At 36.3% G+C, this 65959-nt stretch overlaps 5 protein-coding genes and 1 long non-coding RNA gene across 21 annotated transcripts in view; 3 read left to right on the top strand and 3 right to left on the bottom strand.

Annotated features, from left to right (window-relative positions):
* Positions 1 to 5217: 5217 nt before the first annotated feature.
* LOC110890989 lies at positions 5218 to 17274 on the top strand. 16 transcript variants are annotated; one of them, XR_002564930.2, is made up of 15 exons: positions 5226 to 5386; positions 5490 to 5547; positions 5738 to 5905; positions 6524 to 6608; positions 6739 to 6834; positions 6929 to 7166; positions 7767 to 7871; positions 7949 to 8034; positions 8164 to 8248; positions 8354 to 8547; positions 9204 to 9337; positions 10057 to 10512; positions 11063 to 11137; positions 11544 to 11626; positions 17025 to 17274. XR_002564930.2 is itself a non-coding variant. In XM_035980039.1 (4 exons), the coding sequence occupies exons 1-4, from the start codon at positions 10479 to 10481 to the stop codon at positions 17163 to 17165; spliced, it is 333 nt and encodes a 110-aa protein (XP_035835932.1). In that variant the 5' UTR covers positions 9344 to 10478; the 3' UTR covers positions 17166 to 17274. The 16 variants fall into 16 exon arrangements, 1 of the variants encoding a protein (XP_035835932.1); XR_002564928.2 differs by having other exon boundaries at positions 9200 to 9337; XR_002564931.2 differs by having other exon boundaries at positions 5227 to 5386; positions 6739 to 6823; positions 9200 to 9337.
* Positions 12508 to 14740, bottom strand: LOC110890990. Its single transcript, XR_002564935.2, has 4 exons — positions 14400 to 14740; positions 13582 to 13642; positions 13278 to 13401; positions 12508 to 12939 (listed from the first exon to the last, which is right to left on the bottom strand). It is a non-coding gene; the product is annotated as an uncharacterized LOC110890990 (long non-coding RNA).
* A 231-nt stretch (positions 17275 to 17505) lies between the features above and the next one.
* LOC110890986 (high-affinity nitrate transporter 2.1) lies at positions 17506 to 20133 on the top strand. Its single transcript, XM_022138645.2, has 3 exons — positions 17506 to 18766; positions 18855 to 18970; positions 19344 to 20133. The coding sequence occupies exons 1-3, from the start codon at positions 17957 to 17959 to the stop codon at positions 20008 to 20010; spliced, it is 1593 nt and encodes a 530-aa protein (XP_021994337.1). The 5' UTR covers positions 17506 to 17956; the 3' UTR covers positions 20011 to 20133.
* Positions 20134 to 25249: 5116 nt separating this feature from the next.
* LOC110890985 (protein FAR1-RELATED SEQUENCE 5-like) lies at positions 25250 to 28561 on the top strand. Its single transcript, XM_022138643.2, has 5 exons — positions 25250 to 25382; positions 25671 to 26466; positions 26562 to 26820; positions 27097 to 27654; positions 27813 to 28561. The coding sequence occupies exons 1-5, from the start codon at positions 25361 to 25363 to the stop codon at positions 28440 to 28442; spliced, it is 2265 nt and encodes a 754-aa protein (XP_021994335.1). The 5' UTR covers positions 25250 to 25360; the 3' UTR covers positions 28443 to 28561.
* A 4428-nt stretch (positions 28562 to 32989) lies between these two features.
* On the bottom strand, positions 32990 to 34547 carry LOC118484123. Its single transcript, XM_035980038.1, has 3 exons — positions 34230 to 34547; positions 34076 to 34138; positions 32990 to 33502 (listed from the first exon to the last, which is right to left on the bottom strand). Exons 1-3 carry the CDS (start codon positions 34318 to 34320, stop codon positions 33138 to 33140), a joined length of 519 nt encoding a protein of 172 aa, XP_035835931.1. The 5' UTR covers positions 34321 to 34547; the 3' UTR covers positions 32990 to 33137.
* Positions 34548 to 65282: 30735 nt separating this feature from the next.
* LOC110888724 overlaps positions 65283 to 65959 on the bottom strand; it is a 1235-nt gene continuing 558 nt past the window's right edge. The window contains exon 2 of the mRNA XM_022136235.1: positions 65283 to 65959. This exon is cut by the window's right edge and continues 147 nt beyond it. Coding sequence (XP_021991927.1) covers positions 65283 to 65959 — 677 coding nt within the window.

Raw genomic sequence — 65959 nt, 5'->3', positions numbered from 1 at the left:
TATAGAACGATTTGCTTAATTTTGTAAAATATATTTATTTAATAGTTGAGATCAACAATGGAAAAGTTGCAAATTGTGTTATATAAATTCTAGAAATAAGGACACGCATAGGGGTATAATAGTAATTGGTCATGTTTTTAAAAAAGAATCTGCCACTCTATCTTATCAATCAATCGAGACATTCAAGCTCTCTCTCGAATCTCTTCCATGGAACTTGATAATCAAATAAATGTTGAAAACACCCTGTATGACAACATATTTATATTCATCGTTTTACTGAATATGATGCGGTAAAACACCAAATACTACTATTTAACATAAAAACCAATGTTAATGAACAAACTGAATAACACCATAAGTAAATCTAATTTGTTAAATAAAAAAACCATACACTAAGTAATTAAGGACACCATAAATCTTTCATGATGGCCTTATATATAATTAAACACCATTAAACATAGGTTGAATACAAAACACCAAAACAAACTCAAACAATTTTTGGGTGTTTATGAGTAAAACACCATACTTAGAACATCTTCTAGAAACGCAAGTTGTAAAACACAACTGAATTGAACTGAGACTTTATTAAAATACTGTATGTTGTAAAATACCATATTAAGAACATCTTCTAGAAATGCAGGTTGTAATACAACATACTAAGGGCATCTTCTGGAAGCAAGTTGTAAAACACCAAGAAATGAACTAAGCCTTAATTAAAACACCGCATGTTGTAAAGCACCATACTAAAAACATTTCTGGAACGTAGGTTGTAAAACACCATGAATTGAACTAAGGCTTTATTAAACTTGTAGTTTGTAAAACACCATACGAAGAACATCTTCTTCTGGAAACATAGGTGGTAAAACATCATAAATCGATGGGATTAATGAATTATGAGATTAATAATGATCCGATTTTTTGAGTAAACAATACTGATCGATCTTCAATTAGGTTTATGGTGGCGATATAGTTACCTTAGAAAGTCGAAACCCTGAAAGTCCTTTGCTAATCATAACTGCATGATATCTTCCTAGTTTAAATCTATTGCGCAATGACAGTTATACCCTCAAAGACTAATTTTAGTGAATGACACATGTCACCCTCTTATTTCTTCCTACACTTCTTAGGTAAATGGGCCTTTATAGATGAACCTTTATGTAGGGTAATTATAATAATAAATCCTTGGATAGTTAAGAAAACCATTAAAACTCCATTTGTGGCCAAGTATCATGCCATATGGTAATTGTTACCGACTACCAGAAGGGTAGTTTCGTAACTTAACAGGGAGAAACATCTTTGATTGTTACACTTTTTGTGTCAGACTGTTACACTTTTGTGTCAGATGAGAAGAAGTGTTATGTTATTGCAATTTTTGTGTCCGTTGTTGTGCGAATAGATTAGATTACATTTTATGTTGATTATGTAATAGTTAGTGAAATGGTCAAACGGATGTGTTTAGACCCGTTCGTTTGAAGTAGTCAAATGAAAGGGTTTTTCGTTTGACTTTGTGCATTTGCAACTGACCATCCACTGTAGGTTGGAATTTCCAAGTGAAGATAAATTTCCAAGTGAAGGTGTAGACCTACAAATACCTATCCTTAGGTCATTTACAAATTCAAGGTTTTAGATTTGGGGGAGAGACCACCACTTGGCCTCTCCCGGTTTCCAAGATGTATGCTGTTTTGGTTATTGTTAGGATGGCTTATTATGTGTCGGTTTGTAACGTTATGTTGTTCGAATCAATACAAGAAAGTTGTTAATCTATCTATAATCTTCCATCTATGAACAAATCTCACATTAATCTTGGTTTTCGGTCCTAAACATGAACTTTCAATTTGTATTAGAGCCATGGTACTAGATTTAGTGAATCTAACAATTTCCTAAGTTACATGAGCTCTTGCCTAGTGAATTTTGTGGGTTTTTGTTCAAGATGTAAAAATAGTGTGAAAACCCTAGATCTAGAAAATCAAAGCATAAAACTTGGATCTAGGATGAAATGAGGGTTAGGTTTCCAGTTTCACACCAAATATAAAAAGTTTTCATCGTTTACTATCGTTGTTTTGAAGATGTTCTTAACAGATTTGAAGATTAAAAGTATAATATGTTCTTCAGATCTGAGTAGATATTAAAATGAAATTGGTAAAGCTCATGAAGGTGAATACTCCCGAAAGTAAAGCTCATATACAACTTCAAGCGAAAGTAACATATCTAAATTAAAAAAACAAAATTCTATTAAGCGCAACATCAGAACGAACTAAGGTTATCATGAACGAAAGTGAGAACATCAGGCGAAAGTGATTCCTTTATTCACGAAAGTCATGATCCACGAATGCCTTGCCTGTGAAGGTTGTGAATACTGTTCAATAAGCGAAGGTAAATATGTTCTTTGTGAAACGAAAGTGATGGATTGATGTACATCGTAGATAGAGAGAGTGAGATGATGTTGTCGGCTGTTCACATAATGTCTTATCACATCATGTTTGCGGCTGGTTTGGATAACATCGCGGGTTTTGACAACTAGGGTCAGGGTAAAGAGAATGTTTCCATGAGGCTTAGTGAATAATGGGCTATTAAATGATGGATTTGATAGTTGGAATGTTGTTTGGGCCTTTGGTCGTATAATGATATGTCAAAAGGAAATGTTGATTGTTGTTGGCTGAAGTTTGTTAGTGCAGTAGTGTCTATCGCCTCCGTCAATCTGTCCGTAGCAGAAACAGAATAAAACATAGCCTTCTATTGTAATATTCAGGGAAAAGGCAAGGTGGCATTTATGTAATTAATGAGAACTCTCATTAAAGCCTTGGCCTATAAATAGAGGAGTTAGGGCTTAGATTTAGGACTTTTGCCATTTGCTACTTTGGAGAGCTAGGAGCTTGAGAGAGAAAGTAGAGACAGAAAGGCAAAAAGTGATTCACGTTTCTTGTACGACTTTCATATCTTCTAATCGAATCACAGATTACTGTACGGTTCTCGTGTTCGGTCCACGCACGTGTACGGATTCCGTACGTCACACGTGTCGATACGCAATCGTTCGGGAGTCAAAATCCGATCCTACAAAGTTGATGTGTACAGCTAGGGTTTAAGGCTGTGTGGGCCAAGGAGCAATAATGGGCCAATGAATGGATCAAGAGAATGTTTGCTATGATATGATCATTGGAATTTCACTTAGGGCCCACCTATTTGTATTAGATTATTTTGTGATTCGAGTATGGCGGTTTTTGGATTACATTAATTGGGCTCTCATCGATGGTTTTAGTGGGCCGATAAATATGATTGTTTATTGGGGTCGGGATATATAATACATTTTTTAGGCCACGAACAACATTGGGCCATCGTGCTTTTAAAAGAATTAAAGTGGGTTGGGTCCAATAAAATTTTCAAGCAGTACAAGACTGGGCTAGCAATTTTATTTTGCCCACCCTGATTATTTCATTTTAGGCCAAAAATTTCAAGTGATTTGCAAAGTGGGGGGCGGGTGTTCGCAAAGTTTATTAAGGTCGAGCTTCAACGTCAAATTCTTACGAGTTCAGAAGCACGCCGAATTACTTTAGGATGATGAAAACACCTGATTTTTAAGAACGCGGGGTAGTCACAATTACTGGTGTAAACGCCAAAATTGGTGACTTGACTATTATGTGCCAAAATGTGAGATTTATTTCCGCAAAGAGAAAAAATGATTTGTTAAAGGTGTTCAGAGATGTTCAAAAGTGTTTTGTTAACGGTATTTGGAAATGTTTGAAAGTGTTTGTTAGTTAAAGTTATTGGTGGATATAAATTGTAAGACTGATATATTTGATTAAAAAGTGCGATCAAGTGACTTGAACATGGTTATTATGTATTTTAATACCTAAAATATTCTAAATGTTATTATTTAACAACATTGGATTACTACATTAATTAATGGGGGAAAGTACCCATGACATTATAGCTTAGTGTCATTTTGGAGTGGGATAACGTTTAGAGATTATTAGGTTTTGGTTTCGATTCGCACAAATGGGTTTTTTTTTTCCAGATTTATTGGATTTTCTCATGAATTGGTGTATAGGCATTATCGCCTAGTGGAGATGAATATGATCGGATGGTTTTGCTGGTAGCACGATGTTACTTGGTAGTCCGACATTGATCCAAATTTAACGTTAAAAAAATTAATTGGGGGAAAGTGTATATGATACTATTAAGCATCTAACCTTACATGTGAATCAAACTATGTAGATTTGATTAAATCTAACTAAAAACGAATTAAATTATTTAGTTACCTATTTTCTCTCCATTAATTTTGCATCCATGATTAAGTCCTCTACTATGAATAATCTACCAGACCTCATTCCCCGATCATTATTCACAATTCAAAATTGATGAATCAAATAGATAAATTGGTTAGCCCATACATAAAACCACGTAAACAAAAGCGGTTTCATCATTTTACAAATCAATCTAAAAGAAAAAAAGTGTAAAATGTCATTTTCGTCCAGAGATTTGATCAGTTTTGCAACTTTCGTTCCTAAAGTGTCATCTTCATCCAAAAAAATTGAAATCTTGCCATTTCATCCATGAGGCCAAAATTGCAAGGGACGGAAATCATAATAAATTGCTAAACTCAGGATGAAAATGCCAATAAACCCCAAACCTAAAGGATTTAAATGCACAACAAAGTCATTTTGGAGGTAACAAACAAAAATGTCTAAACTTTAGGGACGATTTTAGCATTTTACTCAAGTAAAAAAGGATCATTAAGTGTGATTTCTCTTACTCAATATTTTAGTTGTATATTGTTTTATGTTTTTTTTTTTGTTCATATGAAATATTACTTACATAGACCTGCAGAATGAAATAGAAAACGAAAATTATTCATTGCAACTGAAATGCGTGATCAATTATCTTAGGTTATCCAAGGTGGAGGATGACTCTTTGGTCAATTAATTGCGAAAGTGATAGATGATGTACATATGGAAAAGAGAGAACAAAACAAAATTATATCAAGTTTTAGTTGATTTAAATGAAAACGATGTGGTTTTGGTTGGTTTCACATGTAAGCTAAAATGCTTAACAACACCGTATTCACTTTCCTTAATTAACTATATATGTTGTTCTAATAATATTTCATATTTTAGTTATCCACACTGATCTATCTATTATACTAAAATAATACACTTAATGCCACATGTCCTTTTCTTAAACCATTTTTAATTGATGTGGCATCTCTCTTTGAGGAGATAATTGGTACATGGGCGGCAAATTCATTTCCCCTCTTTCACGTGCTTCTCCAGAACCTTTCCTTTTAACAATTCTCCGTAGGAACCCTAATGGACGCCACCATCATCTCTCTCACCCCTCTTCTGAGAAACCCTAATGGACGAATCCATCATCTCTTTCACTATTTCCCCAGGTTTTTATTTATTCATTCTTATTTCAATCTCACTCTCTATTGATTCTTCTCACCCGTTCAAGCATTGCATTTCTCATACTATCATTTTAAACATGTAATTCAGGAATAGAAGAGGGCGGTAGTGCTGTCGCTTAAGCATTGCATCTCTCAAACGATTTGTGGTAGTGCCGTTGATTAAGTGCTATCTTATTTCAAAGTTTAACAGGATACCGTCAACTAAATGCCATATTCTTTCAATGATTAATTGAATTTTTTATGTTCGAACATGATTTGAAGCTGTGCCAAATGGGGCTTCAAATGCGTTTTAGGGTTTTATGGTTATGAACTAAGTGTGTGATCGTGTGGGTGTAGGTTGCAGGGGAAACAGGAACAAAGGCTCTGATAAAGTTGCGGTTCATAACAATAGCTGGTAAAGATGTGGTGTGTATAAGATCATTTCGGTTGACTTAGAAGGCTTATAAGATAGAGTACAAGACAATTGAGAGTGTGTTGAAGACTATAAATCCTCACACTAGAGAGGTTCGTTAATGATCCATTAACACTCTGCTTTCTTCAATAAATTTACTTATTCATAACATTGATTTCGGTATTATACACATTTTATGACTTTTTAATGTATGTATTTAGGTTATTTGGTGGTCTTTTGGTATTTTAAAGTAGTAAAGATTATGTATGAACTATTGGTACATTCGATTTTGTTCCTGTATGTATCTGGATATGCGGAACTAATGATTGATATGTATATAGATTTGTGGGAGTTTTTAAAGTACCTGTGAGTTTATGGGCGATCTATGAAGAAACACATGTAAATATGTGTTTCTTTCTTTTTTTTTGTTATGACAGTGAGCCAAAGACCCCTTATCCATCGCACATCTTATGTGTATTGTGATTTTTACCTTCTTGCGAAAATCGCTGCTCATGTTTTATCATACTAGACCAGCAAGAAAGCTTTGTTTTTGAGGTGTTACACTCTCTGTTTTGTTAGTTTTTTATCCGTTTGTTTCGAGAAATTGTGACTTTAATAGAGAAAGTTGTTCTGTTTTGATTAGGTCGAAGAAAACTAGGTTAGTTTTCCCCCTTTTATTGATATTTTTTTGTAAGAAATATGGCACAATAGAGGAAGCCTCATGTGTGCAGGTTTGATCGACACCAAAGTTTTATCCAACTGATGAATTAAAGAAACCGTTCTTATGATGAACTCATGATACAAATACCTTTAAAGGTAATCTCTTTACAATGATTTTTGTTTTGCGTGAACATATACTTGATACAAATACTTCTTATTATAATTAAGGCACTATATATGCACATCATGATTTGGTAGTTTCTTCTATGATCTTTTTTTGGAGCAGAAATTCGATGCGGTAGCTGGTGATGTAGCCATCTGGTCAAGCCGGCTGGACTATCTGGATTTCACTCAACCGTACACCGAGTTAGGTTTGGAGATGGTTGTACCTGTTAAATCTAAATTATCAAACCAGCCATGGTTGTTCATGAAGCCTTTTACTGTTACTCATTACTTATGATTATACTCATTTACAGGTGACAAGTTACATAGCAATTTGTCAAGAATGGTGGTGGTTGTGTGGCTCTTTGTGGCACTAATCATCACACAGAGCTACACGACTAGCTTCACGATCATGCTCACGGCTCAAAGGGTGGAACCCACAATAACCAACATTGAGGTGCTCAGGAACACGAATGCAACAGTAGGGTACTGATGAGTTTTTATAAAAGCAAGTATTTTTTTTAACCAGGCTCGAACGCGTGGTTTAAATAGGTCAGTTCTAACCTGGTACATTTTTATTAGCGGTCACTAACACTTTTGATTTATTCCATCATTTTTTTGTCTGTGTGCCGCATAACTCTAAAGTTTTTATTACATGGGTCGAACATGTAAGCTTTATAGAATAGGTCTATCGATTCGCTTTATTAAATGGATCAAGTGGGCCAGTTTTATTAAACGGGTTGAACGATCAGTTATTCTTAAACGTCGAATGAGTCAGTTCTATTAAACGGGTCAAAAGGGAAAGTTTTCCTACACGGGAACTGGATCAGTTTCAATAACCTGAGATTCTTTGATTTTTTTTTCTGATAGGTAAAATATGTAAAAAATTAGATAAAATATTGCTTAAAAAATGGGTCGAATGATTTTTCGGCTTTAAAAAATGGGTCGAATTCTTTTTCGCTTAATAAGAAACGGGTCGAATGCTTTATCGCTAAAAAAGAAGCGGGTCGAATGCTTTATCGCTCAAAAAGAAGCGGGTCGAATACCTTTTCACTTAAAAAGAAGCGAGTCGAAATATATCATAAATAGGTTGTATTTATATAAACTATTATTGTTAATTTTTAAAGAAACGACCGTCATTCTTTGTTTTAGCTCGAAAGGGTGTGGAACTCGCTAAATTGGAATGAAAAACTAAGCCTCGTTACCTCGGTTCTTCGTGGCATAACATCTGCTGACCGGTCAAAGATAAGCTTTAAGGTGTCGTACCTAATCTTTTAAGCGGTTTTCTAATTCTTTTACAATGATTATGATGATGCTGTTGTTCCTTTGAATAGGTTGGACCATTTGAACATATACCATTCAATGGTCCTTATGATTCAATGGTCCTTATGATGAACTCATGATACAAATACCTTTAAAGGTAATTTGTTTACACTGATTTTTGTTTTGCGTGAACATATACTTGATACAAATACTTCTTATTATAATTAAGGCACTATATATGCACATCATTATTTGGTAGTTTTTTCTATGATCTTTTTTTTAGCAGAAATTCGATGCAGTAGCTGGTGATGTAGCCATCAGGTCAAGCCAGCTGGACTATCTGGATTTCACTCAACCGTACACCGAGTCAGGTTTGGAGATGGTTATACCTGTTAAATCCAAATTATCAAACCAGCCATGGTTGTTCATGAAGCGTTTTACTGTTACTCATTACTTACGATTATACTCATTTACAGGTGACAAGTTACATAGCAATTTGTCAAGAATGGTGGTGGTTGTGTGGCTCTTTGTGGCACTAATCATCACACAGAGCTACACGGCTAGCTTCACGAGCATGCTCACGGCTCAAAGGTTGGAACCCACAATAACCAACATTGAGGTGCTCAGGAACACGAATGCAACAGTAGGGTACTGATGAGTTTTTATAAAAGTAAGTATTTTTTAACAAGGCTCGAACGCGTGGTTTAAATAGGTCAGTTCTAAGCTGGTACATTTTTATCAGTGGTCGTTAACACTTTTGATTTATTCCATCATTTTTGTGTCTGTGTGCCGCATAACTCTAAAGTTTTTATTACATGGGTCGAACAGGTAAGCTTTATAGAATAGGTTGATCGATTCGCTTTATTAAATGGATCAAGTGGGCCAGTTTTATTAAACGGGTTGAACGATCAGTTATTCTTAAACGTCAAATGAGTCAGTTCTATTAAACGGGTCAAAAGGGAAAGTTTTCCTACACAGGCCAACTGGATCAGTTTCAATAACCTGAGATTCTTTGGGTTTTTTTTCTGATAGGTAAAATATGTAAAAAATAGATAATATATTGCTTAAAAAATGGGTAGAATGATTTTTCGGCTTTAAAAAATGGATTGAATTCTTTTTCGCTTAATAAGAAACGGGTCGAATGCTTTATCGCTAAAAAGAAGCGGGTCGAATGCTTCATCGCTCAAAAAGAAGCGGGTCGAATGCCTTTTCACTTAAAAAGAAGCGGGTCGAAATATATCATAAATAGGTTGTATATATTTATATAAACTATTATTATTAATTTTAATTTTTAAAGAAACGACCGTCATTCTTTGTTTTAGCTAGAAAGGGCGTGGAACTCGCTAAATTGGAATGTAACTACACTCATTCGTATTTAGGCGATGACTCTTATCTAAGCTAAGTTGACAGAAGAGAAACATTTTGCCATTCAACAATGTAAAAAGCGCCATCAATAACTGGTAGATATTTCTTAACTAATTGGTGTGTTTATAATGTAGGAACTTCATTTTGCAAGTCTGTGTCTAATTGGAACTATTTTTGTGTTATGTGCTTCGGGTTTGAATTGGTCTAGCTGGGAAATCCCTCCCAATTCCCCACCCCCCCCTCTTTTTTGAAATGGGTAGAAGGGAATAAATATAGGATACAATTTTCGGATATTCTTTGGGGAAGATGGTAAAACTTTAATCAATAAAACAACAACTTTTGCAGCACAAGTTATTGCTTTTTTTTTTTATATATAGATTCTTACTTTTATTTTGTTCATTGTGGTAGCCAAACCACCTAAATGCAAATAATTATGTGTTCTACATATAAGTTTAGGTTAGTGTGGTTGTGTTCTTTTATATCTTTGGTTTTATTGTGGTTCCCGCCGAGTGCAAAGCTTTTATTTTTTGGCATAAATAAGTAGGGCAATCAATGGGTTTTGGTCGATAGATGGAAGCGGTTTGGTTTTTTGGGTTGGTTGTCTCTATTAGATCCCGGTGGTTATTTTTATTTCAGCGCTGGTTTATGGCATGCTCTTTATATGCTGAAAGGCCCAGACAAAAGCCCCACTTAGACCCTTGGTTTTTATTGTTTATCATTCGCTGGTCTTTTTTTTTTTTGTTGTCTGCCTCACCGTTTAAAGTCCCAACACATGTGGATTGATGTTTGTAATTGGCGCCGGTTTTTGTATCAGCTTGGCCAGTTGGGGTTATTTGGAGACCAAGAGGTTGGGGAGTTATCTGTTTGGGCCCATGATGGTTTTATTATTTGTGCCTTAGTTATTGAAGCCGTGAAGATGTCCACTGTGGAGATTCAAGTTAAATTTGGTTGAAGGCCCATGTGTACTTGGGTTGCTTCATGTTATTGTTATATTTGATGATTTCGCTATTTTAGTGTATTGGTTGTATTAGCGTGTGAGCAGAGAAGGATACTATTCCTACTATAATTTTCATTGTAGTAGGTATTGTATGGTTTCATTTTAATAGGGTCCCTAAAGCATGTTTTGTGTGTGCCAGTGTTAGGTAGCTTAGGGATATGGCCCTTTAAACATGTAACATTCCTTTTAATTATAAAAGTTTGTTGGATGGGTCCCATCCCAAAAACACGTAGCTGCTCATGATCTCCATTGATGAAACTACCAATAAACTTTGTAAGTTGTAACGATTACATGTTAAAAGCAATTCATTATTTATTTTTGCATCTAGATATGGCATGGTAAAACTTTGGTAGGGGCTAATAATTGATATTCACTTATTACCAAATTATTATTTGGTTGCATTCATTGAGATACAAATCTTACATTGATGCATGTCATGCTTTAAAACATCAACAACGTCTACAAAATGTGTTCTTCACTAAATCTTTAGGGAAATCAATAAGTGTATAACTTTTTGTTCATAACCCGTGATTAAGTTTATGAAAACTTAACTCTTCTATAGCCAAGACATTTAATATGTCAATATGGCATACTTTTTTGTATGATTTTAATTATGTATTAATCATAAGTAGTTTTTAATTCAGTTTTATAATTTCAATTAAGTATGCTTTAAACATTGCAATACGAATAGGGGAGGCTGAACGGATTAAACGTTGCAAAGGTCGAGTTTTTGCATTGCAATATGAATAAGGGAGGTTGAATCTGTAAACCTAAATGTCAATGTTGATGTATTTGTTAAGCTTTTTATATGTTCATATTTTAGGGTTTTCTAAGTCAACGATATTGGGAGCGATGACTACATGTAGAGAACTTATGCTGATGACAAGATGGGTTATGGGTATGTTTCTTAAACAATCTTATTCCTGTTCATGCTTCTGATGGCTAATTATACTTTATTTTGTATGTATTAGTTGATTATATTTTAAGGTGGATAAATAACAATTCATCAGGGTTTTAGTGGTCATTTTAATTGCGTAGATACGTTTGCATCTTCTTACTACCGTAATGAAATGTTGTGATTTAGGAATGATATTACTTGAAATTCTGAGGTGGATAAATAACAATTCATCAGGGTTTTAGTAGTCATTTTAGTTGCGTAGGTACGTTTGCATCTTCTTACTTCCGTAATGAAATGTTGTAATTTAGGTATGATATTGCTTGAAATGATATTGTATATTTTTATTTATTCATTTTAGTTTTTGTTTGAAATGGTTTAGCCTTAAAGAGTTGAATTGTGTGTACAGGGCCTCCATCTTATGTGAGAAGCAGGTTTTTCCTATTCATGGACCACATACCTTTGTTCAACAAAATTAACTACTTTTACAAGGTAATATTTACCCTTCGGTTCTCTCTATTGTTGTATTGGAATTTAGATCATCTAATTACTTTGGGTTTCGCTTTCATGATATCAGGTTAATTGCATTTCCGATAGTTGAACACAATCATCACCTGATACACGAACACACTACACACACTACTAGAAAATTACTGTTATTCCCACGTCAATTTCCGTGGGAAATTCGTGGGTAACTGCGTTTACCCACGGCTTTCCCACAAAAATGGGCTGTGGGAATTTTGCTCGTGGGTAATTTTTTTTCTGACGCATTTCCTACAAATTCTCCTACGCATTTCCCACACAAATGTTTCGTTAGAATTCTCCTACACATTTCTAACGGAATTAATTTTCTCAACTTTCCCACACATTCATACGGAATATTTATTTTTTTTAAATTTGTGTATAAATCAATTATAATTATTTTTATTATATAATTTTTATATATTTTATTTTTCTTACACAGTTCCTACGAAATTATTTTTTTCTTCCTACACAAATCCAATGGAATATATTCTTTTCCCCTACGTATTTCCTACGAAATAATTTTTTCTTCCTACACAAATCCAACGGAATGTATTCTTTTTCCCTACGCATTTCCTACGAAATTAGTTTTTTTTCCTACATAATTCCAACGGAATGTATTCTTTTTCCTACGCAATTCCTACGAAATCTATTTTTTTATTCTTTTTTCCTATGCATTTCATACTAAATCAACTTTTCTTCCTACACAATTCCAACAGAATGTGACAAACCTATTTAATTTTTTTCCTACACATTTCCTACGAATACATTTAAAAAAATATAAAAAAATAGAAAATACCTATTTTTTTCAGCTGAAAAAGCATAATGGTAAATATGATTTAGAACATAAATTCAACAAAAACAAATAGCATAAATTCGGAGCATGTTAAATTACAAAATCACCATTGTTAAACATAAAGATCCGGAACAAACAACATAAATTTTGAACCAGCTTAAATCACCAAACCACCATTGTTACACGTGAATATATGCATGACGCCTCTTCTCTGGCATTATCTGAACCAGATGCGATGTCTGCCTGAAAACCTGATTCCCCTGTGGCGAAAGTATGCAACTGAACCAAAAAGCGGTCAATTTCCGGGCCTCTAGAGACCCTCATCCAGTCAATTCCCCTGTCACAATGGTCCTTGTAACCGCCAATTAGGGCTGATGGCGGCGTAGGAGGGAACTGCACTAAGCTTCACAACTGTTTCCTCTCCATGGGCAAATTACTTTGTGTCCTTCATCAAGCTGATTGCCGAATTCTTCTCCTACATTACCACCTGTTAACAACATACGAAGATACAGATATGAAATCATTCTTGTATTCATTATCTGAAATAAAGACACATAATTTAATAAACTAGTGTTTTGACCCGCCATGCGTTGCGACGGGTCGAAACTTAAAGAGTTAAAGTAACTCGAATTTGTAAATGATATTTTACAAAGTTTTTATAAAGCTAAGGGGTGCAAGTGACAACGCTGAATGTTGAGGGTAGAAAATTAAAAAAAAAACAGAAAAAAGACAAAAGAAAGAAAAGAAAAAAAAGCTTGACAAGACCTTCACTACAGTGCCAAACATTTTCTCAAATGTTATATATATAATTGTAGCAAATTTGACCTTTTGTAGGAGTCGTTGAATCCGGTGCGACATACTTGAGGGTGGCACAGCAAGACTCGCATTCGATTTTATCGACATCCACGTTTACCCGACCTCTTCTTGCACAGGCAAGCAAACTAGCAGCCTGCATGAGAGATAAAAGATACAAAAGGTTACATTAATGCACGTTGAAAGCTTTGGCATGTTAATACCGCATTAAAAAAATAGATAAATAACGAACAAACGTAACGTAACGAGTAATATCCCACTAAAAAAGTAGAGTCTAGAGAGAGTGAGATAGGGCAAACTTAACATCAAACCTCACCTTCTTCAACTTATGTCGTCTCTTTTCAATCTCAGGAGCCAGGTCCTCTCTGAATCTGAATCTGCAAGTTAAAACATGATATGTCACTAATCGACAAATAATTTCAGTTTTGACCTAAGTATCTATAAAAATTAAAAATTATCTATTGATATCATGGGTGCTGGGTAGATATGTTTAAATCACCAAAAACAATAAACCTATGGGTTCACGGATCTTTGAACAGTGGTAAATCCTGATTTTTTTTTTCTTATGGGTTCATTTTTTCCTGGTGGTCATGTTTCTCGCAACCAAAAATCAGAATTTTCAGATCGGTCGGGTCGGGAGCATAACAAAATACAATCCCATAATGAAAATATAGAATCATTAGAAATCATAGAAGAAAATTGCAATGTCATTGTATATATAAAAAATTACAAATATCTAAAGTTTCTCCCTACCAGTTTTCACCTTTTGACCCGAATAAGTTGCTATTCAAGTTTTAACACAACTAAATCACAAATTCAAGTATGAGATTAAAGTATTCAAGACAACTGCATAAGTCTAAAGCATTCAAGCATCAAATATGAAATATGAGATTAACAAGACAAAAAAAAAAAAAAAAACAAAGTTATCTCAATGTCCCAATATCCATAATTATAATTCAAGTTTTAACAGGTACCAACTATTTCTCAAATTAGGAAAAAAATAACAGTTAACAATTTAGGGCAAAATTAGAACAAAAGTATAATAAGAAGAGTTTATGACAAAAGCAAAATCATAACAAGGTGCAATCCTTAGATAACAATTTCCAAATTAAGAACATAGCATAAATAACTTACATATAATGGAGAGCTGTTGTATTTCAATCGAGAGGGAACCACTGAAGCCTGCCGGTCGCCGGAGGCTATTGTGTTTCAGCCGAGAGGGGTAAAGTAGCGTTTGATTTTTTTGGCCTTTTGGGTGACGATTGACGGATGAAGACTTCGAACCATCACAAAAGACCTCAACAGAAAAACCCTAACTCCATTATCTTCCCCCGTATCGAACCTCTATTATAAAACACCAAGAACGCCCTCTCGTTTTAGCCTATTTAGATCCACTATGAAAGGAGATTTTGAGAGAGAAAATGAGTGGGTATTGAGTAGATAAAAGGTATGGAATTTGGATTAGTGAGATTTGGGGGGCGGGAAACACTCGAGGGTTTCTTTTTGATGAAAATTTCAAACTAGCCTAATTAGTTGTGAGAAAATATAAGTTGTTTGTTAATTCTTACTTTATGAATAAATATTAATACTTAGCTATAAATGTTATGAATAAATATTAACTAGATTTTTTACGTCACACGTTGCGGCGAAATCGAGTAAATAATAATGTAAAACAAACATGATTTGAAAATAAAGAATGTTGTTTAGCATGGCCGGCCTTGGGGTGGGCGGGGAGGACCACCGGTCAGGGCCTGATATTTCGAGAGACATGTTTTTTTATGAAAAAACCCTATATGTATATGTAAAATATTTTTTTAATCGGGTACATCCATAAACACCAACATAGGCCCCCTTACAAAACTCTTCTTATGGTTTAGATTATTTAATTAACCCCTTTGGCATTAGGTTTAGACCTTTAGTGAGCTAAATACCCAATTTCGTTAAGGCCTAATGGCACATTTTTTCGAGCTCGAACAGGGTTCACGAATTCTCAGGGCTGACCCTGATGTGTGGGAAGCCTATTCATCATCACTTAACAATATATATAATACGTAACTATTAGACTATAGTATATTTTTTTCTAAACAACAACGCAACGCAATCTCAAAACACGGTTACTTATATATATATTATATTATATTATTATCTATATATCTATCACGCTAAACGCAACACAACCCGACACTTAATATCTCACTAAAATACTTAGAGTACTCGCACTAACTAACGCTGGAAATGGTTTAGGAAGTCTAGAAACCCGCCTAAATCTAAATGCAAGTTTTGTTGCGTTATGTTTTGTTGTTTGAGAAACTACTGAATTCCGTTATGACTTTTGTGGAATATTTGTTTGATAGTATGGGATATTGAATCTTTTAAATATTATCAATAAATTAGTCATTATGGATTCTCTCGAGCAACCTATTCGCATCATGCCACATCCCGATGATTCCGCCATCGGTTGGGGTGTGACAGACGGATTACATCACGTTGTATTGAGTGCTATTATATCGTCACGAAGAATTACAAGTCATATATGCCCTAATAGACAGTGTTGGGCCTTGAGATATCTTAATGGCCCGTTAAGGCCTTTATTATGTAACATTCGATGTTGAAGGGTTATTTCACGTTGTATTGAGTGATATTATAACATAATGAACAATTACAAGTCATATGTGCCCTAATAGACCGTGTTAAGTCTTGATATATCTTAATGGCTCGTTAAGGCATTTATTATGTGACATTTGATGTTGAAGGATTACATCACCTTGTATTGGGTGCTATTATATTGTAACGAATTATTACAAGTCATATATGCCCCAATAGACCGTGTTAGGCCTTGATATATCTTAATGGCCCATTAAGGCCTTTATTATGTAACATTTGATGTTAAAGGGTTATATCACGTTGTATTGAGTGTTATTATGTCGTAACAACCAATCATAAATGTATTTCGTAGGAATTGCGTCAGTATTTTCCTACACATTTCCTACGGATATTAATTAAAAATAATTACGTAGGAAATCTGTCGGTATTTTCCTACATATTTCCTACGGATATTAATAAAAAACCATTCCGTAGGAAATATGTCGCAATTTCTGGCTCATTTCCTACGGATTTTAATAAATTAGTTTTAAAATAACATATAAAATGTATTACAAATATTTTTTATCCATTCCGTAAGTAATTTGTCGGAATTTCCGACACTCTTCCTACGGATAGTAATAAATAAAATAAAAAATAACATATATTTTATAAATAATAAAACTTTATATTTTAATATCATTAATTTTATTTATTGTGAATTTTTTTTTGATAAAATGGAATCCTACGCATTTCCTACTAATCGTTAAAATGAAAACGAAATCCGTCTGAATTCTGTGGGAAATTTCTGACACTTTTCTTACGCATACCAATTCCTACACATTTCCGACAAATGGTTAAAATGAAAACGAATTCCGTAGAAAATATGTGGGAAATTTCTGACACTTTTCCTACGCATAACAATTTGTGGCTTTTTTGTGGCTTTTTCTGTCACAAAACTAAGATTCTTTCTTGTTCGTAGGATTTTCGTGGGAAAAGTGTCGGAATTTTCGTTTGTGGGAAATGCGTAGGAAATTTTGGTAGGAATAATAGTAGTTTTCTAGTAGTGACACTCTAAGTTTATAGTTGTTGGTTTTTTTTTTCTTTTGCAAAATTGAGATGAATTGAAAATCAAAGGTATTGAGATCCATTTAATATGCTACATTTCATATTTTTCAGCGTTTTTATGTTCGAAGCCAAGCCGACTTAACAAGGGTGAAAACACGAGATGGGATCAAACTACTAATACTTGACAACGACGGAAAACCTACAGATAAAACAACTAATATGGTTTATAAAGAGATTTTCAACGAATTGTGATCGTTGCATATTCATGTATTTCAATTTATCATCGTAATCTAATATATTCGGTTGTCTTTTACCGTGTATAAAATCATAATATTTAATGTCAGCGGTATTAATGAAGAAATTTTCTTTTACCAACCCGCGAAGCTCGCGGGTTCTTAAACTAGTTCAAAATATTAGAAAACAAGAAGGCCAAGTCGTAATACATCTACTGAAAATTGAGATAATGGCAACACCTTCGAAAAAAAATTACTATTAGTTTGTGAGGTTACACAAGAGTTCACAGCTTCGTTCGAGTGTATATGGAGTTGACCAACTCAAACTATCTGGATTTAGCCGAGCAATACCATAATTGTTTTTTGAATAGCGATGCAATTATATATTTAATGTTGAGAAAAAAATTAACAGCTTCATTAGCTGGACCTGAACTTATAAGCTATCATGTAGTTTCCTATAAGATATCTTATATATGGTTTGACCAACATGTTGTTAATTTGTGGTGGGTGTCTTTTGGAAGATCCGATAAGCCAAAATGCTGACATCTTCATTATATATGCGGCGAAGGGATTCCTTAAAAAAGTATATCCCCAACCTTTCGGAAATATCCATTAGCCACAAAAATTTATCCCTTTTCCTTTGTCAACCATTTAACCATATATACAAATCTAAGCACTTCTCGTACATTATATCTACCTGCGTTATAAGATTCTAAACATTACCTATATAAACACATCCTAGTGACCTCTAAAACATATCACCAACACAACCAAAACATTTAGTTTCACGTCCCACAGAAATTAAAGACAATGCCTGAGATTGAAGGTTCTCCTGGAACTTCAATGCATGGAGTTACCGGTCGAGAACCGGTATTAGTCTTCTCGGTCGGCTCTCCGATGGTACACACCGATCGCACCGCAAAATTCGACCTACCAGTGGACTCTGAACACAAAGCAACTGTTTTCAAACTATTCTCATTTGCAAACCCTCACATGAGAACTTTCCACCTCTCATGGATATCATTCTTCACCACCTTCATCTCCACCTTTGCGGCCGCTCCGCTGGTCCCCATCATCCGCGACAACCTCGATCTTACGAAAGCCGACATAGGGAACGCTGGTGTGGCATCTGTATCTGGTAGTATTTTCTCGAGGCTGGCCATGGGCGCGGTCTGTGACTTGTTGGGGCCTCGCTACGGCTGCGCCTTCCTCATTATGTTGTCCGCACCCACGGTCTTTTGCATGTCATTTGTTAACGACGCTAGCGGCTACATAGCCGTTAGGTTCATGATCGGGTTCTCTTTAGCTACGTTTGTGTCATGTCAGTACTGGATGAGTACTATGTTCAACAGCAAGATTATCGGGCTTGTGAATGGAACCGCGGCTGGGTGGGGCAACATGGGAGGCGGTGCAACACAGCTTCTTATGCCGGTGTTGTTCGAGATCATCAAGAAGGCGGGTGCGACTCCGTTCACGGCGTGGAGGATTGCATTTTTCATACCGGGGTGGTTTAATGTGATTATGGGTATATTGGTGTTGACTCTTGGTCAAGATTTACCTGATGGTAACCTTGGTGCCCTTCAGAAGAAAGGTGATGTGGCCAAAGATAAATTCGGCAAGGTACACTAGCTAGAATATTGTTCATACCTAATTAGCTAGGGTTTTCAGTTCATCAGTTTATTATGTCTAATAATTTTAAATTTGTCAGGTTTTATGGTATGCTGTGACAAACTATAGGACATGGATCTTTGTTCTTCTCTATGGTTACTCCATGGGTGTCGAGTTAACAATCGATAATGTGATTGCTGAATACTTCTACGACAGGTATACTTTGTTTTATAATTTTGATACAAGCTTTCTTGGCTTTTCATTACAAGCTTAATTACTACATGCAATTGTCTAGTTTGTACTAATTATCAGACTTATTAATATATAGAAGTTGCTTTTTGCATGATATATAAAATTAGGACTTCCATTAAAAAATAATGAATTATGTTGATTAGTATGTATGAACCTTTAATATATTTTTTATATGAGTGGGACACAACAAATACATATGATGCCAGCTGAAGTGACATCTATGAATAAAATCCAAATATTAAATTAAAATTAAAATTAAAATCACTACAAATAAGAACTACTTGATCTAAAATTAAAAAAAAAAATAACCCGTGTTTTGTGTTGTTTGTAATTACAGATTTGACCTAAAACTTCACCTTGCCGGAATCATTGCGGCCTGCTTCGGAATGGCAAACCTTCTAGCTCGTCCCTTTGGAGGGTTCACATCGGATTACATGGCGAAGCGATTCGGAATGCGTGGTCGCCTTTGGAACCTATGGCTCCTTCAAACTGCGGGGGGTGTCTGCTGCGTGTGCCTCGGTCTAGTCGGCTCGTTGCCATTAGCCATCACATTTATGATGCTCTTTTCCATCGGAGCACAGGCCGCATGTGGAGCAACATTCGGCATCATTCCTTTCATTTCTCGCCGATCACTTGGTATCATATCCGGAATGACTGGGGCGGGTGGCAACTTCGGGTCAGGGCTAACCCAATTGATATTCTTTGCCAATGCATCTTTCTCAACGGAACACGGGTTGACGTACATGGGTATCATGATTATATGTTGTACAATTCCTGTGGGCTTTGTCCACTTCCCTCAATGGGGGAGCATGTTTTTTCCTCCTAGTCAAGACATAGTAAAAGGTAGTGAAGAGCATTACTATGTTTCCGAGTGGACCGAGGAGGAGAAGCAGAAAGGGATGCACCAAGCAAGTCTTAAGTTCGCAGAAAACAGCCGGTCAGAGCGTGGAGGGAAGGTGGCGTCGGCTCCAACGCCACCGGAGAACACTCCCAACCGAGTTTGATTTCCAACAATTTTTAGATCTTCATCATTTAAGGATATGTAATTACTTATATGTTTGAACAAAAAAATATGTCTATGTATAATTTTACCTAAATATCAATGATATAAGTTTTTCTCATTTTAATCTAAGTCGTCCATAAGTTTTGAAATAAGTTACTAATTTATGAATTAAAAGAGTACGCATTAGCAACACCGAATGCAAGCTAGCCACTCAAACAATCCAGAATCCAGGCAATGCATACAAAATAATAGTTAAAGCAGTCCATTTGAGATTGCTCTTACTAAATATATTAGCCAAACCTAAGTGATGACTGGGTTGGGGCAAGCACTTCTTCCCCTCTGCATAAAGAACACATGGACCAACTAGAAATAGGGAAATATTGTATAAATGACCAAATTTTAAAAGAGTGTGCCTATTGGCACACTAAAGTGCCTATTGGCACACCAAACCCTAGCAAAAGTTAGGGTTTATCTACGCTGCGTATTGGTCAATACGCAGCCTATAAGGTTAACCCTAGACGCTGCGTATTGACCAATACGCAGCGTAGATAAACCATAGATCTCAGTGCCTGATTACCAATCATTGCACAGAAAACAAGGTCCCTATACGCTGCGTATTGACCAATACGCAGCGTATACAAAACTGATGCACATTTGGGGTCATTTTGGTAGGTTTGAAGTGTCAAATTTTTGCCAGGTTTCTATACGCTGCGTATTGACCAATACGCAGCGTATATAAACTTGGTAAAATTTGACACTTCATACCTGGAAACATTTTGTGTCAATTTCAGAAACATAAGGGACCATTATTGTAAATCCTGGAAACATCAGGGACCATTTATCTAAATTATCAAACATTAGGGACCATTTTTGTAATTTCATGAAACTTCAGGGACCATTTTTATAAAAAATGAAACACCAGGGACCAAAGTGTAAATATATATAAAATCAGTATAAAAAGGGGGTCTTCTTTAAAGAACCGGCCCTTAGCATGAATCGAACTCGTGACCTATCATTTAGAACCGTAACGCCTTAACCAGTTTATCCTCCGTTCCGGAGCTGTTAGAACATGGAACTTAATTCTTATATGCAGTGACTCCTAATACGCTGCGTATTGACCTATACGAATCGTATACTGACACTTTGTATACGCTGCGTATTGGTCAATACGCAGCGTATAAAGCCTTCTGAACTTTAAATTCACACAGAACCTGTTATGTTCCAGAGACACTTGTTAGAACATGGAACTTAATTCTTATATTTTTTTTTATTATTTAGTCGACGTCGTCCGTAAGGCGCGTACGGGCCTAACGAGCGTCGAAACTAAGCCCGTCGTTAAACGGACTTAGTTTCGACGCTCGTTAGGCCCGTACGCGCCTTACGGACGACGTCGACTAAATAATATTTTTTTTATTATTTAGTCGACGTCGTCCGTAAGGCGCGTACGGGCCTAACGAGCGTCGAAACTAAGCCCGTCGTTGCCCGTTAGGCCCGTACGCGCCTTACGGATGATAAATTTACAAAAATGGTCCCTGAGGTTTGATGTGTTTACAAAATTGGTCCCTGAGGTTTGATGAATTTACAAAAATGGTCCCTGGTGTTTCCAGGATTTACAAAAATGGTCCCTGGTCAATTTCTGAAACACAAGGTATCCACCATCACCCCCGTATCCACCATCACCACCGTATCCACTGTAACTTCCGTATCCACCTTCATCCCCGTATACCCCATAACCCGGATACGATTGCTGCGTCGGGTAATATGGTTCATCAACAGGTGCATTCTCAGCACCGTATCCACTTTGTTGCACGTACGGAGATTCATACCCGTATCCGTAATCTGGACACACTTGATGCGCCGGGTAATTTGGTTCATCAACAGGTGGAGTGGGAGTCTTGTTCAAGTCTGGCAACTGTGTTTCTTGAACAACAGGGACTCTAGACACAACCTCCTCCTCCTCATTGGCAGCATTTGATCCCCATGTATCGTTAGAATAGCGATTACCGAAATAATTATCCTTCCAAAATGATGACATTTTAACAAGGTTGAACCAAAAACTAACAATTTACTGAGGAAGAAGATGAAAAGGAAAGCAAAGTATATGTCGGATGATGGGTAACACATATGAATGGAGGGATAAATAGACTTTCATCTGGCATGTCAATACGCAGCGTATTGATCCCTACTCACCGTATTACTTTATTCACGTGCCCTGGACAACATCGTATCAGGTCAAATCAGTCTGTCAATACGGTGCGTATTGATCAATACGCACCCTATGTTAGGCTGATTTGACATGGTACGAGGTTTGACTGTCTGGTCGTGTACCTACCACTTATATACGCTGCGTATTGACCAATACGCAGCGTATTTAGGTAACCCTATACGCTGCGTATTGGTCAATACGCAGCGTATGTAAACCCTAAGTGTGCAGATAGCCTGCCTTGGTGTGCAGATAGTGAGAGCCTTTTAAAAATGCATATCTTGAGATAAGTACCATATTTTGAGACAAGTACGAAAGTTTAAAGGGACATATCTTAGAATAAGTACCCTATTTTTTTACTATCTCTAATGTAGAAAATTAGGGTTTTTCCTATACGCATGTTGTCGCGCTATATTTTGTGTATCTTTCCCCTTTTTTCTAGTAACAATATTTTAAAACTAAAACGACAAGTGTGGTCATTTATCCCCATGTGCGGCAAGTGTGGTCATTTATCCCCGTACGTGTGCGGCAGAAGTTTGTGCATCATCGATTTGGTTGGTCGACAACCATAAAAGCAAAGCTGATACCGATTTTGATGATGACAAAATACCGGCAATGATAGCATGATAACTTGTAAAAGTAGGCACTTCAAAAGATATTTGTGGAAAACAACAATGATTTTAACAATTATTTTTGTCATTTTTACACTAAAATATTGAATGCCAAGCCAAATAAGTAAATGGCCATCATTTTGTGTTCCTTTGGCGAGAGCTCAGTTTGTAATGTTTTATTTCTTTAAGGTAGCGTCATTCGCTTTAGCAATCAGAAAAACATGATACTTTTTAGTTTGTTTTAGAGTAAATTGCCATTTTAGTTCCTGAGTTTTGTCCAAATTTGTCATTTTAGCCCAAATAGTTTTTTTTTGCCTCTAAGTCCCTGACTTTTCCCTTTTATTGCCATTTTGATCACATTCACTAACTCCATCCAAAAACTCCATCTTTAACCAGGGGTATTTTGGGGATTTTCATTTTAAATGTTTTCAATTGCCATTTTGATCCAATTCCAAAAAATCAAAAAAATTCCAAAAAATTCTAAAAAATCATATAAATTCTGAAAAATCATAAAAATTCTAAAAAATTCTAAAAAAATACAAAAAATCCGTTTCGCCGCGAACTGTTTCGAACCCGAACCGTTTCAAGCTGAACCGTTTCGACGCGAACCGTTTCGACCCGAACCGTTTCGAGCTGAGCCGTTTCGACGCGAACCGTTTCGACCCGTACCGTTTCGACCTGAACCGTTTCGAGTTGAACCGTTTCGACGCGAACCGTTTCGACCCGTACCGTTTCGACCCGAACCGTTTCGAGCTGAACCGTTTCGACGCGAACCGTTTCGACTCGTACCGTTTCGACCCGAACCGTTTCGACCTGAGCCGTTTCGACGCGAACCGTTTCGACCCATACCGTTTTGACCCGAACCGTTTCAAGCTGAGCCGTTTCGACGCGAACCGTTTCTACCCGTACCGTTTCAACCCGAACCGTTTCGAGCTGAACCGTTTCGACGCGAACCGTTTCGACCCGTACTGTTTCGAGCTGAACCGTTTCGACGCGATCCGTTTCGAGCTGAACCGTTTCGAGCTGAACCGTTTCTAGCTGAACCGTTTCGAGCCGAACCGTTTCTTGCTGAACCGTTTCAAACCGAACCGTTTCGAGCTGAACCGTTTCGACGCGAACCGTTTCGACCCGTATCGTTTCGACCCGAACCGTTTCGAGGCACGGTTCGCGTCGAAACGGTTCGGTTCGAAACGGTTCAGCTAGAAACGGTTCGGCTCGAAACGGTTCGGCTCGAAACGGTACGGGTCGAAACGGTTCGCGTCGAAACGGTTCGCGTCGAAACGGTACGGGTCGAAACGGTTCGCGTCGAAACGGTTCGCGTCGAAACGGTTCGGGTCGAAACGGTACGGGTCGAAACGGTTCGCGTCTAAACGGTTCAGCTCGAAACGGTTCGGGTTCAAAACGGTTCGCGCCGAAACGGATTTTTTGGATTTTTTAGAATTTTTATGATTTTTTAGAATTTTTTGGAATTTTTTTGATTTTTTGGAATTGGATCAAAATAGCAATTGAAAACATTTAAAATGAAAATCCCCAAAATACCCCTGGTTAAAGATGGAGTTTTTGGATGGAGTTAGTGTATGTGATCAAAATGGCAACAAAAGTAAAAAGTCAGGGACCAAGAGGCAAAAAAAACTATTTGAATTAAAATGGCAAATTTAGACAAAACTCAGAGACTAAAATGGCAATTTACTCTTTGTTTTATTCGACTCAGTTTTTTAAATGCTAGACTTATATTTAGTGTACTTTTGAATTTCGTAATGATTTTATATAAATTAAACTCTAAATCTAGTCTTCTTTAGGTCTACATTTTATTTCTAGCTGATTATATATTAAAAGATTTCAATTTCTACATAAAAGTTGGATTGACTATTTTGAATACCCAATATATCACGATTAAATGTCATATATTAACATTAAGTTAATAATTTTAATTAATTAGTTATGCATCGAAACTTAGAATCTTTGTTATTATATAATTGAACTAGGTTATAACCCCGTGTATTACACGGGTTGAGTAAATAAATTTATATAATAAATAATAAAATATTATATATTTAAAAATTTCTTTTATTACACGGGTTGAATAAATATAATTTTATATATTAAATAATAAAAAGTTATATATATATATATAGGTAGAGGTTCAACTAAGAATTTAACCTTCCCTAAGTTTCCTAAGAAGCAATCTTGAGCTTACATGTGGCAATCTCATTAATTTAGATGAAAGGGTAATATTGGAAAATGCAAATTTCAAACAGATCTGTACTTAGTTCTAATCACACGATTTTCATTCCTTCTTTCATATTTTTCATTCATTCATTCATTGAGCTTACCAATTTCATCGAGATCGTTTTCATCTAAATCAATCGCAAATCTCAATCTCAATCCTGCTGAATCGTTGATCGTTTTCATCGATTTGCCGGTACCTGCGAGATTGAGATCAATCCTGCTGAATCGTTCATCGTTTTCATCGATTTGCTGGAACCCTAGCTCCTCTGTTCATTCATTGATTTGCTGATTTATCCTCCTCTATTTTAATGATGTCTACTACTGTCGATGGTAAAATACCTTCTAGTTTTAATTTCATCTACTTTTTAGGTTTTTAGTTTTGATCTAAGTTGTGCTGGTTTTTATTTAAAAGTGTAGTTCTGAAGTTGTGCTGGTTTTTTGAAGTTGTGCTGTTTTTTTTATATTACATCATATTTTAAAGTGTAGGTTTGTAAAGTTGTGCTGATATCTTTATTTTGTGCTAGTTTGTCTGGTAAAGTTGTGCTTGTTTTTTGTGCTGGTTTATTGTAAAGTTTGTGCTGATATCTTTTATTTGTTCTGGTTTTTTGATTTGTTCAGGAGTTCGTATCTGTCCAACTACTGGTAATCAGTATTATACTCCTATTGTTCCAGATTCTTCCAAACCTGTAGTTGGTATGCATTTCCAGTCAATTGATTCTGCCTTTAATTTCTATAAGAAGTATGCTAAGTTATCTGGGTTTGAGGGTCGAAAGCATACTCAATCTTCAAAAAATGGTGTTGTGATTAGAAAGTACTTTGTTTGTGCGAAAGAGGGTTCAGCGACATCCTGTGCTGTTGACACGGTAAATGATAGTGTTGGTGCTGATAAAAAGTTAAATGACCGAAGGAGGAGACCTTCTAAACGTACCGGATGTAAGGCACACATCCGTTTGTCTTTAACTCCAAAAAATACTTATAGAATTTCTCATGTATTTGAGGAGCATAATCATTCTTTTGTTGATGAAGAGGATTATCATCTTTTAGCTTCGTCTAGAAAGTTGACATTCACTGAAGAGCAACCGCTTTCTGATTTTTCTGAGATGAATATTGGTCCAGTTAGGGCATTCAACCTTATGAGAAAGATTCGTGGTGGATTTGATAAGGTTGGAGTGACGTCTACTGATTGTAAAAATTTTAAAAGAGATATTAATTTGTTCATTGGAGAGTTTGATGTGGATATGGCTGTCCAACGTCTTATGAAGAAGAAGCTGTATTTGCCGAATTTTTCTTGTGAATTTTATTGTGATGAAAAAGGTGCTCTTGCTGGATTATTTTGGGCTGATGAAGAAATGAAACTGAATTATGAGGTCTTTGGGGATGTTATGTCTTTTGATGCTACGTTCCGTACGAACAGGTATTTTATTCACTTTTTGTAGATCATTTATTCATATTTTTATTAAACTAGCACAATTCAGCAAGCAGTTGTAATATAATCAATTCAATTTTTAGGTATGACTTGGTATTTGTTCCGTTCACTGGAATCGATAATCATCATCACAATGTCACGTTTGCTGGTTCTTTGTTAGCATCTGAAACTGCTGAATCATATAAATGGCTTCTTCAAAGTTTTTTGAAGGCTTTTGGTGTTGCACCTAAGGTGGTTGTGACTGATCAGGACGCTGCAATGAAAATTGCCATCCGAGATGTTTTCCCAGATACCAGACATCGTTTGTGTATGTGGCATATAATGATCAAAGTTTCTGAAAAGGTAACTTTCTTAAACCAGCACACTTTTAGCATATAAACCAGCACACTTTAAACAATCCATTTAAACCAGCACACTTTAGCATATAAACCAGCACACTTTTAAACCAGCACACTTTGTCATATAACTCAGCACACTTTTAAACCAGCACACTTTCTTTAAACCATCACAGTTTAAGCATCATAGTTTAAGTTTATACATCAACTAGCATCATATAAACCAGCACATTTTAGGATTTGTTTGCTGTTTTAATATACTAATTATTTTTTTTTGTTATAGGTTGGTACTGAGCTATCACAAGATGAGGTTTTTAAAGAAGATATATGTGATGTTGTATGGACTGATGCTCTTGAACCAGCACAGTTTGAGACACAATGGTGTGATTTAATGATTAAGTACAACCTTACTAGTAACAGCTGGCTGTCTGATATGTACAACCTCAGATCAGATTGGATTCCTGCATACTATCGTCATGAACATATGTCCGGTCTTATGCGTACAACATCTAGGTCTGAGAGTGAAAATCATTTTTTTGGTCAATTAACCAACACAAAATTGTCATTAGTTGAGTTTTTGAGCCATTTTGATACTGCAATGGAATCTCAGAGGTTTAAGCGCAGCAAACGTGATCATGATACCAGATACACACAACCTCGCATGAAAACCAATTATGAATTGGAACTGGAAGCTGCAAAGATTTATACTCGGGGGATATTTTTTGATGTTCAAGAAGAAATTCGACTTGCTTGCAAGAATTGTATGTGCAGGCGTGAAGAAGAAGTTGGTGATTCAATTAAGTTTTATATTCTACAGGTCAATCTTCCTGGCCTTCATGAGGTATTTATTTATACCTTTAGTAGCACAAACATGTTCTGCTTTTTACAATACATTTTAAGTAGCACAGTGATTTATATTTACAATTAGAATTTTACATATATAAACCAGCACACTTTTGTTATAAACTAGCACAATATAAGCATTTGTTATTTGTGTAGGTTCTTTTTACTCCTAAGGATATGGTAATTAAATGCAGCTGCAACCGATATGAGCAGTATGGTTTGCTATGTAGGCATGCCTTTTGTGTTCTTCGTCTTTGTGGTATAAAGGAGTTCCCTAAAAAATATGTTATGGGGCGTTGGACAAGAGATGTTGTTCCAAAAAAGACAAAAGTTTCGAGTTTTGATCAAAATGCTGCTGGTAATCAAGTTGAACATGCTTCCAGCATTGTGCGTGAGATAATGACTGCAACTGAACATATTGTTAACCGTCTTGTTACAAATATTGACCTGTTATCGTTGTATAGAGACCAAGTGATCGAGTCGAAGTTGAAGGTTGATTCTGCTGACCTTCCTGCAGAATCACTTGACAAGAATGCAAGATTAGCTAATATTCTTCATGCTGATCAGCCATGTTCATCGTCTTCTGCTACCATTCTTCCACCTAGTGGTATTAGAAACAAGGGGTGTGGTTCAAACAAACGCTTAAAGTCTTTTCGTGAGGTATCATCTTCAAGAATATCAAAGAAAACTAAAACTAGAGGTTGTTTGATATGTGGAGGTCATGGACATAATAGTCGGACTTGTAAGATGAAGACTACTGTTGCTGATTCCCAGAAGAGCAGTTAGTCGTGTGTCTTGGAAATCATGATATTTGGATTTGTTATTTTTTTCATTTCAGTTTGGATTTCTTGTATTCTTATTATGTTTACAACATTCAACCAGCACATTATTAGTTTTTGTTGATTTTGTAAATGCAATTGTCAAGAATTTGATTTTTCAACATTCAATATACTGTTTAAAACCAGCACAATTTTAAACTTTGTTTTTTAAAACCAGCACAATTTTAAACTTTGTTCTTTAAAACCAGCACAATTATAAAACCAACACAATTTTAAACTTCTTCTATGAAACCATCACATATTGTCATAGTGAAACCAGCACAATATTAATTGTAAAACCAGCATAAAATTAACTTTCCTAATATAACTGTTAAAGCAGTACAATGTAATTGTTAAACCAGCACCATATTAATTGTTAAACCAGCACAAAATATTACAGACAACTACCAAACTAATGTTATATTGTTCAACCAACACAATCAATATTTCTGGTTCAATCTGTCATTGATTTTCGTTTCCGCATTTTTCTTGCATTCCTCTTTCTTTTCAGGCTCCATCTTCTCATACTTCTCTAACAGTTCCATCATTTCACCTTTCGCTAAGTTGATGTCGGATAAAAGTATTTTGCTTAAATACTTGTATCTCAGTTCAACCAACTCTTTGTCTTGTTCCGGTGACTCTTTCGACAGCCCACTATCCCATTCCTTCTTGCTCACATGATTCCCTGTGTATGTCTCCATGTGTCTCATTGCAAAGACACCACAATCTACAAAGTTCTTTTCTGTTTGCCACGACATTTTCATTATTTCTGGTTCCAAGGGCGACATCTTTGTGTGCATTGTTGGGTATTCAACTTCAAGGTAATCACATACAATTTCTTTCTGTAATTTGAAAATTTTCAAAATCAAAATCCCTAAGCATCACAAATATAATTAAAATAAACAACACAGAATTAATGGGCATCAATATATTACCACTCTTTTAGCACGTGCCATTTTTTGTGCTTTTGCTTTCCCTTTCATGTTGTCTATAATCTTGATGGCTTCTCCCTTGAAATCAAAACATACAATGTAGTAGTGCTTGTGTTGTAGTATTGGAATGAACAACATGTCCACTTTCCTAATAGTTCCAAACTCGGTAGTCATCAATGTCGCGGCAATGTTTTCTCTGAAATTTTGTGTGCAGGTCTTTTGTTCAGTTTTGGTTTGAAGTTGTTTTCTCCCTGCACAGAAACCAGCACAATGTGTTATAAACCAGCACCAGCACAATGTGTTATGAACCAGCACAATAATAGCATTTCATATATTAGACTAACCAGCTATTAATAAAACATTAATATTTCAAAACCAGCACAATGTGTAATAATCCAGCACATTTTGTTAAATGTGCTTTTTCTAATCTGTTATTAAAACCAGCACATATTAGAAAACATACCAGCATGTTGCATGGGCAGAAAACTCTTGCCGGCGAACCTTTGCTTCTGTAGACCTCTTCACTGTTTAGTACCAATGACCAAGCTGTTAGGACTTGGACATGTATGTATAAGTTCGGGTGAAGCGACTCCAGACATACCCTTGAAAGGTTTGTGTTAAATGCTGTCTCAAATATAAACACCCTGCATTGTTGTAATACACATTAGTTTAAATACTTATTTTTATCCAATTAAGATTTTGTTGGTTTTTATACTTACCAGGGGTCGTCAACTGTCGAGAACATCCATTCGGCTATCCTTACTTCAATTTTTTCAGTTTTTGTTTTTATTTGTACAACTCGCTGCATATATGGTGAACATAAAGGTTCGGCAGGGTGAGTTGTACGTTTGCTTTTCTTCTGGTCTCCGGCGTTTAGGTCTTCACCTATGAATTCTTGTTTTTCACTGTCTTTTTTGGGTTCCTTTTCTGGTGTTTTAAAAACCTCTCCTTACTGTGCTGGTTGACCAGCAGCCTCATTTCCTTCTTTCTTTGCTGGTTGGCCAGCAGTGTCACTTTCTCCCTTTGGTGGTTCATTAGCATCTTCACCTCCTTTCTTTGTTGTTTCCCCATCAGGTTTACCATCTTTAACCTTTTCTCCACCTGCATCCTTTTCTTCTTCACCTATGAATTCTTGTTTTTCACTGTCTTTTTTGGTTTCATTTTCTGGTGTTTTAAAAACCTCTCCTTGCTGTGCTGGTTGACCAGCAGCCTCATTTCCTTCTTTCTTTGCTGGTTGACCAGCAGTGTCACTTTCTCCCTTTGGTGGTTCATTAGCATCTTCACCTCCTTTCTTTGTTGTTTCCCCATCAGGTTTACCATCTTTAACCTTTTCTCCACCTGCATCCTTTTCTTCTTCACCACCAACTCCATGATCAGCACCATCTTTTTTGCTGCTTGCTACCTGTTCTGCCTTTTCTATTTCTTTTATAATCTCTGGCCACATTGAACTGGTGATTCTGAAAGGAGTTGAATCAAATTGTGAGACCACCATTTTTTTTTGTGATTGGGTAAGTTTAACTTCATTCCCTTCTTCCTTTTCATTCCCTCCTTCTGTCTTCTCTCCACTTCCTCCTTTTTTCTTTTCTTCATTCCCTGCTTCTGATTCTTGCTTCTCGAAATTGTACTTTTCACCATATACTACCAATCTTTTTCTCCACTCATCCACAGCATCCACAACCTCCTCACCTTTGTACTTTGTTAAACATTCTGCAATCATTTCGTGTGTTTCTTTGACATGCATGTCCAGCTCTTTTGTTTTGGATTTTATCAGACAAATCCATTCCTGAAAAGATAACCAGCACATTCTTTTTATAAAGTAGCACAAATTGTAAAAGTAGCACATTCTTTTTATAAAGTAGCACAAATTGTAAAAGTAGCACATTTTCCATTTTTATTTTTACATACACATGATAAAAGTTTACAATAAAAGTAGCACATTTCAAACTAGCACAGTTTTATAATCCATTTAAACAAGCACACTTTAGCACATAACTCAGCACAATTTCACATTCCAAATTCTAACATTAAACTAACATATACTAGGTATAAACTAGCACAATTTAACATTCCAAACACTAAATGTCATAAAAGTAACACATTTTTTTAACAAATGTCATAAAAGTAGCACATTTTTTCAATAACCATCTAAACCAGCACTTTTTTCAGTAATACTACAGATAAACACAATAAAATAGAAATTACCACTCCACTTGTTGGATTTGTAGGTGGAATTTGTGAGAGTTTTTCCTGGGATTGTGGAATGTCCAAACTTTGTGTAATGTCTAGAGATTCTGGGAAGTCACTAAAGTAATGATTTCTAGCTTCATCAGTTTCCTTTGAGATTTGTTGATATGTGGATAGAGGTTGTTCAGCTGGTGCTTTTTTCTTTATCTTCAGTTTTACCTTCAAATTCTTTCGTTTTTCACCAGTTGTTGCTGCTTTCAAACTTATTTTCTTCTTACTCTTCACCACCTTTTGAGTAGGTGTTTGTCTTGTCAAGGTGAGTTTCTGTGCTGGTTTCCCATCTTTTTCACTTCTCTTTCTTTTATTGCTTTTCACCACCGGATCAAGCTTTTTAATTGTATCATTTTTATGATACATTACATCTGGTATCATCTTCTGTGTTGGATTTGTTCTTTGGTATGTATCATGCGCATAAACCAACTGATTGATTTACAAGTTAGTTTTTGTTATTATGTTTGATAAAAAACAATAAATATAAATCATTTTTAGATAACTACAACATACCACTAGAAATGTTATCGGTCCGATGTAATGTGCTGCTTTAGATTGGAACCAGCTTGTTGTCTTTCTGTTCAAGCAGTCGATCACGTAGCTGCACCAGTCAACATCCTTAATATCTACATCAGGTTGCAATGTTGTAAGGAATTTCATGTTGACGTTGCCACCGTGTGTGAGCTCTGCCATTATTGAGTTGAACATTACAAGAAAGTTCAGTTGAAATAGCCTTCCACTCTCCTTCTGTTCTTTCACAACATGAATAATATGATGCATTTTTGGCAGTTCATCATCAATTTCAAATTGATTTCTAAACTCTGCAACAACTGGATCACTCATTGATGGTTTACTCAACTCCTTAACCTTCACTTTACCCATTGGTATGCCAAGAACTTCTTGTACTAGGTTAGGTGTTATCACTACATTATGTGTACCTAGATTCAGTGTGTTGATTGTAGGTTCATAATTGTTAGTGAGCCAGTATCCCAGATCAGTTGGTATTTTTGTTATATCAAAGTTCTTCATGCTTTCAAATCCCATGTTATCTACTTCTGCTTTCTGTTCGTCAGATAACATTTGCATGAATTCAGCAAGGTTTTTTGGGCTGTTCCTGATTCTAATTCTTTTTTTCTTATCAAATTCCTTGAAAAGTGTTAATCGTATAGGTTCAACGTTTGTGGCAACAGCTTTTAGTGCTGTTTTTTGTTTCTTTTCCGGTTGTTCGAAGTCACTGTCTGATGAGCCTGCAAGTAATTTCAGAAGAAACATAGTAACCAGCACAAGTTATAAAGTGTACTATATATTAAAAAAACAATAACCAGTACCATTTTGATCATTTAATACATAATAAACCATGATTTTTATAATTCAAAACATCATTGTTACATAAGGTTCAGAAAAACATGATCATAATACATAACAGCATTGATAACATTAGAAAACTAAAACAAACAACATAAACATGATGATCATAGCAGGAGCTGGCTAGATTGCTACTTCCTTCCAAAATTCTTGACTGAGATTATAGGTTTTTCCTCATCTTCTTCATGTTTAGGTTGTAGGATGGGCATCTTTTGTTTTTCATCATCTTCTTCTTTTTTGGGTTGTACAACTGAGATTTCAGGTTTCTCATCAATCTCTTCTTTTATGGGATCTGAAGGTTCACCACCAGAAGTAGGATGATTGGTATAGTTTGGCCCCCAGATTGCTACTTCATTCCAAAATTTCGGACTCATATAATATTCCTTTTTTGTTGGTCTTACAACTTTTAGTGGAATGGGATGCAAAGGTTCATTATCAAAAGTAGGGATTGGTTCTCCTGGTTGTACAATTTGTAGTGGTTTGGGATTGTACAGCTCTGTTTTCACACACAAAAAAGCAACTGAAACTTATATTACTTATCTCCTGAATTTAAAAGTAGCACAGTCGGTAAACCAGCACAGATTTGGAACCCAAAAAAACCACTTGTGCTAGTTTCTTCTAAAACACTAAAGTAGCACAGACGGTAAACCAACTAGAATTTGTGCTAGTTTACTAGAAAACACTAAACCCTTTGTGCTAGTTTCTTCTAAAGCAATAAACTAGCACAAATAGTAAACTAGCACAGATAGTAAACCAGCACATATTTGGAACCCAAAAAACCAACTAGAACTTTGTGCTAGTTTCTTAAAAAACACTAAACTAGCACGGAAGTTAAACCAGCACCGATTTCAAAACCAGAAAACCAACCACAACTTTGTGCTAGATATTTCTAAAACACTAAACTAGCACATAGGTTAAACCAGCACATAAAATAAACCAGCACAAAAAATAAACCAGCACTATTTCATTAAAACACAACGATGGATCTGTTTTATAAAATGCAGAACATGAATCAGTTTAGACATATTAAAACCCTAGAAATCTGTTCGTTTACAGATCCTTAACAAACCTTCGAAATCGTCATCAGGTTTTGTTTCTTTATGCTTCTGGCTTCTTGTAGATCTCTTAGAACCTGTGTAATCGATTTGATTTCGAAGAAACTTAGAAAAACCGTACAAAATTGAAACGAATACACCAAAATGCAAAAAAAAAATGGAACGTACTCTCTGAATCCATCGTTGATGCTGTTTTTGTTGTTGTTTGTTCGATTTTCGTCTCTCTTATTGTCGATTTTAGGGGACGTTTCTTAGCCATTGGGAAGTTTTGAGAGAGAGTGAAGAAGAACTGTTTTGAATCGTCAATAACTGCTTTCCTTTTTGTCCAGTACTATTTTTTTGTTTATGGCGAAAATACCCCCGCGCGTTTTAATTGTTTACTTATCTAGTTTAATATTAGGGATTTAATCTGGTCCATTGGTTGTTTAAAAACATGGTGTAGATTGCTTCTTAGGCAACTTAGGCAAAATAGGCTTCTTAGGGGAACCGCCCCCTATATATATATAAGAACCATATTGTACGAGTTGAATTAATGTAATTTTGTATACGAAATAAAAAAAATTATATATTTAAAACCACATGTATTACACGGGTTGAATAAATATAATATTGTTTACCAAATAATAAAGTAATACATCTTTAAAATACCTCATTTATTACACGAGTTAAATAAATGTAATTTTATATACCAAATAATAAAAAAGTTAGTAAATGTAATTTTGTATGGTGAAAATAAAAATATTTAATATATTAATACAAAGTTTGGTTTTCGTGATAAATAATTTGTTTTATTTAAAATGTTTTAAATTAACAATTTACAATTTCGGATAATATTTTATTAGAAAAATAGAAGAATGGTATTCGAAATTTAAGGTAGGATAAAATTTAATATTAGTTCATTATTCATTTATTTATTTAATTAATATAAGATAAGTTTGGAAGTGAGGCGAAAAAATCATAAAATAAATACCTACAATGAACGACATGTGTCACACATTAATGTTTTATTATATAGTATAGTATAGATAAAAATTTAGATTGATTTATAGATTATTTTGTTGTAGCAAAATTTGTTAACGAAATTTCAATAAATTTAACCCATTATTTAAAACTTCGTAAATGTATAAATGATAAATAATATTAGTTAGAGTAAATTACGATTTTGGCCACTGTGGTTATATCACTTTTACCCTTTTAGCCCAAAAAAGAATCTTTTAACATCTGAGCCCTCAACATATTTTTTTTTAACTCTTTTGGCCCATAACACTAACCCCATCCATTGAATGTTAGGGGCCAAAAGGGTTAGAAAAAAGACGTTAGGGGCCAAAAATATTAGAAAAAAGACGTTGGGGGCTCAGATGTAAAAAATTCTTTTTGGGCTAAAAGAGTAAGAGTGATATAACCACAGGGGCAAAAATCGTAATTTACTCTATTAGTTAAATAAATAATATTATAAATGAGAAGAGGATTAAACTAAATAATAATTATCTATAAAAAATTAAACTAAATAATATTTAGTTGGAGGATTATCTATAATTAATTAGAAAAGATTAAACTAAAATAATACTTATCTATAAAACATAGCCTAAGAGCATTCACATCTAGCCCCCTAAAATTATACATACATTCCACTAAAAAACAACTCCTATATCAATATATTTTCACTAAAAACAAATACTTTTTCTCTCTCCTTTTCAATTAAATAATATTTTTATACCTTTATCATTACATTTTTCTCTCTCATTCACTCACAACCACTTTCAATATATATTAAAAAATTATAGTGGGTGAACAGTGTCCCCCCAAATATACAGATGAACAGTAACATTTTCTCTCTCCTCCACTCACAACCATTTTTTATACTCTTCATATTTTAAAAACCCCACACTCACAATTTAGTTCTTTGGATGTGAATGCTCTAATATGATGATAAGTGTCCCTAAAATGATTTTTGTTATTATATAGTATAGACATAGATATAGATATAGATATATTCAAGTGCTTGCAAGTGAAAATAAAAATAAATTTGATGATGGAAAAAGTGGTGGGGAACTTAATGTGTATCATATCATATATAAGTGTATAATATTTGTTGTTTATGCTATGTGTGGACTTTTAGCCTACCCAAATCATTGTGTAAATTTGTTCTTTCTCAAAAAAAAATAAAATAAATAAATAAATAAAAATAAAAATAAAAAAAACTGTATAGAATATTTATTTCTCGTTTAAGTTGTCTAACAGTGGCGCATATAGGAACTTCTGTTAGGTTAAAATGGACCAGGTCAAAGAATTTGTTGAATTCAGGTTTATAGGTTCATTGACAAACATACCATTAAATTAAAATTTAATTATTTATCAATTTACATATATTTTCTTTCACACGGTTTAATGGTATTTTAACTTTAAAAAATATTTCAATTAAATATGAGTTGGTCGGCTAACCAGAATTCAGTTATGACAGAATTCTTATTAGATTTGATTAAATATTATTGATAATAAAAAATTGTGTTAGATTAGATTTTAGATTTGATTAAGTATATTAATAATAAAAAACGTATTAATTTAGATTAAATATTATTATTATTATTATTATTATTATTATTATTATTATTATTATTATTAGTATTATTAATAATTTTAATCAATTAAATGAGGGAATGACAAGTGTCTCAAAACAGGTTTCTTTTATTATATAGTATAGATTTATCCCATATATGATCATTCATGTTCAGTTTCTCTCTCTATCTATCTTTATCTCTTTAACTTTTTCTTTCTATATGGTATATCTACTCTCTCAAAAGATTTAACATCACATGTCTTCTCATCCCGCTCCACCATGACCTCCTCAGTTGTCCTCATGAGATCTCATCAGCACCACTCAACCATCAAGCACCGCCATAACGTCCCACCACCGCGATCGTCATGACCAGTCTTTCTCTCTCCATGTCAACACCGCCAGAAAACCCCTCTACAAACACCGCCATAAAACCCCCTAGAACCACCGTCGCCTGTTGTCCAAAATCTTCTTGATGAACACAATGAATATAACAATGAATGAATAAACACAAACAAACCTTTGATTTCTGAATGAATAATGGTTGTGAATGTATAAGTATGTTTACAATTGAAATATCTAACCCTATTTATACTAATTGAAGAGGTGCATTGAAAGGACATGTCTCCTCCTTAAAAAGTCGCGTTTGATGAACATGCATGTGGTGGTTCCACCTTCGGAATCGATGCGTCCCTGATGGATGTGTCGAGTCATCAAGTTGTAGGTTATAACTTACATTGTGTCACCTTCAGTCCTCGTACTTCTATAACTAATCTAATTACAACTTAAACTAACTAATAACTATTTTCTTAAACTACCTGCTACTTTTGATCCACATGAATTAAGGAATTACATATCAATGTTCCCCCCTAATTTCTCAATCCGTGCCTACGATATCTTCATGCTTCAGCATCTTCATTCTCCAAGAGAATGAAGTCTTCTTCCACTTGATCTTCTTTACTTGAACCTGGATCTTTCTTCGTGACTTGATTGCCATCATGTGCTACTCCATCTTTATCACGAACTTGTTGTAGTAGATCCTTGCAGTCTTCTTTGATTGCCATTAGAAGGGTTGGTTCCTCGTCTTCTTGCATGAGATTTGATTCCTCTCCTCTTTGGTTTGATTCAGGACAATCTGAGGCATAATATCCAAACTGCTGGCAATTATAGCATTTTATCTTGCTTAAATTCTTCCCAAGCTTCCTTTGGTTGCTTCTATTCTTGTAAGCATTCTGTGAGGCACTCTCTTCCCTTCTTTGTTGTCTATTGTTATTATGTGAAGGATCTTCATCATCTTCTTCTTGTCTGAACTTTCCATCACGCCACTTGCCTTGTGATGAATTGAACCTTCCTTGTCCATTGTTCCCAAAATGCCTTCCATGACCATAGTTCTTGTCTCCTCGTGTGAACATAAGTTTCTCTTGATTTTATACCGGGTTTTTATCCACCAGATTTGTCCTTTCTTCATAGGCTTTCAATCTTCCGATTGTTTCATCTAGGGTCGTTGTTTATAGATCAGTGAATTGTTCAATGGTTGCAACAATTTGAATGAACCTTCTCGGTACAGAACTTAGAAGTTTTCGTACTAACGTTGGTTGACCAAAAGTTGATCCAAGACAACTTGCCCTCGTGATAATACTATTTAGTCTTGCAGTGAACGAACCGATAGTGTCTTCCTCCTTCATTTTAACATATCAAACTCTGCTTTGAGTGTTTAAAGACGTGCCTTGTCTTTAACGCATCCCAAATTTCTTTTGCACTCTTGCAACTTGTATTATCTTATCTTCCGGTAGTGTTAGGAATAGATATACAGTTGCCGTCATATCCTTCTTTTCATCGGGTTGCGTATTTTCCTTGGGTTCTACCATTTCCCATAATCTGTTTGCCCTAAGTATGGTTTTTATACGGATTGACCATACCGTATAGTTTGTAGACTTTAAGATAGGACACTGAAATTGGGAGAACGAACTACCCTGTATAACTACTACCACAATTGACGGAGAGGCTCCTCCTGAATTCGCCATAATTTCTTTTCCAACAACTTTTATTTTCTATACTTCGGTTTCTCCTAAAACCGAAATCTATGATTCCAAAGTTCACACTAACTTTCTAACGGAATCAAACCAATTTCTAAACCTTATATAAATTCCAGAAAAAAAGAACGTAGAAATTAGAATTTGCGAACCAACGTAATACTTCTCTTATCATGATTCTCCGCAAGGTTCTCTGAATTTTATTTTCAAAATAAGCAACGAACCTCTTGGTTGTGTTTTTTTTTTCTTTTCCGCCTTGAAACAAACAACAACTACAAGTCTTTCCTTTATTTCCAATTGACCGAAATAACAACAATCCACTTGATTGCGCCAAATAACAAATGAACACAACCCTGAACCCGCTTGATATGCGACTGTCTAAATACAAACAAAAAACAGCCCAAACCCACTTGATTTGCGACTAAACTTCATAACCGAACACCCTCTTGATGCTTTGATTTCTTGCCGTAAAACTGACGACAACCCAAACTTCTCTGATTCGCGATTGTTTCTTCAAACCAGAATACAAACTTCTAAGATTTGCTTTCATCATCTTAACCCGAATCGCAACTTCTTGCCTTGATTTGAATTAACAAAAAATACAGAATCCAAACACCCTCAGTGATGATCTGATGATCTGATCAAAATCGAACACCCTCCTGATGATCGATTAACGAACGAACAACAATCGTACCCACTTGATGCGATTGGTGTTAAAAACTCAATAAGAACAACCTAATCAGTGCCTCATACGTGATCGGAATTGTAAAGAACAGAATTCAACCACACGCTTAACGACCGTATTTCAAAAACGAATTTGAACCCTAGGCTCTAATACCAATGTTGCCCAGAATCTTCTTGATGAACTCAATGAATATAACAATGAATGAATAAACACAAACAAACCTTTGATTTCTAAATGAATAATGATTGTGAATGTATAAGTATGTTTACAATTGAAATATCTAATCATATTTATACTAATCGAAGAGGTGCGATGAAAGGACGTGTCTCCTCCTTGAAAAGTTGCGTCTGATGAACATGTGGTGGTGCCACCTTCTGAATCGATGCGTCCCTGATGGATGTGTCGATTCATCAAGTTGTAGGTTATAAACTTACATTGTGTCACCTTCAGTCCTCGTACTTCTATAACTTATCTAATTACAACTTAAACTAACTAATAACTATTTACTTATACTACTCGCTACTACTTTTGATCCACATGGATTAAGGAATTACATATCGATATCGCCAAGAGACCCTCGGCTTCCTGCCACCATCTACTCCCTCTCTAGTCGCTCTCTTTTTCTCTCTTTACACGGTTTTACCAGTTAACCCTAGATCTGGTTGGGCAAGCTAGGTTTCCGGAAAATTTCCAGCGACCAATCTAACCTTGCATGTCTTATTTTGGTGTGGATCGGCATCGTAAAGTACTAATCCACAACCTCTAGCGCGTTTCAGTCATGCTTACATTTTATGACAACCGTTGTTAACGGGTGAACTTATGGCATCTCCGATGACGGTTGTTGCTTGGCACAGAGGTCGAAATCCTAGATTTACACTGCCCCCGTCACTACCACCCACCAACGGCAGTCGCGATGCGCCACTGTGAAATCTTGTGGCAGCGGTGGTGGCGAGCTTTTGCCTGAACCACCTATTTATGTGAATCATAGTTTCTGGAAAAAGAAAGATGACAAAAATGTAATTTGGAATCAGAGAGTAAAACTATAATTTTTTTTGCCGTTGTGAAGAGATCACCCCCAATTGCTGCCAATCACCAAGTGCCAGGCAGTTTCCTTGCTCTATTACCGCTCACGATGTTTGTATGTATTATAAATGTAAATGTAAATGTAAATGTAAATGTAAATGTAAATGTGTGACACTTAGTTTTTTTTCCCGCAAAAACTATGTACCATGTATAAGATAATATTTGTCAGTGTGGAGCTAACTCACTTGATAGAGTTTTATGCCTCTTAGAAGTAAGGTTTTGAGTTCAATTCCAAGTAAGGGTAGTCTAAAATTTATTAGGTGTAATTTAGAAATATGTAAGCGTTGTCATTCAATATATATATATATATATAGGGAGAAGATCATGCGAGAACCACCTCTTATTACGAGAACCGCGAGAACCAATGTGAACACATGGCAATTTTGTAAATATATCATGATTCTTATAACACGCATAGATCTTTTCTTCATCACTGTTATCTCTACCACTCTGTTCTCTCTATCACTCTGTTCTCTCTACCACTAATCATGATTTCTCTCTACCACTGATCATGACGGTGACGACGAGACCTAACATGGTTTGACCACCGTTCACGACGGCATACACGACGGCATCCACGGTAACCTAATTGACACTAACACATCACCCCCACCACAATAGTGACAACTTCTCAGACGATAAATCCATTAGCGATGTACTCCATTTGATACAGTTATGTCATCTTTCGATTCATCACATATCGATCCTCATCCATCTGCTGATCCTCTTCCATCTGCTGGTCCATTTGCTGACAGTAACAAATTTAGGTCTAATTCAGTTGATAGTCGACACAATCTTCATACCTTCGATATTCAAACCCTTGAATCTGTGTTTAGAACAGACAGTGCCATCGTATCCAACACTCAATCTTGTGTCACCACTTCAACATCAATCGCAACGGCAACTACAAATTTAGATCTGCAATAGTTGCAATTCATACATTTTGAAAATAAGGGTATTATACATTTATACGTGTTTCAATAGCTTACATATGCTTCATTATTCTCTCCTTAAGTGAATCACTTTTAGTTACACTCATACCATAATCATGCACATGTGCATTATGTTGCAAACACCCCGTAATCTATACTTAGTTATTATCTTTTTCTTTTTTTATCATTAAAACATTAAACAAATCAATGTTTTTTACAGACATTACTTCTATTTTCATACATACGTAATCCTGCACATGTGCATTATGTTGCCAACACTCCGTAATCATCACAAATAAATTGTTAACCAACAATACATAATTATGCATCACATTACCAACACCCAATTCTCATCGCTAATAAGCATTAAACAAATCAATGTTTTTTTTACAGTCATTACTTGTGTTTTCGTATATTACACACCTACATATATGCATTATGTTGACAACACTCTGTAATCATCACAAAGAAACTGTTAACCATCAGCATATAGATATGCACATGTGCATCACATTACCAACACCCCACACTCATCCCCAAATAACTATCAACAAACATACATCATGCGTACACACACCATATACCTTATTAATTACAATGTTATATGTTTTTCTTTTTATGTATACAGGAACAATTAGGACTGCTGTACATTCTACACCTAACGGCCCACCATATTGGACACCCGATGTTGATACTCAATACATTCCTAATGAAAAATGGTACGTTTAACAGTTGGGATGACGTTATCATGATGTACAACACATATGCTACAAAATCTGGCGTTTTCCACTCCTATCGGTACATCAAATAACAAAAAAAAATATCTCGAACAATCCTGCAATGAGCAATGAATATACGTACACATGATTCGCGCAACTGTGAAGAAAGTCAATGCTACCAAACTTGCTGCATGAGCAGCTAAACGTGTTGCTGCTATCGCTGCTAGACTCCCGATCCCCCCTGACTACCAATGTTTGTTTTGTTTATTTTTTATTAGTACCCATTTAACTTACAATATTGACATTGATGATTAACTTGTCATATGCACATGTGCATATGTGTTTATAAGTTGTATTTTACGTTTTTTTAAAACCACCTACTTGTCATATGCACATGTGCATATGTGTTTATAAGTTGTATTTTACGTTTTTTTAAACCACCTGTTTATCAATATAATATTTTTTAACATTATACATGTTAGTTTTATGATTATACATGTTACTAATATGAATTTAACACCATATGTTAACTATACCCAATTGTAATACATATACAAACTTAACCTTTAATCTGTGTGTTTTATCACTTCATGCACATACTGTATGCACATGTGCATATGGGTCACTTAACTTACTAATCAAAGTAACATGCCATACTTTAACAAACATATAAATTTATAACTAATAACACTATATGCACGTGTGCATACGGGTCATTTAACTTATTAATCAACTTAACATTCCATATTTAAACAAACATATACATTTATAACTAATAACACTGTATGCACTTGTGCATACGGATCACTTAACTTGCCATATTTTAACAAACATGTAAATTTATAACTAATAACGTGCATTTATATCACCATATGCACATGTGCATATACAACAAACAATAGGAACTTGTTACTATAACCATATTAATTCACCATATTAATTCACTTGTGCATAAACAACAAACCATATGAACCATAAATCCAAACATTGATCACCATATCACCCATCCAACATAACAATTTGTACAATACACATTACCAATTTGCTAATATTCCAACTTCTCAATATATCAATCAACAAATATTAGTAACATGATTATCTAATTCCAACCACAACTAACCAAAACTGTAACATGCATCATAACTGTACCAACTTGTTACCTTCCTAACACAACCATCTAACATGCCTAACCAACAAAACAATCCAACATATCAGTTTAATGTTCAAATATCACTAATTAACTAGAAATACTACCTACGTGTCATGAACTTCTACCCTCAAACTTTATCCCCATTCTTCCATTTGCTAAGAGTGTTCCAGCATTTTTCTTGTTTTGCTCCCTCTTCTTCCAACAATTTCCTCATTCTTTCATCTCCCAAATTTTGTATTGCTTTTCTTGCGAGGTACATAACCGTTGCCTTGTACACGTTCGCCTCTGATAGTAACAGTTTTGTTGCAATCTTCCTCCTCAGGTTTTGCAATTGCATGTCTTGAATATTTTTTTTGCGTACTAAAACCGCATTCAAACTCGACATCACTCCCTTTGTACATCTCCATGTGCCTCATAGCAAACACGCCACAATCGTTGAAATTATCGCTCGTCGCCCATCCCAATTTTTTCTTCGTCAACGGCGCGGCTGCCATGCGTGCCGCGCTTGGATGTTTAACATTCTTCAAATACCCAACCATGTAATTTTTCTGCAAAAAATAATAATATTGAATGTTACTACATGTCCTATTCATATATCCTTATTTTCAAATATAACATTTAATATAACAAATATAGACTTACCACTTTAGATGGCGTTCCATTTTCTTAAAACTTCTTCCTGCTGACATTCTATAAAACCCGCGGTTACCCACCATATTATCAATAGCTTCAACCTTTGCGTTCTCTAAATCAAAGCATATTAAATAGAAATGCTTTCTTTCGATCATTGGTATTATTATGATGTTAAATTCTTTTGACTCCAACATTTTATTGTTACACTCAACAACCTCCTTCAAGTGTGAAGTTAATATTTTAAACGCCTGTTGTTCCGTCTATTTCGTTTTCAACACATAATCCGGCTGCACATTACATAAATACATGTCACATACAAGTATAAATATCCTAAATATGATTGTTAAACATTAATTATAACACACTTACGATAGTTGTCGTATAACACCATAATCGCCTTTTCCCTGATGTATTGTATTTTTTCTCTTCGTAGTTCAAAATAGCCGCCCAACAATCTATCACGTTTTGTGAGATCCATTGCCCATGCTCCAATGTGTTTATAAAAAATGCGCCTGTTGTCATTCCATGTGAGGTTTCAAAAATAGTTGTGCTGTAATCGTCCCAATAAATTACATCAATTATGTTCTGTATGCACATGTGCATAAAATACATTACATATACTATACACCATATTTTTGTGCCAAAAATTCATCAGCCCATATCAGTTATGTTCTGTATGCACATGTGCATAAAATACATTACATATACTATACACCATGTTTTTATGCCAAAATTCATCAGCCCATATACCTACACTAAATTTTTAACTACCCTACAAATCACAACAGCCGCTAACCTAATCAATCGCAACCAACCAGACCCTTATAACATGCGAACATTATAAACAACCCACCTATTTATTCTGAATTTACTGATTAAATGCGCAATATACTCAAAAATCAACAATATAATCATCAATATGCAAACGAATCAACAATATGCAAACAAATCAACAATATGCAAACGAAATATGCAAACGAGTCAACAATATGCAAACGACGTGATATATATCTAGGTTACAATGCATATTATGCACAAGTGCATACGTATAAATGAATCAAAACTATATTATGCTACAAAAATACAAACATATTTTATTACATTATTCACATGTGCATCAACGTATCTGTGCAAATATGCACGTGTGCATACATATAACTATTGCATAACACACACCAAATCAGATATGAATGCACCAAACAATGCCTTAATAACATAATCTGATAAACTTAGTACGTCAACCTATGCATATGTGCATACCACTATAGCACACAATAAAACACGAATTCCTTCACACTTTATTCATATCACACTATGTAATTTATTCATACCACACTATGCACAGGTGCATAAATATATCTATGCAATCATAAATATGCACATATGCACATGTGCATACAATCTATGCAATCATAACACTTTATTCATATCACATTATGCACATGTGCATAAATATATCTGTGCAATCATAAATATGCACATGTGCATACAATCTATGCAATCATTATTATGCACATGTGCATACATATATATATTACATAACACATACCATAATTATGCACAACAGTCTGCTACAACAATATATATGAATCTACCAAAACTACAGTCTGCTGTATGAATCTACCAAAACTACAGTCTGCTACAACAATATATAAATCTACCAAAACTACAGTCTGCTGCAACAATCTACTTGAACGAACACATAACTAACACACTATCATATATTTATGAATCGACTATGATCATATGCGAATTCAAAATTTTGTATGAACTCTCAAATCTCTTCGTGTAAAAAAAAAAACGCACCGATTTATCGATTTTCCTTGATTTCGATTCGAATGTGGCCGTTTTGCCCTAATTTCGAGTAGACGGTTGATGTCACGGTTGATGTGCCGGCCGGCGATATCGACGATGATCATGATGATCGTATATCGAACGATGATGTTGAACGGGCCGAAGTTGTGATCGTCGCTAAGAATCGGTAAGAATCGAACTTGATTCTGTGAGGTTTTTTGGGATAATGAACTAATTGGGGAGATTTTGTGTTTGGATATAGCAGTTATCGGACACGAGATCGTATTATGTAACGTAATTAATTTTAGTTTTCAATTCCGTGTCGTATAAGCGGGAATTTTATAATTTTTTTGGTTATTTACAAATTTGCCACTCGTTCACATTGGTTCTCGCGGTTCTTGCAATAAAGGTGGTTCTCGCATGAACCCCACCCTATATATATATATATATATATATGGTTGGTTAACGTATAATACGTACGAGATGAAATTACGCACGTTTTATAAAACTCAAAACTCTAATACCATAAATCACGTGTTGAAACCCATAATCACGCATGAACATAATCACGCATGTACAAAATCAGAAATCATGAATGGAGTAAAACCTAATCATGCATGTTATAAAACTAATTAAGCATGTTATAAATTCATCTTGTTTGTATTTCACGTTAAGGGATATTGTATTCTACACTTTCCCTATATATGCATACATATATATATATATATATATATATATACATATATATATATATATATATATATATATATATAGGATAATATTTGTAGTGGTTCACATCTCAACTAAAACCCACTAATGTAGACACTAGTTTAAAAATAAGGTTAAATTGCATTACTAAATACGTTACTTTATAATTTATAAACAGATCAAAGAAAACCTAATGGGCCCGTGGGCTCAACATAGAAACCCTAATCTAATATATATTTCAAAAGTACTACCCTGCACGAGCGGAAGGAAACGAGAAGCTGAGACTTGAAAACATGAAAAACAATAATAAAATGGGTTTCGATCTCGTTGCGCAACTCGAAGTCCAAACTTATGCTAACAAAACCATAATGCACTAGAGTTTGCCATCCATAATCTTCAATGTCAGTGATCCTGTAATCCTACAAGAGGCGTGCAATACGACGAGGCGATGGCAAGGTAGCGATGCGTCGACGTACCATAGTCCAATAGGCGGTGCACGGAGGACCGTAGTCCGATGAGCGGCAGCGGTGCAATGGCAAGGCGGGGCTAGATAGAGAAATGGGATCAAAGAAATTATCTCTAACCTCTTTCGGTATTTGATGTGTACTGGGACCAAGATTTAAAGATGGAATTACCTAAAAACTACACAGAAAACTAGGGACTCTAATTTAGCAACTCTTGTTGCTACACGAGTCTGGTTTTGTCTAATGCAGGTCGCGGGGTCCCCCTATGTATGCAATACGTAGGGTCAGGTTACTCTTATATCAATTGCTTTGAATTCCAAGTTGAAGGAGATTCAACCCAGGTCTGGTGCATGCAATGTGATAGTGTTTTTGTATGTGAAGAATAGAACATGCAATGTGAAGAGATAGTGTGAGATTTCGGAATGTTTGGCTGAATGACCAAGGGTGGTCATTTATAGGGAAAGAGGAAGCCAAGAGTAGAAACCTTTGACTAGTGATCCAGTGATGCAGTAAGGGGGTTGCCCTTTTTGGTAGGTTGAAGGCTTCGGACCTGCGGGTAAAAGAATGTCTCTTCTCACGTGCCCCTTTTGCGGCTGAGTGTGTGATGGGACATGACACTGTTCCTTGCTTTATGTTGTTCACTACAGCTGGTCGTCTACTTGAACCCTTTAACTCTTTAACCCTTTAAGCTATATTGCACTTATAGTTAGTTTATTAAGCTTGAGTTACCCACGTCATCAGCCCCCAAGTCAGAGGTATTTGTGGTGTAAGCCCAAAGGCGTCTAACTTTTGTGCAATTTTGTTAACTAGCTTAAAGGCTTCAAGGTTTGAAAGGTTCCAAGCTTCGTGTGTTGGGCGGCGAAACCGCTGAGATTTTGAATTTGAAAGGACGGTTGATTTGATGGACGTGAAAGTTTTCTTGCAGGTGTCAGTTATTAGCCCATAGGTTAATTATGGTAACCGTCAGGCCTATTTATTTTCTCATTTATCAAGGGATAACCACTTTACTAATTTCTCTCAATCCTTCCAAGTTTCATCACAACTTCCTTCCATTCAGGTTAGTTTTTTCTTCTTTTTCATTTTTTCTTTCGATCATCGTTTCTCATGGGTGCAAGGAAAGATCAATCCACTAGTTTTTCTTGCCTCACACAAGAAGAGGTTAAGGCATTTTGTATTCACTGGGGGATTGATTTACGGTTTAACCCGGAGGCTCCAGCCTTGGACACGTCGATTGACCAATGTCCGGCTGGTTCTGTTGCTTTATATTGCAGACGTTTTGATTTCTCAAACCTCTGTCATCCTTTTTGCACTTTTGTTATTAATGTGTTAGAGTATTATCGAGTCTCTTTTGGTCAGTTGCACCCTCAAGGCCTTGCTAGGGTTTTGCACTTCGAAATTTTGTGCAGGGCTGCAGGGTATGACCCGTCTCTTCTATCCTTTCGCCGTTTCTTTCGTTTGGCAAAAAATGGCGATTGGTTTACGTTTGAGACGTCCCAAGTTGATACTTGTCTGATTTCATACATGGTAACTACTCTTGGTTCATGGAAAGGCCGTTTCTTTTGGGTTTCGGAGTCAATTGTTCCTTTTAAATGATCTGGAGGCACCCTGATGCCGTTCTCAATGAACTTGAACCCTCCGATTCAGAGTTGGACAGTTGGTTCTTAAAATCCATCAGGGCATGCCCTTTTAGGCTTCGCCCTTTTCCTGAACCTTTGTTGGTCTTAAGCAAGTTATGGGATAAACTGGACCGGGATCCTGTACTCATGAGGGATGGTCAGGGTATGCATTTTGCTTTTCTGATTTCTTTTTCTTATTTTTATAATGTTGTTGATATGTTTTGTTACTTGTTTTAATTGTAGTCATGTCTGCTTTGGACTTTATCAAGAGTGATGATACATCAGATGTTGTGTTTGCTGATGCTGCGTCTGCTGAGGGTGAGGATGCTGTGGTTAGAGGTTCCGAGCATAGGTTTGAAGGGTCATATTATGTTAGTGTTCCAAATGTCAAGGGTTTTGTGAAGGTTGCTGCTTCGAAGCAGTCCACCCGTCGTTCTACTCGACGTAAAGGTGCTGGACAACCTTCGAGTTCTGAAACGATTGATCTTGGTGATGATTTGGAAGTTGAAGATACAAAGGTTCCTACTGATGGGAAGAAGGGGGAGTTGCCTTTGGTGGTGGGTAAGGATACCAAGGCATTGGGTAAAAAGGTTGGAGGGTCAAAGCCTTCGGGTAAGGCTATTGAGAGTTCATCCAATGTTGATTCGGGGGAGATATATGTGCCTGACTGGAAGGTTATCATTTCCGATAGCTTCAAGTCCCCGACCATTTGTGAAGATGTTCTCAACCATTTTGCCCCACCAGCTATTCTTGCTTCTTCCTCCTCCATGGTTAACTATCAAATGATTTCTAAAATGATCATGGCTTCCTGCAACCTTTGTCCCTTGCTTCATGAAGGTATTGTCTGTTTTTAAAAACGGATGCAAGAGTATGAGTTTTTTTGGAAGAAGAGGGAGGTTATGAAGGCTAATATGGCTGCTTTGAAGAAAGAGACAGAGGGGTTTGCTGAGAAAGAGAAGGCATGGCAGAAGAAGGTTCACGAGCTTACTTAGAGGCATGAAGTTGAGGTTGGTGAAATGAAACAACAAGTTGAAGCTTCTTTGAAGGAGAAAGAGGAGTTGGAAGCTTCTTTGGCTCAATTGGCCAAGGACAACAAGTGGCTCATTGAGCATGGCTTCCAACAGGTTGTTACTTACCTTCTTCATTCATTCGAGTTTAACAGTGCCCTGGGTGATGTCTATTCAAAACTTCTCATTCATGGAAGACACCGTGGTACCCGAGGAAAATCCACAGTCATCCTAATCTAACACCTTGCCGCTTTGTGTTACTTTTGATTTACCGTGTCACTTTTGGATTACTTATCAAATTTCGGGACGAAACTTCTTTCAAAGTTGGGGATGATGTGACAACTCGAGATTTCGAGGTCCTTTTCTACGAACCACTTATTTTATAATCTCGTCTGGATTACAACTGGTCTATGAGATGTTATGTGTAATTGATTGACTGTGTCACTTAATGCTTATGAGTATTGGAAACGTTGTGTGGCTTTTGGGTTTCGGCGAAATATATGGTGTATGGACTCGACGAAACACGGCCCACTAACCCGACGAAACATAGAGTTTCGTCACTCACAAGTCACCCGACGAAACATGGAGTTTCGTCACCCACAGGTCATTCATCGAAGGAATTGGTTTCTGTTTGGGCTTTCAGCCCAAGTTAAGTGGGGACTCGGTTATTTGCGCATATATGTACCCAAGGATAACAAAAACCCTAATGCTTTCTACCTTTTCCTTCGACGACAGCTCTTCTCTCCACAACCCCTCTGATTTGCAAGCACCATCTTTCTCATCCACCACTATCTCTCGGTTAGTATTATCATGCTTGTTATAATTCTCGTGGATTGTCCTTGGTTCTATGCAATTTGTCGATTAATGTGTTTTAACTGATCATGATCTCGGGTTATGTAGAAGCATGTTTTGAGGTTGTGACGTGATGTCGTGGTCACAATCAAATTTAATCCCAATAACAACTATATAGATAGTGGCAAGTGGGTATCGAACACAGGGAGTTTGTGGAATATGTGTTATTTGAAAGTTATCTAATTTTAACTAAATTAATCTAATTGCAAGAGAAATAAAATTAATGAGTTTAGGTGAGTGAATTGGTTTTAGACTAAATTAAACTAATTAAATTGCAAGAGAAGAGTTTGGTTGTAAACGATTTGGAGAGTAATGATCATCCCAAGCTTCCGGTTTTGCTTCAACAATTGTGCTATCATTTACTAGAAAGAACTACATAGACATAGTTCATGGGCAATTACTTGTTGTGATGAAAGGGAACTAAGTACTCAGATTCCGAGAACGTGAGGTTGTTACCCGATGACCAATTGACCCTTACCCAATCCTAATTCTACCCATGATATCTCGATTGCCAACGGCACCAAGAACGTATGGTTTCAAAGAAGAATAATTGTAAACATCAACAATTTACAACAAACAAGAACACATCATGATAAACAAAACATAAGTTCAATTCACCATTCTAGAAATATATAAAAACAAGCACAAAAGTTTCCACAAACCTTCCACCTAAGATGACCATAGAGTTTTTAGCCACACATGGCTTAAGCAAGCATTGTAGTAAAATAGAAAGAAAATATTGTTCACAAGTTTCACCAACAAGAACTAGATCAAGATGTGATGATTAGATGGATCCAAGATGATTACTTCACTCCCAAGTGCCTTTTTTATACTCCCAATCTCGTTCCTTTCAAGTAATAATCGAAAAACCATGATTGGACACCATTAATTTCCTTAAAAAGGTCATTAAGTGCATATGTTACAAGATTACATCAGTCGGAGCCGTAACCTACGGCTCCCAGCCATAGGTTACGGCAGTCAGCAAGTCCCCAAAGTCAACAGGTAGCCGTAACCTACGGCCACCTGCCGTAGGTTACGGCTGGCAATGATCTTTACGCCTGGAAGCTTCTGTCTTACGGCTGACATTTTTGAGAACATTGGTGGCCGTAACCTACGGCTGGGAGCCGTAGGTTACGGCCCTGAGTGGCCTTCTTGTCCCTGTTCTCCTTCTACACTTGCTCTCTTCATCCTCTTTGATTCCAAACTTCTATCATTCATCCAAGCTTCCTAAAACTCTTGTTTAGAGCACTTTCACACCTGCATAATCAAACGTACAGTAGTTACCAAGTTCGAGCAATTAACCGGATAAAATGTAGAATGTGCATTATATTAAGCCTTTTAAGGGTTGTCCTACGGACCACCCGTCACATCCCCACACTTACCCGTTGCTTGTCCCAAGCAACCAATTCAAAAATTATTTTTAACAATGGGCGACCAATCGTGCGAACCAAGCTAGAGTGCCGTCCTTTTACTAAGTTTTTATCATACCACAAGGCACACCCCTCACAACAACTCTCGGTGACAAGTAATATTAGCAACATTATGCTAACACGCTCAATGCAAGTGTGTGATTGTGCGACAATAAGCTTGTATACAAATCAAGTTTCGTCCTATCAAATACCTAGCATGCTTATGAATCAAAAGGACTTACGGGTTATAACGGGGCTACGTGTAAAGGTAGGAAAATGGTGGGATATATATGCAAGAGCTAATTGATTTGACCCGGTTTTTATTTCTACTACTAAACAAAGCAAACATCAACTATATACACAACTTCTTCAACATTCTCAACTACTATTGCAACTAAATACTTCTTTTTTTTTTTGTATTTTTCTCATATTTTTCTCTTTCTTTTTTTTTCTTTTCTTTCTTCTTTTTTTTTCATTTTCTTCATAACACATAAAACTCAACAATATATACAAGAACATCAACAATCACAAACTAAATTCCTAAACCGGGTTGTTTCAATAGGTAAAGTTTTTTTTTTTTTTTTTTTTTTTTTTTTTTGTAAGAAGTAGGTTTGGGTCACAACCGAATAGTATAAGGCTCAAACATGGCTTTCTAAAGACCAAACCCCCACCCCTCACAATACCAAGCTCATATATGTAACGTATGAGGTCCAACCCCTAATTCCCACACTCTCACACATTCGGACGAGGCTACCTAAAAATCCCTATCATTTTCACAAGCATGCTAATCCTAGGCTTCAACAAGAATTCGTACACAAGTTCTATTAACACAATACAAACACCGCCACTCAAAACAAAGAAATATTCTCTAATAATCATATGTGGCTCAAACACTCACCAAGAAATGACTAGAAAGGGGTGTCGGTGTGTCAAATGGAACAATATCAAGTTTTCAAATTTTTGACACTTTTACTTGGTTTCACAAAAAATATTAACTTCTCAAAAATTTCCCCCCATCCCCACACTTGGGATACATTGTCCCAATGTATGGTTTTGAGGGAAAGATCGCGTTCAACAAAAACACCAACATTTGCTTTACATCTCGAACCCCAAATTTCTTTTTTTTATTTTTTATTTTATCAACTAATACCAATATTTTAATACTAAAGAACATAATAAGACTAAGGAAAGAGTACATTGACCTGGTGAAGTTTGACACAACAGATGTTGTAGACAATCCGACTTCCTATCATCACCTTCACACAACTCTCCGCACATCTTCCCCACACTTATCTAAAAACACCTTGGGTTGCCTCCCAAGCAGCGCTAAAGTTTAGGTCTTCAGCCCGACCGTACCTGATATGTCTCAAGGTGGTCTCAATGCACATTTACCTTTTTCGTTGCTGATGTAAGCACGATGTTTGATTCTTCTATTGTGTGTGTGCTTTGTCACGTCCCATCTTTCTTTGCAAAATTCTTTAAATCCACATTTTCCTACCGAATTTCCAACAAATGCTCGGTAGTTTACTCTACACTTCACTACTTCGTTTTCTGTGCCCAACAAATCCAAACTCTCCCATAAACATAACTTATGAATGAAATCTCCCACATCATGAAGTGCCACCTTCCTAGTTTCTAAACATGCATCCTTAACACTCTTGGTTTCCATAACCACCACAGCCGGAGAGTTGTAATCAACTTTGATTGGTTCATCAAATAAAAGGCCCTCAACTTTGCTCTCCATAGGTGGTTCCTCCACAATAATTTCAATTGTATATTCCTCATTTAGCCCTAATAATTCAGTTTCAAGTTCGGGAGGACTCACAACCTTTTCTTCTACATCACCCATAGGTGTCATTTGTTCAATCTGCACATATCCAGTGTTGTTTTGCTTGACGTTTTTCCAATATCGATGTCCCTGGCCTCATCTCTTTCACCTCTTTTGGTAATAAATCATATTTCCATTCCAAAAGTTCTACTCGTTCTTCCATTGACAAATGAGGTTTTGTTAATTCTTTTTCAACATGAACCATGTGTCTCTTTCTCATCATCTCGTCAAGACTTTCAGATTTATGTGACTGATAGTGCCAAGTAGGTTGTTGGGTTACCCATTCATAACCATACTGATCAAATGTATACGGAGCATGATAATAGTCTTGATCGTACATCTGAGGGCCTTCATACGAAAGTTGGGAATATTCATAATAATCACCGTAATCGTACTTCTCTTGGTAACTCATTTTTTTTAATCCCCTTAATGTTCGCTCAATTTCCGGATCAAACGCCAATGGTGATAGCTTGTGAGAGCTCCTAGTACGCATGCACCTGTCAATACCTGCACACTAACACACCCAGCGTAAACTAGAAAAATAACAAACTTTAAAAAAAAGAACAAAAATAACACACGTTGCGCACTACTCCCCGGCAACGGCGCCAAAATTTGACGTGATGTCGTGGTCACAATCAAATTTAATCCCAATAACAACTATATAGATAGTGGCAAGTGGGTATCGAACACAGGGAGTTTGTGGAATATGTGTTATTTGAAAGTTATCTAATTTTAACTAAATTAATCTAATTGCAAGAGAAATAAAATTAATGAGTTTAGGTGAGTGAATTGGTTTTAGGCTAAATTAAACTAATTAAATTGCAAGAGAAGAGTTTGGTTGTAAACGATTTGGAGAGTAATGATCATCCCAAGCTTCCGGTTTTGCTTCAACAATTGTGCTATCATTTACTAGAAAGAACTACATAGACATAGTTCATGGGCAATTACTTGTTGTGATGAAAGGGAACTAAGTACTCAGATTCCGAGAACGTGAGGTTGTTACCCGATGACCAATTTACCCTTACCCAATCCTAATTCTACCCATGATATCTCGATTGCCAACGGCACCAAGAACGTATGGTTTCAAAGAAGAATAATTGTAAACATCAACAATTTACAACAAACAAGAACACATCATGATAAACAAAACATAAGTTCAATTCACCATTCTAGAAATATATAAAAACAAGCACAAAAGTTTCCACAAACCTTCCACCTAAGATGACCATAGAGTTTTTAGCCACACATGGCTTGAACAAGCGTTGTAGTAAAATAGAAAGAAAATATTGTTCACAAGTTTCACCAACAAGAACTAGATCAAGATGTGATGATTAGATGGATCCAAGATGATTACTTCACTCCCAAGTGCCTTTTTTATACTCACAATCTCGTTCCTTTCAAGTAGTAACCGAAAAACCATGATTGGACACCATTAATTTCCTGAAAAAGGTCATTAAGTGCATATGTTACAAGATTACATCAGTCGGAGCCGTAACCTACGGCTCCCAGCCGTAGGTTACGGCAGTCAGCAAGTCCCCAAAGTCAACAGGTAGCCGTAACCTACGGCCACCTGCCGTAGGTTACGGCTGGCAATGATCTTTACGCCTGGAAGCTTCTGTCTTACGACTGACATTTTTGAGTGTTGGTGCATGTTTGTGACAACAGCTTAGATTTGGTCTTTGGATATCTTGTAATTAGTTAAACGATAAACAGTTAGCGGGTTTAGCTTTGTAATAGTTAGTTGTAATGTTTGGGCTAACTAAACCCAAAGGATTGGGTGATGGGGGGCGAATTGGGCCTGTCCAATTCGCAGCCCAAGAGTATAAACCTAGCCCACTTGTAAACCTTGTGGTATATAAACAAGGTTAGGCTTTAGGGTTTAGGTTAATCAGTTAATCAACCAAAACAGTTGTTTAAGAGAGAATTTCGTGAGAGACTAGGTCTTGGACGAATTTGGATAGTTGGTTAGGGTTTGATTGATTGTAATTAGTCTTGATAGATAATCAGTAAAACCCGGTTTGATTGGAATTGCTGTTTCTGTTTTCTACATGTTTTCTGCTTATTCTGATCAAGAGGATTCCGCACTCTTGATTGGAAAGACGATTCTGTGAAGATCCATACACATCAAGGGGACCTACAATTGGTATCAGAGCGTTAGGCTCTTGAAGGCTCGGTTCAGAATTGTGGTTGGCAGATTTGGGTGAAAAATTTCGAAACTGTTGAAACCTGAAATTAGGGTTTCGAAATTTTTGAGTTCTGTTAAGTTTTTTGCGAATTTGTTGGTGTTTGATCAGTTTTGTTTGTTTGATTTGGCTGATTTGCAGGTTTTCAAGACAGTATTTGGTTGTTTTTGAAGAGTATTTGGCTGGAATTCGAGGACTGTTCTTCGTGTTCATCATACTGTTTTCGAAAATTTACTGATATTTTGCCTTGTGAGTTTGCAGGAAACTGTTAAGAGAATCAGGAAAATAATCAGAATTTCGAAAAGATTGATTTTCCTAAATTACTGGCTGGCGAAATTACCTGTATCTGCGAAATTAACAGACCAGCAAACTTATTGGCGAATTTAAAAATCCAAAGGCGACTTTGGTAACCGTGAAAATTTTCCACAGTGAAATTATCACGGTTTTCGGAGACTTTACAAGTCGTCGTAATAGCGAACTTGATCAGCGAAATAGACCAGCAAAATTAACTTCGTTTACCAGCAAATTTAAGTGACCCAGCAAATTTAACAGATAACCAGCGAATTTAACAGCAGTCCCAGCGAATTTAACAGCATTTCCAGCGAAATTAGCAGCAAAGTTAAAAAGGTGGAAAATTTTTTGGCAAGCGTAAGGAAAAATTAACGTTTTCGTGAATAGAAAGTGATCCACAGCTTGTTAGATTCCTTGGATTTTTAGGACAAAAAAAAAAAAAATAAAAGACTCTGGAAAATCCCGAAATCGGTTTTTGACATTATATATCATTGGATTCGTCTTTTTGAGACGATTCTAACGGTGTAATATAGTAACCACTGTTTTCGGAAAAATTCTGTACGGTTTTCTCAGTCTGCATCGCTTAAAATGTCGAACATGACCAACGTGAATGCACCTAAGATGATGAAGGTGGAGAACTATCTTACTTGGAAAAACAGCTTCACATCCTTCATTAAATCTCAGGATGCAAGGATGTGGACTTGTATGATAGATGGATATGTTGCTCCTACACGTCATGTTGAAGGAAGAGTGAAAGTGATCTCTTATGATAAGATGGATGAATCTGAGAAACTTATGGTTAATGCTGAAAAGAGAGCTTTAGCTGCAATAAAGACGTCCTTACCTGATAGCATCAAACATACCTTTACAAAGTACACAAATTCAAAGGATATGTGGGATGCATTACAAAAGAGATATCAGGGAAATGAGAGTGTCACTCAGGCATTCATGGCAGAGATAGTGCCAGTTGATGAAGCTGAAACTAGTGTGAGTGATGCTGAATCTCAAGTGGAGAATGCTGAAGCAAAAGTGGATGCTGAAGTAGAGAAAGAGAGTGAAGCTGAACAGGTTGTTGCTGATAAAACCACAAAAGTTCATGAGAAAGAGGTACAATCTAATTCTGTGTGTTTGAGATGTCGTGAACTACAGGGTGAGGTTGACAGGCTGTCAACTCAAAATCAAAGTCTGGTGAGCGAGATGTCTAGCATAAAAGAGTCAAACTTTTTTGCTAAAAGAAATGAATCTCTATACTTGAAGAAGATAAAAGGTTATGAAAGTGAAATCGAAGCCTTAACATGCAAATTAAATGAAAAACTTCAAGTAATAGACTTAGCTCACGAAATGATGGCTGAGAAAACAAAAGAGAATTCTGAAAAATGCAAAGAGTTGTCAGATGCACAACTCAAAATCATTGAACTTGAACCGAAATTAAGTTAATTCAAAGATTCGTCTTTTGTTATGAAACACATGATGGGTAGGTTAAAGAAGAGTAATGACAAGACCACTGTGGGCTTCCAGGGCTTTAATGAAGTCCCACCTCCTCTTAGTCATGACTATTCTTTCCTCCCTGATGAAGATGAGCTAGCAGCCCATATGTCAACTGCACCAAGTAGTTTCGCATCTACATCAAGTTAAGGTGAGGGGTCTGAGAGTGGTGATGCTAAGAAGAACAATAACAGGGAATCTTTGAAAAAGAAAAATTCACCTCCTAAGAGCAAAAATCAAACTTTTGTTAAAAAGATTAATTTTGTTCAAGGTAGTGATATGAAAAATGAAACTGCTGTTATTGAAAAAGAATCAAATGTAGAGTTTGCTAAGAATAAAAACAAAGAAAAATCTGAATCAAAGCAAACTGAACAAAATTCTTCCAAGGCATCATCACCATCTGATAAGGGATCTACCTCAGAGACTCCAGCTAAGATGTCTTTGAAAAGGAGATCGTGCTTCCGGTGTCACATGAAGGGACATGTAGCTAGCTGCTGTCCTAACAAAAATAGTGAAGCACAAATCAGTGACAAACAGAGAGGGAAATTGCCAGAGAAGAGTGGTGATAGTGAGGAGAAAGGTTCAAATTCTCCAAAGAAATCTGCTCCTAAGCAACCACAAAAAGTTGCTGTTGGTGTAGATAAGGCTGGAACAGGAACTCCACAAGTTCCACGTTTTCAAAGAAATCAACAAAGATTTCAGCCTAGATCTCCACCAGGCAGATATCAGAGACCTAGAAGCAGTTCACCTAGAATGAACAACTTTAATTCTAATAATTTCAGAAGTCAATGTCAATATCAAAATCGATACCAAAATAATGGTGGTCGAACTTTTTATAACAATGGCTTTAGAAATTACAACAATAATGCTTCTTGGAATCAAAATTCAAGGTTTCAAAATCAAAATTTCCAAAGGTCAAATTGTCCAAATGCACATAGGAACCCTCAGGACCAAAGACCTAGTGGAAATCAAAATCAAATTCCATCAACAGGTCTGAGATCCAAGACTCCAGTTAGGAGTAATGGATATTGGATGGATGTTCCGGTGGTTGGTGAATTTGGACGACCCAAGACCATTAAGGCTTGGGTCCCCCAATCTAACTAATTTCTTAAGTTAGTGTGTGCAGGAGCTGCTAAGGAGGAGTATCAACTTATGTTGATATTGGCTGCTTCAGGCACATGAAGGGGGGTGTGAAATTGTTGATATATATTTTTATTAAATGATTTAAATTGAAGTTCAAAGTGCTGATTCAACACAGAGGATAACCTGGCAGATCTTTATACTAAAGCATTTGACAGGGCTCGCTTTAAACACTTAGTCGAACTCAACGGGATGAGGAATCCTGAATAACTGGTTTTTCATAAGAATTTTTGTAAATAGTTTACTGCTTTTTCTTAAAAATCAAAAACACAAAAAATTTGAAAAATCAAAAACATAAAAAAAATAGAAAATCAAAAATGAGTTATCACTGTGTGAAAAAGAAGAAGTGATAGTACATTGGCAAGTTAGACTGTCACACTGAAATTGAATCAAAATTGCTTAAGTGTGATAGCAGCTTCATTATACGATGTACTAGTAGGCAAAAGCATGAAATAATCAACTTACCAATGTGATATAAACTTAAATGAACTGAATATGAGTGGGGAACACATCAGTGGTGTATGGTTTAATGACCTTAATTCTTGCGTTGATAGATTGCCAAAATCTGAAGTTTTGGGTCTTTATACTGTTGTTTCAACTAGGGATATCTTGGCTGTCTGTCTGTCAGAACTAAAATTGTACATGACCCCAGGAAAGATAGTCACTTGGAATTAGCACATTTCTATTTGAATGTCTGTATATTTCCCGATACACACAATTTTGATCTGATTCTGAAATCTTCTCTGAAAAAAGTCGTGTACCTCCTCTGCTGCATCCAGATATATGCTGACCTGGAGGTGCTAGGCAACGACAGCTTCTGCTGCATCCAGATACATGCTGTCCTAGCTGTACGTTGTCGCGCTATAGATCTAATACACCCGAAAGAGGCCCTCAAGTGCCCAAAAGAAACCCAAGAAACCTATATCAAACTGAGAAAATCTCATTTGATCTGTATATTATACCATCTCTACTAAAGATCTATTCTGTTCTCTTCTCAACCTATTCCCAGTTAAGATTTCAGAAATCTGGATTGGACTTGTGAAATATGTGGTAGGGAAGATACTTGCATGATAGAGTGTGTTGTTTATATTTCCAGGATTTGATTTGTATTTATTTGGGTGTTCATGGTTACGAAATCAAAACATGATAAAACAGTTTAAATGCAGACCTAGACACAGTCAGGATATCTTAAAGGATGAATTCAGTATATTCACCTACTACGATGAATCTTTGTGCATACCTTGATCGCGGGGGTATATCCTGAAGTGGGACACACTAGTATATCAGTATTAAAATTACCTTAACATATCATACGGTAATGGTACTTGAAATGTTCATGCATTTTGTTTAAGAGGACAAACATACTGGTAATCGTCTTGAACTGCTTTTCATGAAAAATTAAATAAAGAATTATATGATTGTGTGAAACAGTTTGCTTGTGCTGATATGATCTTCTTACCAGTGATTCTCACAAAAATAGAGTGTTTATTGCTTTTGTATTTACTTGCTTTCAGAAAATACAAAAATACAAAAATAGTGTCTTTTTCTGTTTAAAATTCTTAACGTATGGAAAACTGTTATTCTTGGAGGAATTGTTACTGATAGGGGGAGACGGTGTTAGAAAGTGAGTTCAAATTTTTAAATCATGCAGGTTCTTGTGTGTTGGACAAAAGTTTTGCGTGTTGATGATGAAATTGGAAATGCTTAATCTGTGATATAGTTTAACTATCTCTTGAACAATAATAATTTGTTTAACTTTGTTGAAAAATTCTTATGGTTTCTCGAGATGTTTGTTTTATAGCATACAGATTGAAGCAGTTTGTTGCTGAGAAGTTGCTGTGAAATGTGAAGATGAGAGTTTGATTGGATGCATGGTAGAACCTCCTTTCTATATTGCAGACAAGATTGAAGAGTTTCAAGATTGCTGTGCAAATGCTAAACTGGAGTTTACTCAAACGCTAACGTGTTGAAGATTTGGTGATTGGATGCATCAGCTTAGGGGGAGTCTGTTGCTGACAGAAGCTATTGAAGCTGAAGCTATCCAAAGACCAAAGACAGTGCAAGAAAGATTGCAAGAAGACTGAAGACAAAGTTTTGACTCAAGACAAAGTTTTTATGAAGCTATTGTCAAGGGGGAGTTTGTTGGTGCATGTTTGTGACAACAGCTTAGATTTGGTCTTTGGATATCTTGTAATTAGTTAAACGATAAACAGTTAGCGGGTTTAGCTTTGTAATAGTTAGTTGTAATGTTTGGGCTAACTAAACCCAAAGGATTGGGTGATGGGGGCGAATTGGGCCTGTCCAATTCGCAGCCCAAGAGTATAAACCTAGCCCACTTGTAAACCTTGTGGTATATAAACAAGGTTAGGCTTTAGGGTTTAGGTTAATCAGTTAATCAGCCAAAACAGTTGTTTGAGAGAGAATTTCGTGAGAGACTAGGTCTTGGACGAATTTGGATAGTTGGTTAGGGTTTGATTGATTGTAATCAGTCTTGATAGATAATCAATAAAACCCGGTTTGATTGGAATTGCTGTTTCTGTTTTCTACACGTTTTCTGCTTATTATGTTCAAGAGGATTCCGCACTCTTGATTGGAAAGACGATTCTGTGAAGATCCATACACATCAAGGGGACCTACATTGAGAACATTGGTGGCCGTAACCTACGGCTGGGAGCCGTAGGTTACGGCCCTGAGTGGCCTTCTTGTCCCTGTTCTCCTTCTACACTTGCTCTCTTCATCCTCTTTGATTCCAAACTTCTATCATTCATCCAAGCTTCCTAAAACTCTTGTTTAGAGCACTTTCACACCTGCATAATCAAACGTACAGTAGTTACCAAGTTCGAGCAATTAACCGGATAAAATGTAGAATGTGCATTATATTAAGCCTTTTAAGGGTTGTCCTACGGACCACCCGTCAGGTTGTTTGAATGGTTGAATGTTAAGTTACCAACTAGGATCGTATCTGTATATCTGATGAGAAGAGTATAATGAATCTTGTGTTAACAGATTGTTAGATCTAAGTCGGTAGGGGGTCACTGTTGATTTGTGAAAATATATAATTATGGTTTAGTGCCTGATTGATAGGACTTGTATGATATTCACCTCATGTTCTTTGATTGTTTCTATGCAAAGATGTCATGTTAAAGATTAGGGTTTGCAGGCTGAATTCTCCACGACGAAATAGTGATGTTTCGTCACAAATGGGATTCGACGAAACATTAATGTTTTGTCACTTGTGGTATCAACGAAACATAAGGTGTTTCGCCATAGGGAGTTTCGCCATAGGGTGTTTCGTGAAGACACTATTGGCTAACATACAGAACAATAATTCATGATGTGTATGTTAGTAGAATTCTTTTGACGCATGTTGATAATATTAACTGAGAATAAGAAACTTGATTGGGTTCTTGTAAATAACAAACCACCTGTTAACTGTTGTAATGTGACATGCACATGAGACGCGAACTTATATGATAGTTAGATATGTGCTACGTGCTATAATGATAGTTGGATATGTGCTATATGTTATACTGTGATCATGTGACAGGATGCAAACTGTATGAGATAAATAACTGATGAATGATTATAAAACTGACGTTGTTGGTAACCATTGTTGGAAACATGAATCTGTGTGGTAAACGTGTATGAAATCTAAATGCTTGCTATGTGATACGTGATTTGGATACGTGATTGTGAAACTGACTATTCTTGGTAACCACGGTAGGGTTTGGTTGACCAACTGGGAATGGGTAATGAAACAAACATACCGAGCAAAGCTAAGGTGAGTTCACTGCTCTTTTTCCAAGCATGCGTCCCGGGGAGGGACATCTGGTAATCGTTCCGGGGAGGAACGTCGGGTTATTGGGATGTTGGTTATTACACTCATTTCTATCATTAAGACCCCTTACATCTAACGATTAGTTGCCGGGGAGGCAACGAGGTTATTAGTTAATAGCGCTATTAGGTTTGGCACCCTCACACCGTACCGGGGAGGACGGGCGTGAACTAATTACCTTAACCACTTGACCAATGTTTTGATAGAGGCATTGGGGTTTGGGCAAATAAATCTAGAAGCCATCTGCAGTAATCGAGTTAATAACAACATCAAATCAAATCACTGAAACGTTTTATACTCATATCTGGTAACTAAACACGTTAACAAAACTTTTAACTCACCAGCGTCGACTGACACACTTGTCTACATGCTTGCAGGTTTGTAGGTTTATATCATTGGGACTTGCTGTCTGGGATGCTGGAGTGGTCATGGGTCGAGATACATGGAATCTCAATACAAGCTTAATGGTTTATGTACACATGGTTTACGAAACACTTAACAAATGAGTTATGCTTCCGTTGTATACAATGAATGATATGTAACGTTTGTAACACTTTATGTTAAAGAATGAAAGTTTTATTTAAATATATTTATGAGTTCAATGTGATTGGTGGCTTGGATCCTGGTACGTCACATGCCTCGCGGGGGTTTCCGCATGTGGTATTTTGGGGGTGTGACAGACATCATGGTTATACTGCTGGATATGATACTGGTGTAACTGGGTCTCCGAAAGATAAGTCTCCTCTCTTTCATCCTAGAGCATTTGAGGTGTTTAAGAACACCGTTGTGAAGATGGAACGTTTGACCTACCCTTATGTGGGTGAGGTCTCCGAATGCTATGGCAAACCTCTTTCCGTTTTGCAGGGTTTGAAACCTCGAGGCCTTAATGAAGTTGTGTGCATTGAAGTGCTCAAATCCCTTTCCAAGAAGCGTCCTTATTCTGGAGATAGTGAGGACACTTGTTCTGAAGGTGGGGATGGTTTGAAGGATTCAAGCCTTGAAGCTTTTGAGGCGGCGGCTGCAGCGGGGTGAAAAAAGAGGAAGGCCAAGAAAGCTCAGGATGATGGAGGCAAGAAGGATGATGGAGCGAAACCCACTGTTTCTGACGCTGCGAAGTAAAGAAGGTATCTTGGTTCGTAGCTTTCTTAGCACCTTTAAACAATGTTTCTGGTTGTGTATTTTGGACATCTTTTTATCCAAGGGAACCATTTAGGTCCCTTGTTGCTTAAAGCCTTGAAGGCTTCTGAACAATGTTCTATGCTTTATGGCCTTGTGTGGCCTTTGATACTCTAACTTAGATTATGCTATGCTATGTTTAACTTTAATGCTTTGGGTTATTATATTTCGCATTGTTGTTTCGTCTATTCCCTTGTGTTTTTATTCATTTTGTTTGTTGCCTTTGTTATCTTATGTTATTGACACCTTGAAGGGTTCAGTGTTGCAGTCACTTAGCCTTAGGATATTTTTAACAAGAAGATATAATACCTATCCTATTTATGACTTTACATAGTCTGATTTTGGTTCGTAAGCCAATGTTAAGGCTTAAGGAACATTTGGCGTAGGCTGCTCAAACCTGTCTATGAGACATGTTTTTTGAAAAATCTTTCTAAGTCTCATAGAGTTGTATTGATATAGGAACTCACCCCTTATATAGGTCCATTAAACTCTTGAACCTATTGAGCGATGTGGCCTGGGAGCTCATCCCCTTACATTACCCTTGCCATGGACTTTTTTGCTAGGTTCTCAACCTGATTATAGGATAGAAACACAAGTTTTGATAAGAACGTCATCATTCATTTATCTCGAAGTGTGTGGGTTACAAAGGGAACAAAAACAACACTTTGCTATTTTTTCTAACACATTTGACTAGACATGGAACCTTTTAAGGTTTTTACCATTCCAATGACGGGGAAGCTTTTTGCCTTGTGGGTCTGCCAGCTTGTATGATCCCTCTTTGTGGACTTCAAGGATGGTATACGACCCTTCCCACTTAGGGCCAAGCTTTCCTTGGCTTTCTTTTTTGCTGGCCTCGTTGTTTCGAAGGACGAGATCACCAAGATTGAAGCGTTCATACCTTACCCGTGCATTATAGTAAGATTCCATTTCCTGCTTGTATTTCACTTCTTGTGTGGCTGCTTGGTCTCAGGCTTCTTCAAGGAGTTCCAAGTTCAACATCGTCTCTTGCTTGTTTGACTCTAGATCAATGTTCAACATCCTCTTCGTTGTAACTCCTATTTCTACCAGGATTACAACTTCCAATCCAAACACTAGGTTGTATGGTGTTTTCTTGTGACTCGTTTTCTCGGTTGTTCTAATTGCCCATAACACATTGGGAAGTTCTTCGAGCCAATTGTTGTAATGCCTTCCTAGACGAGCTTTAATGCCTTCAACAATGCTACGGTTTGTTCTTTCAACTTGGCCATTGGATTGTGGGTAAGCCACCAAGCTAAACACTTGTGTTAACCTGAACTCCTTGCACCAGGAGCTAAAAGGCTTCTCGGCAAATTGCTTCCCGTTATCCGTGACTAGCACTCCCGGTAGCCCAAATCGACAGATTATGTTTTCCCATATGAAATCGATGACTTGCTTTCCTGATATCTTTGCCAATGGCTTTACTTCCGGCCACTTGGTGAAGTAGTCCACGACCACTAGTAGGAATTTGACTCCTCCCTTGGCCGGTGGGAACGGACCAACGATGTCCATTCCCCACTTATGGAATGGCCAGGCTGATGATATAGGAACCAAGTCATGTTTGGGGCTTTTTGGCACTGGAGCATGTATCTAGCAAGGTTCACACTTTTTCAGCTATTCGGTAGTATCTCAATGCACGGTGGGCCAAAAATATCCAAGATTCATTAACTTGGAAACAACTGATCTTAGGCCGTAGTGAGCCCCACATATCCCTTCATTAACTTCCTTGATCAAATATTGGCTTTGCTCTGGTCCGACACATCGAAGTAGTGGTGTAAGGTATCCCTTTTTGTAGAGGATATCTCCTTGCAACACATATTGTCTTGATTTGATCTGAACCCTTTTAGCTTCCACCTGATCACTTGGCAGCTCACTACTTGTAAGGAACTTGACCAAATGGGTCATCCAATTTGGCCCTTCTTCTGTAATCACGTCTTGTACCTCGAGTTCTTGAATGGATGATGTCTTCAGCACCTCAACCAACACTTTCTTGGTGAGATGGGCAAAGGTGAGTGATGCAAGCTTGCTTAGTGCATCGGCTTTCTTGTTTTGTAACCTTGGGACTTGTTTGATGGTGCATGATTGAAACGTGCCTATGAGTTCCTTTGCCTTTTCTCGATACTTCTTCATGTTGGGTTCTTTAGCTATGTAACTATCGTTCACTTGACATGAAACGAGCAGAGAGTCTGTAAAGACTTGAAGCTTTTTGACATCCATCCTTTTGGCTAATTTGAGTCCTGCAATTAGTGCTTCATATTCGGCTTCATTGTTGGCAATCTGAAATTCAAGCTGGAGAGCATATGTAA

This window comes from Helianthus annuus, chromosome 11 (genome assembly GCF_002127325.2).
Source record: "Helianthus annuus cultivar XRQ/B chromosome 11, HanXRQr2.0-SUNRISE, whole genome shotgun sequence".
Classification (NCBI taxonomy): Eukaryota; Viridiplantae; Streptophyta; class Magnoliopsida; order Asterales; family Asteraceae; genus Helianthus; species Helianthus annuus.
The sequence above is the reverse complement of the archived record's forward strand: the minus strand, read 5'-3'. Positions and strand labels throughout refer to the sequence as shown.

Coding starts and splice junctions, on each gene's coding strand:
- LOC110890989 (XM_035980039.1), top strand. CDS start 10,479: ATGATCTCCATTGATGAAACTACCAATAAACTTT. Junction 11,138..11,543: donor GATGACAAGATGGGTTATGG/GTATGTTTCTTA, acceptor TTGTGTGTACAG/GGCCTCCATCTTATGTGAGA. Junction 11,627..17,024: donor AAATTAACTACTTTTACAAG/GTAATATTTACC, acceptor CATATTTTTCAG/CGTTTTTATGTTCGAAGCCA.
- LOC110890986 (XM_022138645.2), top strand. CDS start 17,957: ATGCCTGAGATTGAAGGTTCTCCTGGAACTTCAATGCATGGAGTTACC. Junction 18,767..18,854: donor CCAAAGATAAATTCGGCAAG/GTACACTAGCTA, acceptor TAAATTTGTCAG/GTTTTATGGTATGCTGTGAC. Junction 18,971..19,343: donor GCTGAATACTTCTACGACAG/GTATACTTTGTT, acceptor TTGTAATTACAG/ATTTGACCTAAAACTTCACC.
- LOC110890985 (XM_022138643.2), top strand. CDS start 25,361: ATGATGTCTACTACTGTCGATG. Junction 25,383..25,670: donor GATGTCTACTACTGTCGATG/GTAAAATACCTT, acceptor TGATTTGTTCAG/GAGTTCGTATCTGTCCAACT. Junction 26,467..26,561: donor GCTACGTTCCGTACGAACAG/GTATTTTATTCA, acceptor TTCAATTTTTAG/GTATGACTTGGTATTTGTTC.
- LOC118484123 (XM_035980038.1), bottom strand. CDS start 34,320: ATGGCTAAGAAACGTCCCCTAAAATCGACAATAAGAGAGACGAAAATC. Junction 34,139..34,229: donor ATCAACGATGGATTCAGAGA/GTACGTTCCATT, acceptor TCGATTACACAG/GTTCTAAGAGATCTACAAGA. Junction 33,503..34,075: donor ACCTGATGACGATTTCGAAG/GTTTGTTAAGGA, acceptor GTGTGAAAACAG/AGCTGTACAATCCCAAACCA.